Source organism: Oreochromis niloticus, linkage group LG23 (assembly GCF_001858045.2).
Source record: "Oreochromis niloticus isolate F11D_XX linkage group LG23, O_niloticus_UMD_NMBU, whole genome shotgun sequence".
NCBI lineage: Eukaryota > Metazoa > Chordata > Actinopteri > Cichliformes > Cichlidae > Oreochromis > Oreochromis niloticus.
In genome coordinates, this window is record NC_031986.2 from 14,745,009 (window position 1) to 14,802,321 (window position 57,313).

At 40.4% G+C, this 57,313-nt stretch overlaps 2 protein-coding genes, 4 long non-coding RNA genes and 1 pseudogene across 8 annotated transcripts; 4 read left to right on the forward strand and 3 right to left on the reverse strand.

Moving 5' to 3' along the window:
• Positions 1-24,640: 24,640 nt before the first annotated feature.
• Positions 24,641-25,154, reverse strand: LOC112843784 (uncharacterized). The gene is made up of 2 exons (XR_003216281.1): positions 25,049-25,154; positions 24,641-24,787 (listed from the first exon to the last, which is right to left on the reverse strand). It is a non-coding gene; the product is annotated as an uncharacterized LOC112843784 (long non-coding RNA).
• A 1,479-nt stretch (positions 25,155-26,633) lies between these two features.
• On the reverse strand, positions 26,634-28,118 carry LOC112843912 (zinc finger BED domain-containing protein 4). The gene is made up of 4 exons (XM_025903253.1): positions 27,934-28,118; positions 27,481-27,559; positions 26,958-27,386; positions 26,634-26,848 (listed from the first exon to the last, which is right to left on the reverse strand). The coding sequence occupies exons 1-4, from the start codon at positions 27,955-27,957 to the stop codon at positions 26,634-26,636; spliced, it is 747 nt and encodes a 248-aa protein (XP_025759038.1). The 5' UTR covers positions 27,958-28,118.
• A 3,215-nt stretch (positions 28,119-31,333) lies between these two features.
• Positions 31,334-32,228, forward strand: LOC112843780 (OX-2 membrane glycoprotein-like). Its single transcript, XM_025902788.1, has 2 exons — positions 31,334-31,433; positions 31,504-32,228. Exons 1-2 carry the CDS (start codon positions 31,379-31,381, stop codon positions 31,863-31,865), a joined length of 417 nt encoding a protein of 138 aa, XP_025758573.1. The 5' UTR covers positions 31,334-31,378; the 3' UTR covers positions 31,866-32,228.
• A 3,164-nt stretch (positions 32,229-35,392) lies between these two features.
• LOC109196993 (OX-2 membrane glycoprotein-like) lies at positions 35,393-46,409 on the forward strand (annotated as a pseudogene).
• LOC112843786 (uncharacterized) lies at positions 36,502-37,211 on the reverse strand. The gene is made up of 2 exons (XR_003216287.1): positions 36,941-37,211; positions 36,502-36,862 (listed from the first exon to the last, which is right to left on the reverse strand). It is a non-coding gene; the product is annotated as an uncharacterized LOC112843786 (long non-coding RNA).
• On the forward strand, positions 40,791-43,104 carry LOC106096586 (OX-2 membrane glycoprotein). Of its 2 annotated transcripts, none has more exons than XR_003216264.1 (5): positions 40,791-41,003; positions 41,074-41,412; positions 41,501-41,833; positions 41,948-42,040; positions 42,126-43,104. It is a non-coding gene; the product is annotated as an OX-2 membrane glycoprotein (long non-coding RNA). The 2 variants fall into 2 exon arrangements; XR_003216265.1 differs by having other exon boundaries at positions 41,501-41,818.
• Positions 46,410-50,985: 4,576 nt separating the features above from the next.
• On the forward strand, positions 50,986-54,167 carry LOC106096584 (OX-2 membrane glycoprotein). 2 transcript variants are annotated; one of them, XR_003216267.1, is made up of 7 exons: positions 50,986-51,034; positions 51,157-51,213; positions 51,284-51,622; positions 51,748-52,074; positions 52,232-52,340; positions 52,499-52,552; positions 52,797-54,167. It is a non-coding gene; the product is annotated as an OX-2 membrane glycoprotein (long non-coding RNA). The 2 variants fall into 2 exon arrangements; XR_002058324.2 differs by having other exon boundaries at positions 50,991-51,213.
• The last annotated feature ends 3,146 nt before the right edge of the window (positions 54,168-57,313 follow it).

Here is a 57,313-nt window from a genome sequence, read left to right on the forward strand (position 1 = left end):
CTTGCTTTAATCGAGTTTGATCACAGACTTCAAGTCCCATTTTCCTGTATGGTTGTCGGGCCTAGTGGCTCAGGAAAAACTTTTTTTGTGAAATCTGTATTGGAAAACTGTACATGTTTTGAACAAGCTTGTTGACAATGTGTGGGTTTATACATCCTGTCAACCTCTGTATTCTGAGCTTCAAGAGAAAAATAAATTCATTGAAGGTCTCCCTGATTTTTTTTTTTTTTTTTTTTTTTTTTTTTTTTTTGGAAGATGAGTGAGTTTCCCTCACACCAGAGTCATCTCATTGTACTGGATGATGTTATTTTTCAAGCATCAAATCATCCAGAAGTTGTCTGGATTTTCACACAGTACAGATATCATAAAAAATATGAGTGTGATAATGTTGAGCCAAAATGTGTTACTACAAGGTAAAGACAGCAGGACGATCAGTCTGAACAGTAGTTATATGGTGTTATTTAAAAACCCTCGTGATAAATTACAAGTTAATACACTAGCTAGACAAATATGTCCAGGACGTCTGCAGTTGTTCTTGGAGAGTTTTGAAGAAGCAGCGGATATTTATTGATAGATCTAACCCTGTCCTGTCCAGAGCAGCTCAGGCTGAGATCCGGGATACTACCGTCAGAACAGCTGTGTTTTCTTAGCCAGGAAAAAATAAGAGAAACAATGTCTGTAAGATTGAGAAGAAACTTTGCTTTGCTGAAAACACTAACCACAAGCTCACCAAAAATTCGTAAGGTTATTTTAGAAGAATGCTCACCTGATTTTATTCAGGCTGTATGCGAGATTTGTATGAATCTTTTAAAGGGAAATATTCCACTCACACAATGCCAACATAAGAGAGTGAAACAGCATAAAGAGAAAATCAGACAGATGGCCAACAGACGGGATGGAGGCTGGAAGAAGTAGTTAATGACTCAAAAAGGTGGTTTCCTGTTACCACTCCTCACCGTGCTACCCATCGTTGCGGATTTAGCTATAGGCGCCATTCGCAAATAAAAATGCAGAAAATGTATTTGATCTCGCCCGAGCAGATCAGACGCTTACATGAAACGCATGCAAATGCCTCTCGGACAAGCATCGGAGACAAAGCTGAGGATGATTTGGATAACGAAATGAGACGGGTATTAGAAACTTAGGGTTTAAACCCTGATGAGAAAATCAAAAAGTACAATATGCTTTTACAAAAGTATCTCGTACTTGAGAAACAAACTGGATGAAAGCAAGCAAATAACACTAAGGCTCCCCGCTGAGCATGAGGGGAGACTAAGTGACAGGTAATATGATGGGCGCCACTACGAGCAGGAAGAGAGCGAGGAGGGGGAACAGTAGGGAAGTGCGGATAAAGTTTTGCATGAAGTTTTAACCAACGTAAACCCTCGCTCAAAGAGAAACACTGAATATCTAATGCGTAGAATATTGGCATCAAAAGGTCACAGCGGATGGACTGAGGATGGTGAATTGCTGCATAGACAAAAGTCTATACCAGGAAGTCATATGCTCGACTTGATGAAGTTTTTAGCAAGCTCTAGGACAACCATCAAACCAACAGGCTGGACTTGGTTTGCATGAACTTTGGCGGACCTAAAAATATCCCTGTCCACTATTGGAAACTTATCAGCTAGAAGAGAAATGGCAGAGCTCAAACATTCAAGAGAAACATGAGAATACCAAACATCATCGGAGGAAGATGTTATTGATAAGAAAAAAAGAAAAGCAAGACAATTGCATTATCACTCACTTGGTTAAATTTCTGGTGTAATCAATGTAATCAAAACCAAATAAAAGTTTTTATTTTTTTAAAGGTGATTATCTCGTGTTTTTTATTGAACAAAAACACATTACACCACTCTTTCCCAAAACATTTTAGTCTTTATTAAAAAAATAATTTTTAACACAAGTGACAATCATTAAAAGCTTTACATGTTAATACACATCTGATAAATCGTTTTACAAAACACGACACCATGGTATCATTTTTCTTTTGATTAGAGCTATATAAAGCAAGTACATCATCATAAGTCTATCCACGCCATCTCTGGGCTAAGAAAAATATACAGTGCTGACCGCATACTGTAGACAGTGTGGCTTGTAGCTGTCTTTGATGGAAAGATACTCGATCAGCATGCTTTTTGAAAAACGTTACAATGCTTTTTGGGGTAAAATGGATAATCTGGTGGGAATCCGAACGAATCATAAAAACTGGCATCTCCATCTTCATCTAATGAAATCGCCAGCCAATGAGTTCCAGGTTTGTTCCTTGGATCTGTATTTAAAATCAGATATGCCGGCCGTTTAATCGAACGTAATAATAATTCATCTTCTGCATATACTCCAAAACACCTGTCACCGACAAGCAGCCTCATGATACTCTCCAACTGATTGTTCAGGATTCAATAAAAAAACCAAAAAAAACAAACCTGAAACCTATCAGTAATAATCAACCAAAACTTGTCTTTTGGAATTGATCTCGAGAATTGTATCATAACAAAAACAATCAGCATCGTTGTGTGATGCAGCGGGACTCTGAAGCGCATTTCAAGTCTCAAATTGCCATTTATATTCGGTGATAAAGCTTGGCTGTCATCTGAAGGACTCATATTGAACACAAAGTATATCCTTGTTGAAATTCCTGTCTGTCAATGCACAACGATAGATCTTTCAGGTTTCTCCCGGTAGCTGTGTACAGGCTCTAAAACTCTCAGACGGAGTGATTCTCACCAAAATTGGGTTGAAAAACTTTGGCTGGTATTTGTTTGCTCTCGTGACATAAAGCCAAGAACTCCTAAATTGTTATGCTGGAAATTGAAAGGGCATAAATCATATCGCCCTGTAAAAGCTTCGTGGTTTACCATGCCTATGACAAGATATCGGGGCAGTGAACCCAGAAACAGATTCTCATGATGTGATATCCGCGAATTCTCGGGTATTGAAAATGTTTTTACATTAATCCGTGATATCGGATACAACGCTTTGGCATGCATGAGAGTGGATGCGTCACCTACGCACACAGCGGGGGACACGGACACTTTTCTTACAAACAATGAGGCGCCTAGAATATTCAGACGGTAATGGGCATTTTGAGGCGCCATAAGGCTAATAGCGTCGCTGAGTGTAAGGGGGCCATAACATTAAACTCTTGTGAATTTTGCAAGGACACTGCACAGATGTTCCTAAAATAGCAGTCCAACAACTCCAGAGAAAAAAGGAATCAATGCTAAATATCTCATAAAATCAATTCACAAGGTACCTATAGAGCAGTGGTTCCCAAACTTTTTTTTGCCAGGCCCCCCCTTTGTTTTCCAAGAAAAATGTCCCCCCCCGCGCACACAAACACATCCTCCAACCACACACACCCATATTTTGCTCCGTTGCGGTTTATTTCACACCTCAAACATTTAGTAAACAATTAAGCAAATACAAGTAATCTGCAATAAATTACAGGTAGTAAGAAAATAAACTTTTATGCTACGGCCACACCTACACGGGTATTTTTGAAAATGCAGCTGTTTCGTTCACACGTAAACGGCGTTTCGAATCACCAAAAACTGAGATTTATTTATTTATTTTTTTTAAACTCCTTTTTTTGCGTTTACATGTGGACGAGGAATACAGAGTTCGTCACACAATGTCAAAGGTATGTGCCTTTTTTCACGTCACGCTGTGCGCCACGTTATTGTTTACATGAGATGAACTGCAGAATGGCAGAGACAATACTGTTAATCTGACTATCTTCAGTTTTTAAACTCTTACATACACACACGCAGTTACTGTCCCTCACAGTTACTGTCTATTTAGAAAGGCAGAGGCGTCACTGTGTAATTATTTTACGTGTAGTTGTTTTTTTTTTTCCTGTGTAATAATATTCAACATTGCTATCAATACATTTTTCAAAAAATGCCTCTCTGTGCAAATGGGTTCAAAAACATAAACAACTGTGGGATACTGTTTGTCCGTGATTTGAACAGAGGGAACAAATCGTGGCAGGAATGGCCTGATATTATTTGTATCCCACTGTAACTTTACTGTACAAAGAGCTAACATCTCCAAAATGTCAGGAGTAGTTAGTCATTATGAGAAGTGTTTATGAACTAAAAATCAAGAATGTGGGATACTGTTTGTCCGTGATTTGAAGAGCCCATCGCGTGCTCCCGACGCAAGGGAAACCAATTCTGCAGGGGAGACCTACCTTGGCAGTTGTGCAGATGAAACCAAAGGGAAGATATGCTTCACCATATTTTCTAGTCTTTGGCTTAGAATGAAGTTGGTTTGGAAACGTATTCAGCTATGCTTCATCTCCTGCTTTGCATTTGTGTGGGCGCCCCGTGCTAGCAGTGTCCAAGCGTGGGTTTTTGTTTTTTTTCCCTTTTCATAGGGAGGGCGCGGGGCCCGCCCCCACACTTTGGGAAGGTCTGCTATGGAGTAAGAAGAGTCGCTGCTGAGAATGAACGACTTGTTCTTCCTGGCTGGTTATCCTCAAGTTACCACTGAATGCTGTGGAACTCAGCTCAACACCATCAGCTACTGCTTTCCGCACCATCCAGTCCTCTACGTGTCTGTGTGTGTGTGTGTGGGGGGGGGGGTGTTGGAGCTTAAAGAAATACATACTTACATCAACTGTCATTTCACTTATCATGCACTTTTATTGTTGCCGGGGCACTTACACAAAGTTCTTGAACAGCATTTGCTGTCAGTCCATGTTGTAGAATCAGGATGGCCTCGCAGTACTGTCTGAACATAGTCATTGTAAATGTGGGTAGGCAATCACCGCCTGAAAGTCTTGCGTGGAGATATTCAATGTCCTTGGCCACGGCAAGAATTTCCTTCTTATCAGACCTATTGCAAATGTGACAGAGGGTAAGACTATTGAAAGTGTATGTGTCATCCAATACGTGGAAGTGGCAATAAGGTCATCATACCTCGCTGTTGGCACAACTGTCGGGCACGCTTGGGGACTGTCAGTGATAAAGCCACGTGTTTGAAGGTGAGTGCAGAGTTTAATGCAAGATTCTTCATCCTTCCAGCTGTGAGAAGTTCCAGACTCTACCTTCAGTAGAAAACCGCTTCTGTGAAGCAATGGCTCTGGAAGCTTCTTCCTCACATTCCTGTGGTCTTTTTCAAGCACACTCTGCTCAGGTGTGTGCAAATGGACTGTTGGGGCTTTTTACAAAGCAGGCAATAGACAACGTTTCTCTCCATCTTGTTTGCACTGTAAATACAAAGAGTGAGAGAGGGGAAAAACTCTGCATATCACTTTAGTTTATTTTGACAGTATGAGAAAACAAAGAACAACAACAACAAAACATCCACACAAACTTTGCTTCCACCCCCCCGCCAAAAAAAAAAACTTAAAAGTGATTTAAAAATGAGGAGAATGGCACATGCAATTTTAACATGTTAAACCACCTAAAAGCCCAACAAACAGTCCTTACATTAAAATTGAACAGTTATCTTCTGGTGTGCTCTCTCTCTCTCTCTCTGTGTGTGTGTGTGTGTGTGTGTGTGTGTGTGTGTGTGTGTGTGTGTGTGTGTGTGTGTGTGTGTGTGTGTGTGTGTGTGTGTGTGTGTTCTGCGGAAACCGTGGCAATTAACCTTAGCATGTCACAATTTGGCTACTTGTATGTCTTTGTAGCTGTATGCTACATGTATAACAGAAAGACATGAATTTTTCACATGGAAATTTTCTTTATTCTGATTTGTGTTGTCTATGAAGTGCGTCCTTTGTAAAAATATTATGTATGAAAACTGAAACTAGCATGAAAACTCTGCTATAAGAACAAGGTTAACATTAACAAATATTCACATTTTTCAAAATCCGACTTGAATAAAGACCTACCTGATAGAGACCGATGTGCAGTGCTGTAGTGACTGTTGCCCCTAGCATAGGTCCACTAAAATGTAACCTTATGGAATGTACCACAGTGAGAGGGGTGGTACGGAATAGTCCAAGTGATAGCAGCTGCTTGGTCTACTAGAAATAGTTTGTTTGTTTGTTTGTTTTTATTTACTCATTTCATGTCACCTGGTTCAACTAAGTATTCCAAAGTCATTACTATTCAACCTAAGGTTTCAGCACAGCAGTATTTGGATGCTGATTCAACATTGATTTAAATATCAGATTTCCATCTTGACCATAATGATGGTTCAAATGAAAAATCAACATTTTAATTTCTCCTTGCTTTCTGGAAAAGAAGAAAGAAATAAAGAAAAGGAATAAAACAGCGTAGTTTAGAACAGGGGTGGGCAACTCCAGGCCTCGAGCGCCAATGTCCCTGCAGGTTTTAGATGAGTCTTTGAACCAACACAGCTGATTTAAATGGCTAAATTAGCTCCTCAACATGTCCTGAAGTTCTCCAGAGGCCTGGTAACGAACTAATCATGTGATTCAGGTGTGTTGACCCAAGGTGAGATCTAAAACCTGCAGGACAGGGCCCTCTGGGCCTGGAATTGCCCACCCCTGGTTTAGAAGATAAAATTAGTGGGTATTCATAAATATAAGGTGAGAGGGATTACTAGTCGATCCACAGTGTGTATTTCTCCTAGAGCACTTTGTGAATTACTGTCCTGGTCACCTCCGTGACGCTGGCATAGATTTCTTGCAGAGTGCCCTCTGTCGCGGGCGTCTCTGAGCTCAAAGAGATATGCCTGAGCAACGCCTCTGACTTGAGCTGCTGGTGGTGCAAAGTCTCCAGCTGCAAAATTTGCAGCAATGTGCTGGTGAAATGCCCATTCCAGAATCTTTTACAGAGTTCATCATAGTACCGGGAAAAAGTAATATTTTTCTAACGGGAAAAGACAAGAACGTCGTCTCTGTGAGGGGTGGGAGATCTCACATCCTTGACAGACATCTTGCCGGTGTTTCTGGATTAGCAAATTATGTATTTTACCGTTAATTTAGTAAGTTCCAAAACAGCGGTGGGGAGCAGACTTGCCGCCTCGTCATCATCCACGGCCGAAGGCTGTCCACGGCTCTCGCCGGGGTGGGGAGCGTTGTCTTCGGGCTCTTGGAAAAGAGCTCGGCAGACAGGATTGCCCAAACCTCAGAGCTCCTGGGCTTAAGTGAGCCGCTGGACCCTGAAGAGTTGCCGGGGGTCTGGTCTGGGGATTGCCAGCCGAGAGTTGCGGGTGGCTGGGCAAGTTCCATCCTTGAGGGAATGACGGTGGCGGAGTCTCTGGAAGCATAGCGGCCAGATCTGGTGGTGGGCTGGCCGAAGGCAGTGTAGCCAGATGCGGCGGAGGGCTCGGCGGTTGCGGGGTAGCCAGATGTGCCTGAGGGCTCGGCGGTGGGGTAGAATGAGCTGAAGGCTCGAGGAATGCAAGGGCTGCAGCGGCCGGGCTCCGAAGCTATCCTGGAATTTAGGCTGTGCGCTGGATGTGAGAAAGAGGGATCGTTTGAAGAAAAAAGACAAAGGGTTTTTTTTTTTTTTTTTTAAGGGTTTCCTCTGTTATCGCACACAAGGTTTTGGGGGATAGAGGGAGTCCCTATCAAGTTATCGTATGGGGTTTAGGAGCGGTGTGAGTTGGGGAGAAGCCGGAGGGATGTTTTTCCTGTTGAATTGCCTAAGGTTTCAGGTTACGTCCAAGCCGCGGTGCGCTTATGCTTGGGGTTGTTTGTTTTTTTTTTTTTTGGGGGGGGGGAGATCACGAGAGTTTGTGAATCAGACTTTGTTTAATCCGAACAAGGAAAATGAGAATCAAATGCAAATAAATTGAAATAAAGTTTTCCACCGGGGCATGCAACCTGTATGTCTCGCCATACTGAACGTTACAAAAGCACAAGTTTAACTAAGCACTTTTACTGTGGTTTAACACATTGTCCTTCACGCACGCCCTGGACCAGAACAGATCGCGCATATGTATGTATGTGTGTGTATATATATATATATATATATATTTTTTTTTTGGGGGGGGGGGCCTAAAATGAGAAAAATGCTATTGATGATAAAAATTGTGTATTGTTTTTTAATAATGAAATAATTTTTTGAAAATTAATGAGTTATGAAATATAATTTTATTAATATAATTTTGTTAATATCATAATTTTATGGATACCATATGTTTTATAACTTCCTTTATTACTTCCTAGGGTCATAAATCACTCGGTTTGACATAAGGGGTATAATATCCCTCTCTGACCTGCATATCTGATCATTAATGCAGATCCCAATAATAAACTGGGAATTCACTGGTTGGCCATTTCCTTAAATCAGACCTGTGTGGGGCACGCCCCCTAGGGGGGCGCAGAGCCATTGCAGGGGGGGTATGAAAAAGCTTGAAAAAAAACAATGCTTGGACACTGCGTTTGTGTAGGCGCCCATGCTAGCAAAGCAGGAGATGAAGCATCGCTGAATATGTTTCCAAACCAACTTCATTCTAAGCCAAAGACTAGAAAATATGGTGAAGCATATCTTCCCTTTGGCTTCACCTGCACAACTGCCAAGGTAGGTCTCCCCTGCATAATTGGTTTTCCCTGTGTTGGGAGCACGCGCTGGGCTGTTGAAATCACGGACAACCAGTATCCCACATTCTTGATTTTTAGTTCACAAACACTTGTAATGACTAACTACTGTATAAAGAGCTAACATCTCCAAAATGTCAGGAGTAAAGTTACAGTGGGATACAAATAATATCAGGCTGATCCTGCCACAATTTGTCCCCCCCGTCTAAATCACGGACAAACAGTATCCTACAGTTGTTTGTTTTTAAACCCATTTTGCACAGAGGCATTTTTTTGAAAAATGTATTGATAGCAATGTTGGGGGGGGGGGGGCGAACATTTTTCTTGTAAAACAAAGGGGGGCCTTGCAAAAAAAGTTTGGGAACCACTGCCTTAAATGAAGATGGAGGTGCCTGCTTTTATGATTCGTTTGGATTCCCACCGGATTATACATTCTACCCCAAAAGCATTGTAGCATTTTTGAAAAAGCATGCTGATTGAGTATCTTTCCATCAAAGAGCTGCAAGTCATGTGGTCAGCACTGTAGACTTTTTTTTTTGTTTTTTTTGTTTTTTTTGTACTTGCTTTGTATGGGTCTAATCAAAAGAAGAATGATGGCAAGGTCTGTCTTGTAAAATGATTTATCAGATGTGTATTAACATGTTAAGCTAGCAGTTTTAACCAAACTTCATGCTCTGTGAAAACTTTTAATAATAGTTGTGTTAAAAAAAATATTTTTTAATAAACAGTAAAATGTTTTTGGAAAAATTGTGTAACGTATTTTCATTGAACAAAAGCTGGACAGAGAATTAACTTAAAAAAACAAACAAACATGTTTTTATTGGTTAGATTACATCAGAAATTTAACCAAGTCAGTGATAAGGCAATTGTCTTGCTTTTCTTTTCTTTTTTTTCTTTTTCTTTTTTTTCCTGAATAATATCTTCCTCTGATGATGCCTGGTATTCTCAGGTTTCCGGTGAATTGTTAAGCTCTGCTATTACCTTTGAGCTGATGTGTTGCCGATTGTGGAGAGGGAAATTTTTAAGTCCGCCAAGGTCCTTCCAAGCTCCAGCGGGCTGGTTTAACACGCATATGACTTCCTGGTATCAGGTTCTCTCTACAGATGAATTCACCATCGCTATTCCATCCACTGTAACCTTTTGATGCTAATATTCTACGCATTACATTTTCAGGGTTTCTCTTTGAGAATGAATGTTTAAAAAACCAAACAGCTTATTTATTTCTGATTTCATCAAGGACAATTCAACAATGAGACATACTGCTCGAAGAGCCAGAGAAACAAGTTGCTGTCGGCTGTGCCTTGTCCAGGTCCTCCTCTAGCTCCCTGTCTTGGTCCGTGCGCTCACAGTATTGAATGCCGTGAGGCGTTTAATGCCTACACCTAACAATTAGAGAGTAAAAAGAAAAAAGTCAGTCATGGTAAATAAAAACGATAGTTTAACAACTGAGAATTATGAGAACGTAGAGAGACTCACCCTGTCTGGCTCAGAAGATCAGACGCCGCGGCTTTCGAGTGCGGACAAGATGCGCCGGTTGCGGGAGGGAGCGTGGAGTTCTGGGAAGCATGGGCTGGACGGCCTAACTCAGTTAACAAATTGTGAATAGATAGACATCTCTGACTTGGTTAATTAAGCAAAGAAAAACAGAGCAACATACTAAACACAACACCATTGCATTAATCTAAATATTGAATGTTGTTCTGCAGCACGAAGGACCGACAGTGCACAATGTGCTTTGAAGTAGCAGTCAAGAAAGGTGTAGTTTATGTCTATTAACAGCGAACACCCGTGTGCGCACCTGTGTGGATCAGCGCGCTTGTATTCAAAAGGTTTCCCCATGTAACGGTCTGCTAGAGGGTGTAGAGAGCCATAGCCCCGTCCCCCAGGGCATAAAGCAGGCATAGGGGAGATCCAGGCACCAGACATCCAGAGGCCCCAGAGTGCGAGAGCCCAAGGAGGACCACTGGAGGGGCATCCGTGCCACCCTCCTGGGAAGAGCTGAGGAGAGCCCCAGATGAGGGGTCACCCAGTAGCCACAGAGCAGAAACCAGAGGGGCTGCACTGGCGTGCCCGCCGGCTCTGCTGGCAGCCAGCTGTGCCTGAGTTGAACCGAGCCGGAGGCCCGAGGGCCCCCTACTCCCCGGAAGAGGCCTGACCGAGCAACAGGCGCCAGGCCCCGCCAAGTAGCCACCGGGATTGAGCTGGTACATGAGCGCCCAGCCCCGGACACCAAGAACCATCAACGCACCGACCCCTGAGGGCATCAGTCACCGGCAGGGAGTGTGGTGAGGGGAGATAGGCCTCCATACTTTGAAGGGCCTGGGAGTTCCCAGAGAGGTGGAGTCTAAGACCCGACCTGACATATAGACACAGACAAACAGGCACACACAGACACAAACATGCATTCCCACCCTCATGCACACACATACAAATACTCAGCACTCACCCAACGTAAGGATAGACATAAATGGACATGTACACACAATCACACTCCCCAAACATACTCTATACCCCGGGTCGAGGTACCCTCGCCCCCAGAGGGGGAAACGGCACCTAGACCCAGGAGATGTTACCCTTTCCCCCGGGGTGGAGGCAAGCAGACTGCCCAAGGCTCCGCAGCAGCAGGGAGGCCCCGCATCCCAGATCCCAATCGGACGGCCAACGCCTCCTCCCAGCCCCGATGTCCAGCAGAGAACGGGGGTGTGTGAAGACCCCAAACCTCCCTCCTCTTGCTCATGTGTAGTGTTGCTGCATGTTGTTCTAAAGTGCATTTAAAACACGGGAGGGCATGGTGCTGCTGCCAGAGAGCAGCAGGTGTTAGCACGGCCCCTCCCGAGAACCCTCAATGTCTACATGGATTTAAAATTGAGAGGTGGGCACTGGCGCCAGAGGTGGGGTTGAATACACAGACCGTCCTCTGGACGCCGTTAACGTGCCCACCCTCAAGGCCCTATATGTATGTGTTATGAGAGTGTGAGATAAGATAAGATAACCTTTATTAGTCCCACATGTGGGAAATTTGTTTTGTCACAGCAGGAAGTGGACAGTGCAAAAGTTATGAAGCAAAAATTAGAATAAAATAAGAATAAATACAGTACACAACTGTACAGAATAGAATAAAATAAAATACTATATACAGTAGAATAAAATAGAATAAAATATACAATAAGATAAAAATAGAATACAAATGCTATATACAACTGAGTAAAAATACAACGATGCCAGAAAAGATTATTGCACATTAGTGTTATTGCACATTTGTGGATGTGTGTGTGTTTGATCAGTTGAAGTCTTTGTTGTGGAGTCTGACAGCAGTGGAGAGGAAAGACCTGCGAAATCTCTCCGTCCCACACCGTGGGTGCCGCAGTCTCCCACTGAAGGAACTGCTCAGTGCTGTCACAGTCTCATGCATGGGGTGGGAGATGTTGTCCAACAGGGATGAAAGCTTAGCCACCATTCTCCTGTCACTCACCACCTCCACTGGGTCCAGAGGGCATCCTAGAACAGAGCTGGCCCTGCGGATCAGCCTGTTCAGTCTCTTCCTGTCCCCGAGATGCTGCCTCCCCAGCAGACCACACCGTTAAAAGATGGCTGAGGCCACCACAGAGTCATAGAAGGTCTTCAGGAGTGGGCCTTCCACTCCAAACAACCTGAGTCTCCGCAGCAGGTACAGCCTGCTCTGCCCTTTCCTGTCTGAGTTATGAGTCCAGTCCAGTTTGTTGTTCAGATGAACACCAAGGTACCTGTAGCTGTCCACAGCCTCAATGTCCATACCTTGGATGTTCAGTGGTTGCAGTGGAGGATGTTTGTGCCTGCGGAAGTCTACCACCAGCTCCTTGGTTTTACTGGCGTTGATCTGGAGGTAGTTCAGCTGGCACCAGTTCACAAAGTCTTGGGTTAGTCCTCTGTACTCCTTGTCGTCCCCATCAGTGATGAGGCCGACTATAGCAGAGTCATCAGAGAACTTCTGCAGGAAGCACTGGGTGGAGTTGTGGGAGAAGTCTGCAGTGTAGATGGTGAAGAGGAACGGAGCCAGAACCGTTCCCTGTGGGGCCCCCGTACTGCAGACGACCCTGTCCGACACACAGCCCTGAGTCCTCACATACTGTGGTCGGTCGGTGAGGTAGTCCAGAATCCAGGTAGTGAGGTGATGGTCCACTCCAGAGTTCTCCAGCTTGTCCTTCAGAACCGAGGGAAGAATGATGTTGAAGGCACTGGAGAAATCAAAGAACATGATTCTCACAGTGCTCCCAGCGGTCTCCAGGTGAGCGAGGGAACGATGTAGGAGGTGAATGACTGCATCATCCGCTCCAATGCCAGGCTGGTAGGCAAACTGAAGTGGGTCCAGTGATGAGCTCACAAGGCGAAGTCTTTGGCACTGGTACAACACAGGAGGTTTTCCAGAGCTGTGGGACTCGTCCCAGCCTCAGGCTCAGGTTGAAGAGGTGCTCCATCACCCCACACAGTTGGTCCGCGCAGGACCTGACGACCCTCGAGCTGATGCCATCTGGACCCGCTGCCTTCTTGGCTTTAATCCTCCTCAGTTCCCGCCTAACCTGGGTGGTTGAGAGAGACAGGCTGGAGCCTTGTGTTGAGTGTGTATTGGATGCTGTTGTTGGGGGTGGGGAGGGGTGAGCAGGGTGAATAGAGGAGGTGTGAAGTGTCAGAGGTGGAACAGCAGCAGTGGGGGTGGGTGAGTCTGCAGCCAATGTTGGAGACTGCCTCATGGCTGAATCAAATCTGTTGAAGAAATGATTCAGTTCATTTGCCCACCTCACATCCCTCCCAGGCAGAGAGTTCTGATGTTTGTGGCCTGAGATGGTTCTGAGGGCTCTCCAGACTTCACCAACGTTATTTTGCTGAAGCTGGTTCTCCATCTTCTGCCTGTAGCTGTCCTTCCCATTCCTTATCAGTCCCCTCAGCTCTCTCTGCACCCTTTTCAACTCCTCTTTGTCTTTGGATTTGAAGGCCCTCCTCTTCTGCTTGAGGACAGCTTTAATTTCTGGCGTAATCCAAGGTTTGTTGTTGGAGAAACACCGTACAGTCCTGGTAGGTACAGTGTTATCCACACAGAAATTAATATAGTCAGTAATGCATGTAGTAAGGCTGTCGATGTCCTCTCCGTGGTCGTCACAGATCACCTCCCACACAGTGGACTCAAAACAATCCTTAAGAGCCTCCTCGCTCTCCTCCGACCATCTCTGTACTGTGCTGGTGGCTCCCTGCGCACTAAGGGCTCATACACAGGGACAAGGTGCACCAGGTTATGATCAGATCTGCCCAGGGGAGGGAGAGGTGATGAACTGTATGCCTCTTCTGCATTGGCATACAGTAAGTCCAGTGTTTTTATTGTCTCTGGTTGGGCAGGTCACATACTGGGTGAAGGTAGGCAGTGTGGAGTCCAGTGAGGCATGATTGAAGTCCCCTGATATTATGAGAAGGGCTCTCGGAGATTGTGTTTGCAGTCTGCTGACCACAGAGTGGAGAGAGTCACAGGCTGCATCCGCGTTGGCCGAGGGGGGGGACATACGCTGTTATCGCGATAACATCCGAGAATTCCCGGGGCAGGTAGTACGGACGCATGCTAACGGCTAACAGCTCAATGTCTCTGCTGCAGAGTTGTTCTTTTACAGTGATGTGCCCAGGGTTACACCATCTGTCATTCACAAACACTGCCAGTCCCCCTCCTTTCCTCCTACCGCTGTCTCTCATCCTGTCCGCTTGCAGCAGCTGGAATCCCGGTAGTGTCACGCTCATGTACGGAGTTAACGGTGTTAGCCACGGCTCTGTTAGCATCATGATGCTACATTGCCGGTACTCCCTCTGTGACCAGGTTAGCGACGTGAGCTCATCCATCTTATTGGGCAAAGATCTTACATTTCCAATAATTACAGAAGGAAGAGATGGTCGATAATGTCTCCTTCTCGGGCGACGGCGCTCCTTCCCAGCACGACACCCCGTCTTTTCCTCCTCAGCTCGCTGGGAATGTCGGGTCTGTCCGCCGGCAGTACAGCTGCGGGACGTAGCGCTAACAGCTGATCCTTACTGTAAACAAAGAATCCCTGCTCTGGGTCCCCAGACACGGGTAAAAAAAGTAGAAAAAAACTAAGAAAAACGACCAGAACTAGCACAAAACGGTAGAACATGGTTGCAGAGTCTAATTACTAATACGTTAGTTATAAAATATTACGAGAAGAAAAAGATAAGAAAGAAACTCAGAATGAGCAGAGCTGCTGTAACAGGCTGCCGCACGGGGGGGGGCGCCGGAAGTTTCTGTGAGTAATGTGGATGTCTAAGTTGTGGAATAAAATTGAGGCAGAGGTGGCCAGAACGGGACAGAGGGAGGGGGTGCCTCCCCTGCACCCTGATGACACACCCGCACCCCAAGGCCCTACTTGTGTGGGTGGGTGTGGTGGAGCGGGAGGAGGGAGGCAGCCGGGGATGGGGAGGAAAAGAAGGGAGGGGCAAAAGTTCATGAACTTCTTTTTCTGTGTAAAATTGTGTGACAGCTCATGTCGATCAAATCTGTCTTTTTACTGAGGCCCAAGCTCCCCCGCTGACCCCAGTAGGCACCCCCGTCCTTCGGCACCTACCAAGGCAAGGGAGCCCAGGCCCATCCAGACCGGGGCCTTTCACCGTTGCTTCCACGTCCTCTCCGGCAGATTCTGGAATACCAGAAAACACAAGGTTGTCTCGCATGCTACGGGCTTGTAGATCGATAACGGACTCTTTTATTTTTTTATTTTCTGTGTTTAGCTGGGTCACATTATCGGTGGGATGGCTTCGTCATCCACTCTCCGCTTCTCTCCTTCGTTGTCACTTTCAAAACCAAAGAAATCCTCGTTGTCAGTGTCAGAGTCAAACACCCTCTGAAGGGCCATGGCGGTGTCCTCCTCTCCATCATGCAGCAGTCCAGCCCTTCGAAATCCGTTGGTGATCGTGGATGTTTTCACACTTTTCCACGCTGTCAGAATCCACTGGTGGAGTTGGCCATAACTTGCTTTTTACTGCCGTCCGCTCTTAATTTAACTGTGATTAATATGTTATGAAGCTTAATTTTAATCTCAGCCAAACTGATTTACTCAGGAACAAATAAAACACTGAAATAAACCAAACATTAACATTTTGAAGTTATCTAAGAGACTTATATATCATGTTTAACCTGAATAGCGAAAGACCGCGGGGGGAGGGGTGTGTGTGAAAACAATGTGCCAGGAGTCTGCTGTTCTTGCTGGATCTAGTAATCCTCGGCCTCCCAGTCTGCTATAGAGCTGGTGGGAAACGGATGTCTCCGAAAACGTCGGAGAATTTGGAAATATGGTATCTTGATAAATCAAGCAGATATTTGAAGCTTACACAGCTACATTCTCGCTTGAAAATAACCTGAAAGTTTGTTTTGTGACCCAGAAAGAGTATTATTTAAAAGTTTTTAGCCGCTCTCCTCCGCCATTGCTGGGTTTGGGTTTTGTACCAAATGCATTCTGTGATATTTAGCTGTACGAAGTGCACACAAGTCACCGCCGATGCATGGTTGATAAAACAGGCGGAGCGAGAACACATACGGGAATTTTTCGCAACTTGAAAAGAACTTGACACTGTTGCAATATAACATAAGAAATCACAAATACAAAAATAAACTCAAAATGCTGGGTCACAGACGCAGCCCCTGACATGTCTGTCACATATACTCAGTGTGAAGCTGAGCACATGAACCTGTGGTGTACCTGCCAAGTATGTTGTTCTATAAAGACATCAGACCCTTGTGCTATCCTCAAGGATTACGTTTCTAACAGTTTGTTCAGAATCTCCAAGACTGATTTTTCACTGGTTGAGCAGCATCGTATATGATACAAAGTGCTTACCTTTGAAGGAACTCCAGGGTATGTGACATCTCTTTTGGGTATTTTATGTTCAAGACATAAAACAAAGCAAAAGTGTACGCCAGAGCCACAATAGGGGAGTTGATGTGGTCGTTTACAATTTCTTGGTCAACAGCTACCTTGAATCGCTGGTCACGTTGTCAGGTCAAGACATCAGCATTACTAAAGACAATCACGAATGGCCATATACATTTGCTTATTAGGATCCCATTAGTTGCGACCTAAAACAGCGTCTTCTTGGAGGTCCATGTTAAAAATATACATCAAAACAACATTAGCGTTATACTAATATCATAAAAACAATCACAACCAGGTTAAATTCCACAAGTGTCTCTCTTAGGTGACCTGCTCTAAAAACTTTAAACACATTTTTTAAAATCCAACTTCATGGATAGTATTAAATTTGTGCCATTATTTTAGAGTAGGTATCTGTAATGTAAATTAGCTTTAATAATATAGCGTTTCATGTCCAATCTGTATAAAAGAGTTGTCTTCATAACAGCCCACATGTCAATTGCCATGTCACATGATCATGACTAAAACCAGTACTTAGCAAAAGGAAATGTGGCATAGTTTTTACAATAGCTATGTGTATGAATAACAAAAGACATGCCTATAATTTAGTTAATTAAAATAATAGCAATAATAATAAAGTAATACATTTTTTGGTTTACATGTTTTTCAGCAGCACAGGACCAAATGTGTGAATAGGTGAGCAGATGACATCAATCACAACAGAGATGAAAACATATACCATATAGATATGGCCAGAGGGGCCGATGGCGCGATATGGCAGCCTCGCTTCTGTCAGTCTGCCCCAGGGCAGCTGTGGCTACAACCGTAGCTTGCCTCCACCAGGGTGTGAATGTGAGCGTGAATGAATAATGTCATTGTAAAGCGCTTTGGGTGCCTTGAAAAGCGCTATATAAATCCAATGTATTATTATTATTATGACTAGACCAAGATAAAGACCTATTTAATAAATAAAAAACCAACACAAAATGAAAAAACCTAATAACGATATTTGAACAACCTGCTCAATTGAGATCTCATCTATAGACCATTCCTGTTACCCAATTCAGTGCATATAGTTTTGACAATGTTTAACTCCAATTTGTTCATTTTGACACATTTGGTAATATTCTTCCTTAGTTCTTCTAAATTATTTAAAATTATACTCCAAACAATTTGGTTGTCTATATACTGTGTGAAGACAACAAACCCTCTCAAATGTGATGCTGCTAATGCATTGGATGGTAATATTCCCTGATTTGACAACTGGAAAGTGTGTAATATAGACTACAAACCCATAGCAAGGATGCAGGGGGTGCACGGGATGCTCAGTCCATCAGCTGTGCAAATCTGTTGCTGTAAAATAAACACAGGGAATGTCATTGTGAGCATTACTTGGACAATGCAATTGATTGGTCTGCATTTAGTTTAAGGCATTTCATGCAAAAGCATATTTTATGTTTGAGTACATTAAGCCACAAAGGAGAGAAAAAAAAAAGTAATCACCAACTAAAAATATGGTGTTTCTACTGGGGGGGAGTGTCTAAACCCACCTCATTTTGGTACATAAGATGGTGAGGGTTTTCCTTGAAGTATTTTGCAATTCCAGCTATCAGTGATAATGGACCTTCCAGTATTTCAATGCCTTTTAAGTTAAGAAATTCTTTTATGGGCTTTTCTTTGGTTGTTAGTTCTTCTGATAGCCTTGTTTGAACTGCAAAGCCAAGGAGAGTCTGTGTGTGCTCAAAAAGGTGGACTGCCTCAAAAAGGAAGGGCCACTCATCCACTATTTTATTTACAGCAGTTCCTTTGTTTATAGTTGCACGTTGGATGCAATATGTTTCAGCCATCAGTTTTCGAACAGATGATTCCCGAAGACGGTCAGTGTTGAAGGCTCTTTTTAACTCATCTTGCTTAATTTCTAGTTCTTCTGTGTCCTCAACTGCAGGCTGCCACTCAACACATCCATACCAATCTGAACATGAAGGCTTCTTCTTTCTGGCTTCATCATCTGCCATTTTTCTTTGCTGAGCAGACCGTTAATGGCCTCCTAACATTTTCAGCTCTGTTTTCGAGCTGCATAAACAAAGACTCATATCGTGTTCCAATGATTTTAGTTCCACTGAGCTCTCTGTCTTGAAAAGAGCAGGGATATTCCTGCACAATCTGCCTTGCAATCTCTCACAGCTTTGCTCTTCCAGGTCGTATATTTTCTTTACAGAGGACATCATCAATAATAACGCGAACAAGTTCTCTTCTCTCTTTAGGCTTTGGTCTCTTCTTTTCCCTCAAGGCAAGCATGAGGTTGGAAGGCATTTTGTGCCATGGTACAGCATATGGCTCACAGCGTGAGGAATAATCCATGGGACCAGGAGTTAGAGATGATGTTTGGGGCTGATGGTCACTCTGTGGCAAAAGTCTTGAAATGGACACCAATCCAACTTGTTGCTCTACGAAATACACAAATTAATATTAGCTCAGTTTTTAAAGTTACTTACACACATAATTTTAGTCTCAACAATCTGGGGAAGGTATACACAAATCTATTCATAACTTTGCTTTGGTAGCAGCATTTTCTTTGGAAAAATATTTTCCATAGACTTTTTAGACAGACAGACAGACACTGAAAGCCTGAATCAGTCTTCGACACTGAATGGGTGGTAGAATTCCATCGACGTCCTCAATCCTGACAAAGTTAAGGTCATCTACACTGTTTACTCCAATCACCTCCAGTCGAGCCATGAGTAAATCCATGAGATCATTGCTGAGCAATGGCATAGCTTTTTTAACCAACTCTTTTACTAGCTCCATAGTGGCATATGCTTAAGCGGGAGGAGGGACCTTGCACCTTTCTGATAAAAGGAAAGGGGAGAAAAATCACCAAGCTTGTCAATATTTTTGCAAATGAGCTTATCAGAACAATTTTTCTCAAGTTCATAGACTCCAAGCTCTGGCACCCAGCTGGCATTTTTCTCCCTCAGCAAAAGAATGACAGTTGTTTCATTTTTAATAACAATGCTTACTATTTGTCCTAACTGTAGCTGTCTCTTGGTGTATCTCATTAGGACAAGGAAACCATTCTCATATGAAGTACCTCTGACTTTAACTTTATCTGTCACAACTGAGTTACTTGAGGTAACTTCAAAGTCTGCAACTGCCGCTCTTATGCCACCGTCATACAGATCTGGATAAAATGTAGTTGAGTTGGAAACCTGAACCTGTGGACTGAACAGGCCACCATGACTCTGATAAGCCTGGTACAACTGATGTCTATCAGCAAGAGACTTGGTCACATTTTTGAAGTTTTTACTTGACCTGATGCACCTTTTGAAATAACTATGCTTGCTTTCAAAGCGCATAGTCCACGTATGTATGAGTGGACCAAACTGTAAACTCAAATCAGCATAGTGAAGCAGATAGTGGTGTTTTGGTCTGAGATTTACATGTGGGAATAACTCCTGCCTCATTTCCACATACTCGTCGACGAGTACCTTCATGTACGCAGTCTGCGACTCTGATAGCACAGGTGCACGGACAAATTCAACCAGCTCCCTCTGAAGAAGTACAAGCAGCCATACAGCATTGTCAGCATCTTCAATTCTGTCATGCACCAAAATGGGCAAAAGCCTCAACAGCCACCTGTTCTGGGCTGCATGGCCTCCAAGCTTTATTCCCTTGTTGGAAATGGCATTTGGTTTGTCACCACTTTCACCAGAAAAAGATCCAAGTCTGTCATTTACTGACTCATAGCTGAACCACTTGTTGGTTTTTATTAGGAACTGCAAACATGCAGTGTGCTATGTCATAGTCAACAACACCTTCAAAAAGGTCATGTGCCAGACATGGCGGCAGTCCAGGCTGACAAACATGAAAGTTAGGTAATCTGTTGAAAACACTGTTGCCTTTAATTCCATGATGCATTGTTACATCAGGGTGACTCTCCAAAAAATTCAGAGATTCATTATATCCAACAGGATCTCTATGCATGGCAACTGTGAGTGAGTTAGACCTAAAGTCATCTTTTGTAACAAGACAATATCTACAGAAATACTCACAAGAGCTGAAATCTTCTGTAAACCCACCAATCATGTGGGAGCCCAGGTTATCTCCCATTATGCATGCAACAGTACCCGTATACAGCTTCCCCTCAAAAGATATGCCCTTTACCTCCAGCTCACACAAGTCTGACACAAGTTTACTGAAAACTTTAACCACACCAAAGTATTTGCAGTCTTCCTCTAGACAGAGCAGTACCAACTGTATGTGGTCAATAGCTGATCTGTGGTGTGTACATAAATTTCCCAAGGTTAAGAAGACAGCTAAAATTTTGTGCTTTCGCTTGGCAGATCCAAGAGGGTTGGCCACCTCAAAGGAATCTTTAAAAAGCATCACCTTTAAAGAATATGGATCTGAAGAAAACATGGCATTAGATTTAATGACATGCCCATCTGTAATATCACAGATTCCACCATCAGCAGCATAAACAGAATTAAAACTCTGTTGAACTGCATTTCCCTCTTTCAGCAATGCAGTGAGGCTTTCCAGAACTGGAATGTAATGATAATGCTTCTTCTGCCCATTATCATTGTACCCAAGCTTGACTTCCATAGGGTGAACATAGTTATAGTGTGCCTTGTAATACTGCAGCCTTCTATGGTGTGTAGATAATGAACCATTTTCATTCAAGGTTTCATACATAGGACTCTGCTTGTAAACAGTTTGCTTAAGACATCTAAATGTCTCAGCTGGAACACCATACTGTTCAAGTTCTTGAGACAAAACATCCATTGTGTACTCCTGCTGAATATCCTGAAGGGTTTTCATTTCATTTGCAATCCCTGTAATTGTAGATGCTGGAACTAAACACTGTGCCTGCAATCTCAAGAAAAACACAGCTAGATTAGTTGTATAGGCATCTTGAATGTTATCATTCTCAACATCAATGCTTTGGGCTGCATCAGTCACATCAGTGTTTTCAGTTACATTTTCTGTTACATGTGCTCCTTCACCTAGTAAGGGCTGTCCAACTTCACATATATGTGCAGGTGCTATCTGGGTGACAGTCCACCCTCTATGACACCTGGAAATGTGAGATGAAAAGGATGTCTTTACATTAAAAGTTTTTGCACAATTACCAAAAAGGCAAGTTACACTTAAACCCTCTTGTATGTGACCACTCAAGTGAGTCACAAGCCTTTCAACATCTGCATATTCTCTGTTGCAAAAATCCAACAAACACTTTAGCTGCACAGACACATTTCTGTTCCAGGTTTGTCTGGTACTTGTATCTTTGTGTGTCCGTGACATATGAACAGCAAAGCAGCTGTATGAGGAAAATCTTCTGACACAATCTTTATGGCCACACAAAAAAATACATTGTTAATGTGTCTGTGTGATCTGCAGTGTTTCAGGTATTCAGTCAAAGAGATGCACTTAAATCTGCAAACATTGCAAGTCAACATAACTGACTAAGGATGCACCAATCAGATATTTGGATCAGATATCATTCTGATCCAAACACAAAGAGATGGAACAAATAGTCATTCTAATATGTCAAACTACAAGCCAATCCATTTAATTCAAGCCTGTTTCAGTGTTTAACTTGCCACATTTCAGTGGCAGCTAGTGCGAGTTCCCCTCCTCCCCGCTGTCACTTACACCGGAGCTCAAAATGATAGCAAACTTTTCAGCTTCCAAAGGTAACAAGCTCACATGGCCTTGTTCCAGTTCTGCCAATGTTTGTTGTTGCAAAAATCATTTAAGGCTCCCACTCCACAGATCAGGGCTGTCCTATGGAGAAAAAAAAATTCAAGATCCTGAAAGAGCATGTTTTAACTTAAAAGGAACTTTACGTTTTTATTCAATTATTAATATCCTCAGTTTAAAATTTACCAAATTAACTAGATAAACACCAAGTTAAAAAGCATACCAAAGTTAATTAAATGGTGTCATTAATAAATGCAGTCAGTCAAACCAAGCTTCATATGGGCTAAAAACCAACCAACCAAACAAAAAAGGCACGCTAAAAAACAACAACACTGCAATCTGTAAGTAAAAAAAAAAAAAAAAAAAAATTATTCTATGCATTAAAAAAGGGATATTTACTCTTCCTACTTTTCACAATAAAAGTCCTGCACAGTCACTGCTGTACTCTGGTTACCTGACATGTGACTATTGTGGTTATACCAGTTTTGGAAAAGTATCAGATTTCTTTTTTTTTATTTTTTCCGTGTCGGGCTCGTAGCCGGTAACTAGCTTCACTGTTCACTGAGACGGAGAGAGGCGCTGAAGAGCTGCTCCAACGGAACTTTCTTGTTTCGGAGGCGGCGAACACGGTGTACAGTCCAGTCTTAACAGCCTACTTACAACTGGGCTCGTCAGGCACTCTTTTTGGCTGCAGTGGTTATTATTGTAATTATATGCTTTCATCTTCTGTTTCTCGTCGGTAACAACTAGTACTTTTCGACTCTCCTTTTTCTTCCTCCCTCGCGCTCACTGACACACACACACACACACACACACACACACACACACACACACACACACACACACACACACACACACACACACACACACACACACAACGGGAGGGTCAGTCCCACACATTCGAGCACGAACTACGCTCCCCATCAGGCTACGTTCTTAAAGGGCTATGCTTGTAACACTCTGCTAATATTGTCTTCATATTAAATAATTTTTTGAATAATAATTTTTAAAAAATATTTAAACGTCACGTCAATATGGACCGCAAGTAAAGGTGACGCGAGCTGCGAGTTTGAGACCCCTGCCACTCCTTAATGCAAGGTGCATTTCCCTAGAAACACGTTGGTCGACGCAGCTAGCAAACATTGTGAATTGGCCTCTTAAGCACAGTCCATTTTCTGCTATTTTTCCCGCACAGTCTTTAAATTCATCACCAAGCGAATAACAAATATTATTCCTCATTTTGGGCCAATTGTTTGCACCAGCTGTAATCTCCAACTAGCCAAGTATATCAAACTCCCATTAACTCATTAGTTAGCTAGAAGGCCTACATTTAGCAAACCATATGATACAGGGAATAAACTTACTCCTACCATAAGCATTTTTTTTTATACGAGTATCTGTCAAATAAAAACTGGTGATTATATAGCGAACCTCTGCCTAACAGCCAAAAAACCGTCAAGTACAAATAAAATTAAATATAAATTATCCTTACTTCAAGATTACTCAGCAAATTCTTCGATGTGGCAGACACAAGCTGACCATTATTAGGACAATTTTCAACAAAAAGCACATAAAATTAAGTCTTTTAAGATATACATTTTAAAATGTAAAATACATATTTGATATTTACCTGAGAAAGGTGCAAAATCCCTGCCCATGAAGATGGCTGCCTTGATTGTAAACTTTCCCGCTTCTTGTCGATTCTTGCTCCCAGAATGCAATGCGTAATTAAAGAAATAAGGAAAAAAACCTGTGAAAAATCAAAACGGAAAATTCCTTCATAGGAAAATGGTAGATTGCACGGTATTTTTACAGATTTTTTTTTTTTTTTTTTTTTCTTACAGTGTTGCAAATAGAAATTTCCAGTTAACTCTGTCAAACGCTTTTTCTGCATCTAAAGAAAATATTGTAGTTTCGATGTTTTTACTGTATGAGTAGTCTATCAGATTAAGTAATGTACGTGTATTTGTTGATGAGTGCCTACCTTTTATGAAGCCAGTTTGGTCAGGATGAATTAAGAGGGGGGTTATTTTCTCTAATCTCTTTGAGAGAGCTTTGCAGATTATTTTAAGGTCTACATCTAAGGTCTCATTTTCATATTAATTAAAAAAGAGATGCATAGCAAGACATTCAATCACATGTAAAAGGTACCTCTTCTTGTCTTTTTCTTTAAGCAGATCAGTGAAGAGTAGAATTACACAACCAAGGACCATCACCGCTACTACAGCTAATACAATTATCCAGGTGGAATCTGAGAGAAAAGCAAGAAAAAATGTGACACTAAACAACATGGATACATTAATCATGGATAAAAAGGAAATGCAGAATTACTAAGGTCATTGATATTAGGTCTCAGTCAAACTGACCCAAATATCATCAATCTGTAAATCTGTGACCGAAAGAGTTTCTCACCATATTCATTATCAGGTGTCTGTTGGACCTCAGAAATCGTCACCATCACCTCTGTGAGGAGCAGAGAGCACTCGTGCTGCACATCCCACCTGTGTGCTGTTGTTACGTGAACCTGAGAGCACAGCTGTAGAGGTGACAGTGAATGTAGCGTTGGTGTTGGACACACTGACAGTGTTGTACTGTGAGAAGCTGAGGTCTTGTTGTGAGACACTGAGTGTTACAGTGGGAGCAGGTCGACCAGTGGCTGAACAGGAAACAACCCACTCTTCAGTAGAGTTTGACTCTCTGACATCAACAACAGGTTCATGCAGCTCTGTGAAGGATCAGGAAATATCATCAACATGTTCTTACAAACACACCAGCTGCTAATAATAATAATAATAATAATAATAATAATAATAATAATAATAATACATTTTATTTGAAAGCGCCTTTCAGAACACTCAAGGACACTGTACATGGTAGAATAATAAAAGCAACATAAAAGCAAGCAGTTTACACAATCATAAAAGCATAACACATTTATGTCCTCCTGAGGTACTTGTTGTTGGTTAAAGAAGGTAAAAGGTCTTACCATAGACTTGGAGGCAGGTTCTACCAATGAAGGAGCCTTCAGGATAAGTGATAAACAGACAGTAATAGCATCCTTCATCCTGCTCTGTCACATTCCTGATGACTACGGAGCAGTTCTGTAGTCCAGTGTATTTAAACTTAACATTATCTGTAAAGCCATCATTCACTCTCTGACCAAACTGCATGCTGTAGGTGGCAACATTTGTCTCTGGATCATGTGAGATTTTCTGCCATGTGACCTGAAGGACGTCTTTAGTCTCCAAGAGCTGACAGCTGAATTCAGCATCTTCTCCCACTGCTGCCAGCACATTCTGCTGTGTTTGTATCACTGCTGTTAGAGCTGTTGCACCTTTAACAGAAAAGAAGAATCAGTCATCAGCAAAAACAAACACTGACTACTGCAGCATCTGTTTCTTACCTGTTTGAAGGATTCCAAACACAAAGAGATAGATACACAAGTAGGGATGGGTATCGAAACCCGGTTCTTGTTGAGAACCGGTTCCCACTGTTTCAATTCCTTGGAATTGTTTGCCATTTTTGCAAACGATTCCCTTATCGATCCCAGTCGCCCCGAAAGACATCACCACGTTGCGGAGCGTCATTTACCCGGCAGGGCGCCTAAGCGGCTCAAACGCTCAAAAGTTTGGTTATACTTTACGAGAACGGATGACAACGAGGCAACTTGCAATACTTGCAAAGTAGATATTTCATTTAAAGGAGGAAACACTACGAATATGCAAAAGCATTTGCTCACAAAACACGCGATAACCTTAAATGAATGTCATGTTTTTAATTCCGCTTCGGACTCGTGAATCTCAACCCAGCAGCAGCGGTAACGTTTGCACGTCCTCTCCCGTTAATACGGCAGGTAAATAATCAGTTAACAGTGCATATTATGTTAGCACGATCTGCCTTATTACAAAACCTACCATTACTGTGCGCTGCATTTAGGTGACCATGATGAGAGAGACAGAGTCTGGCTGGCAGTTCTCGCTGCAGTCTACTGGTAGCGTCTCCTTTCAGGCCAGGATAGTCGAGTGTCACCGAGCAGTGACTAAGTTTGTGGTCAAAGGCTTGCACCCATTTGCCACAGCAGATGCCCCCGATTTTCGGTAAGTGAATGTGTTTAATTGTAGGCAGTAGTGATGGGTAGATGAGGCCTCGTGAAGCGTTTCAGCACACAAACTGTATCGATACTGTGTCGACACAGTGTTGCTGTTTTGCTCCATACTGACACCTGCTGGACCTTAAATATCATTGCAGGCAACTTACTTCAGACTCGCAACAGACACTAATTCAATGACCTAGACATACTTGTATACACTATAAGGTATTGTACTGTCCATGGAATCATTTTATATCTTTTACATTTCAAATATTGTAGACATCTTTAAAATATATTGTGAATGTCATTAAGTGAAAATTAGAATGAAAGTATTGTAAATGTAATATTACCCATTTAAATGTAATTGACTCAGAGTTTATTATAAATTTTTATTCAGAAAAATAAGTTTATCCAATGTTTTTGCATCCAGCCTATTGCGTTTTTTTTTGACACTATTTCCCCAGCTTTGGAAAATACACGCTCACAGGGCACAGATGAAGCTGGGGTACACAAACTGTAATGCCAGGTGAAAAAGGTTAGGATAAGATGTTCTTCTATTCCCCCAGTACGTTAAAGGATCCTCTGATCGTGGAATGCTTCTCTCCGCCAAGTAGCGCTGGACCTCAATGATGGAGTCTGCTGTTGCATTGTTTGTTTGTCTGCCAACTTCTTCATCGAGCCACTGCCACAGGTTTTCTGAAATAATAAAAAATGCATGGCCATTTTAGTTTTTGTCATCTACTCCAAATTAGTACACATTAGCATCAAAAGAAATGTATGAATAAGCTGATAATACTGAACTTGCCTGGAACAGGTGACTGCTCTGATGAAGGTCCAGGCTGTGGCTCAGATGTTGTGCGGGCAATTACTGCAGCACACTCCACTTTCAGGCGATTGACTGCCTCACTACACTTGGAGGAACTACGAAATCCGAGTGTTTTAAATCTGGGGTCTAAAAGTGTTGAGAGGGTCAACACACTTAATGACTCCAGATTAGAAGCAGTGTCTGTGACACGACGCCTAAGTTGGTCATGGAGATGGGTGGCTGCTTGTGTGTGTAGATGTAAAGAGTTCCGCTCAAGTGCACAATATAGCATTTTCATCATCAGGATTACCTTTGATTCTGAAACTCTCCTCTCCTCAGACAACTCCACTGTGGCCTGATGGAAAGGGGCCACCACAAGAAGTGTTTCCCTTACGATGTCACACTCATCAGCCGTAAGTGGAGTTAAATCTGTTGGAAGAGAAGCAAGAGATACCCAGACTGCTTCTTTCTCATCATGTAGCCGTGATAGCATCTGATATAAGCTGTTCCAACATGTTGGTACCTCGTTGATAAGTTTCAAGATGGGCCGTCCCATCTGCTGCTGCACTTGAGCAAGCTTTTCTTTGGCTGTAGTGCTGGATCTGAAGAATGATACGATTTGTCTAGATTTATCTCTTATGGATGAAAGTTCAGGGATTTGATCACATGATTTCTTGACTAATAAATTGAGTTTGTGTGCAATTCAAACTGAATGTCGAATTTGGAGAGTTCTTGTTGCTGCAATCATGTTTGGTGCTGCATCGGTCACAAGACACCTTACCTTATTTGTGATGGCCCAGTCATCCATCATGCCCTTTTTGAATTGGGCCAAATTGTCTGCAGTGTGACTTTGTGGAAAGTGTTTCACACCCAACACAGATGAACACAACTGCATATTCTCATTAATGTAGTGACAAGTAAGAGCCAAGTAAGCCTCCATGTTCAAAGAGGTCCACAGGTCAGCTGTTATACTCACTGCCACAGCTTGCTGTACTTCCATTTTCACTCGTTCGAGTTCCTCCGCATGTTTTCTTGGCTATCAATTCCTTTATGGTCTGAAGATGAAACAAAACTAAATCAGTATGCAGTACTTAACATCAGCTACCTGATGAAACATTGTCTATACAAACCTTTCTGGTTGGCAAAACATGATGGATCAAGGACCTGAACCAGCTCCCTGAACCCCTCACTCTCCACAATGCTAAGGGGTTGGCAGTCCTTTATAATAAAATTCAGGACTGCCTGGTCCAGAGCAATCTTCCTAGATGCTTGATTTCAAAATAATAAAACACATATTAATTAAAAAAAAATGATAAAGCTGCTCAATGTCTATATAGGCCTACCTGTGTTCATTCTTGGTGTGTTTGTCTCCTGATTTTCATGTTTTGCTCTGTAATGCCTAAACATTGAGGAGGTGCTTTTGTTTGTGTACGAAAGCTCCGCAGAACAGATGCGACATTTAACCTGCATAAAATGAAATAAATATTTTACACTGCAAGTCACAATGCTGTTTTTCCTATTCTGATAGATTACACTGAAACAAAGGCAGACAAACAGTTACCTTATTTGCAGTTAAAAGATCAAAATGATCCCACACAGCAGAAACTTTTCTTTTTCTTTCGGGCTCCATTTTGTTGTAGAGGTATATGTATTTTTTTTTTTCTTTGTGAGAGTAATTTTGTTTTTTTTGGTGGCGACTCATTCCGTTGACAGATGCGGATGCGGTACCTTTTAAACACAGTTTGGCGCGTTGGCAATGAGCGATACAGCAGCTGTATCGATCACGTGACTTTTTCTTAAAGCGACACATGCACCGATACAGGCTTCGCTAGGTGAGCTTGATCGACCTAAGCTAATCGACCTTAGTGTTCTCTTTTTTAAAAAATAAGAATCGATAAGAGAATCGATAAAGAATCGAATCGTTAAACAGAATCGAAAATGGAATCGGAATCGTGAAAATCTTATCAATACCCATCCCTATACACAAGCACACAATCTGCCTTTGCTGTTGCAAAGTTGCAAGTTTGAGATGAACAGGAGATTTTAAATGCTTTTAGAGCAGAAAGAAACTGAAAAAGCAAGATAATTTTTCCATGTTAATTAGGTGGGTGTAGCTCAGGTAGTAGAGCAGGGCACGTACCTAACCGGCAGGTTGGTTGTTTGATACCTGTCTGCTCCAGTTTGCATGCCAAATATCCTTGGGCAAGACACTAAACCCATGTTGCTCTCTGATGCAGCCATTGGAGTATGATAGACAGCACTTAGAAAGACAATTTAAAAAGTGCTTGTGCGAATGGTTGAAGCAAGTTGTGTAAAGCGCTTTGAGAAAAATGCTATATAAGAACGAGTCCATTTACCATTTATTGTATCTGGTAGCCAAATCCAAGGTCAAAAACCAGCATGCATTCCTATGGTTTGTTTTGTTTGTTTAGGGTTTTTTTCTGTCTGTGTCTGTGTCTGTGTGTGTGTGTGTGTGTGTGTGTGTGTGTGTGTGTGTGTGTGTGTGTGTGTGTGTGTTTGTGCTGTCACAAGAAGCTCACACATGATCAGTATCTCATTGTATAATGCAAAACCCACAGGGTCACAAGACGGTGCCTGATCTTCAAGCATACTGTCTTAGGTTTACTGCGTTGTGTAAATTGCTTTCGTTTTACTTCTAAAATCATGAAGAGAATTTGGTGTTCAATTAGCTTTGCCCATTACTAGTTAAACTTTTTCGGTCCGCTTTTTTTCTTGCTGTTGCATATCAGCATGTCATTGCCAGCAGCCTCCACCACCGGCAGCTCCCACACTGTTGTCCGCAGCTCCAGCATCTGCTCTGTCGCCCGCAGCTCCCGCGTCACCATTCATTCCAGATGCATCACCTGTTGTTGCCACACCACCATCTGGTCCTGCCTCGTCTGGTCCTTCACCTGCCAAGCCTCTACCAGTGCCCTGGCTGTCTGCCAAGCTCCCTGAGAGGCTCCAGTCACATCCAAGTCCTCAGCCAGCCCCTCACCAATGGCCACTTTCCAGGCCATCGGCTGGGGATCATCGCTGTTGTGGACGGCCTCCTGAACTCTGATGCCGCCACTGCCGTCTTCCATGTGGCCAGCCTCCGGCCTGCTCTGTCACTGCCGCAGTCTTTCACACAGCCACCCACCCAATCAGCTCCAGCTCCACCGCTGGCAATGCGGCCGCCCTCCTGAACTGTTTCACCTGAGCCACTGGCCATGCGGCCGTCCTCCAAAACTGTTTGGGCTCAGCCACTGGCCATCCACCATAACAGATTCATTTTGGACTCTGGAATCTTATTTTTTTTGTTGAAACTTGTCAAGAGATTTATTCTCCATGACACTTCTTCAGCTGAGAGTCTAAGAGTGAAGACACACACAGACGCTGCAGTTTTAACTTGCAAGGGCGTTTCACAGAGCGCTCACATCAGAGTGGGGGCCCCGTGAAGTGCGCGCTCTGTTCTTGCACTTGTCTTTATTTATACACAAGAAAAATTAATACATTTGACGTGAGCATGTGCGTATGTGATTGTGTGTGTGTGTGTGTGTGTGCGAGGTCAGAACTGCTTGTTTGACTTCTTACTATCGCTGTGGAAAGATTCAGATACAAATATCAGAACACGTTTCATAAAGAACAATCAGTCCAAAACAATGAAAAGTACAATCAGTTCTAAGCTAGGAAATTATCATCATGCAGCATTCTATCACAAGTAAACTTATATCATTAAAAGCTTATACTGACTAAAAAATACAATTTTCTATTGACAAAACTAAAAAACCCCGGAATATGGTTTGAAACATGCAGCTCCTTGTGACTCTGTGGGTTTTGCATCACATACTGTGATACTGATCATGTGAGACAGCACAAAAAAAAAAACAAGGAGGTGGATTGTTTTGATCAAATACTCAGATTAGTTTGTAGACTGCTGTGTTCACTTCAGTAATGATGGTTCATGCTGTTTTTCTACTTTTTCTGTGTGGAGTCCTTTCAGCAGGTAAGAAACAATAACCATTCTCTGTGTTTGATGGTGGTTGGAGCTTAGCTATTTTTAAATAGAAAGGAGGAAAGAAAATTCAACTGTTTCTGTTAGTCAGCCAGTGTTTGTGGGTCTGTTTTGAGGTTTTAAGTAAATACAGTTGTGAAGATTTGTGTAGAAATACTGAACAGATATGTGCTGCATTCATGTCTCTGTGTAAAACTGGGACATCTCTATTCCTGGGATTTTTTTCTGAGGGTTAATAAAACAGAACACCTCATCATCACTCTACTAGAAAACATAATTTTAACAATTTTACCACACACTAACAGCAGGCGACATTCCTCATTTCCACATTTTCTTCTTATAGCTCTAACAGCAGTGACACAAACACACAAACATATCCAAAAAGGTCTCCTATTCATCTCAAACTTGTTACTTTGCAACAGCGATGGCAGATTGTGTGCTTGTGTATCTACTTTTTGTGTGTGGAGTCTTTCAAACAGGTAAGAAACAGATGCTTCAGTAGCCAGTGTTTCTGTTTGCTGATGACTGATTCTTTTTTCTTTGTTACAGGTGCAGCAGCAGTGATCCAAACACAGCAGACTGTGCTGGCAGCAGTGGGAGAAGATGCTGAATTCAGCTGTCAGCTCTTGGAGACTAAAGTCGTCCTTCAGGTCACATGGCAGAAAATCTCAGCTGGTGGAGAGACAAATGTTGCCACATACAACAAGTACTTTGGTCAGAGAGTAAATGACGGCTTTAACGATAAAGTTGAGTTTAAATACACTGGACTACAGAACTGCTCCATAGTCATCAGGAATGTGACGGAGCAGGATGAAGGATGCTATCGTTGTCTGTTTAACACTTATCCTGAAGGAGCCTTTATTGGTAGAACCTGCCTCCAAATTTCTGGTAAGAACTTTTACCTTCTTTAACCACCAACATGAGACTCAAACTAATATAGCGGACATGAAAACATATAGCAGCTGGTGTGTTTGTAAGAACATGTTGATGATATTTCCTGATCCTTCACAGAGCTGCATGAACCTGTTGTTGATGTCAGAGAGTCAAACTCTACTGAAGAGTGGGTTGTTTCCTGTTCAGCCACTGGTCGACCTGCTCCCACTGTAACACTCAGTGTCTCACAACAAGACCTCAACTTCTCACAGTACAACACTGTCAGTGTGTCCAACACCAACGCTACATTCACTGTCACCACTACAGCTGTGCTCTCAGGTTCACGTAAACACAGCACACAGGTGGGATGTGCAGCACGAGTGCTCTCTGCTCCTCACAGAGAGGTGATGGTGACGATTCCTGAGGTCCAACAGACACCTGATGATGATGTTGATGATGGTAATTATGAGGATGGTGAGAAACTTGTTCTATATGCTACAGAATTATAGATTGATGATTTCTGGGTCAGTTTGACTGGGATCTATCAAGTATGATTCCAGTTTCTCATTTTTCCTGCTTTTCTCACAGATTACACCTGGATCATTGTATCAGCTACAGTAGCAGGACTGATGGTCTCTGTCTTAGTTGTAGTTATCGCTGTGAACAAAAAGATGAGAACAGGTAAATTCCACATTTGGCCAAGTATATCTGTTTGTAATGTGTCTCTTTCTGTTATTAAATTGTTTTAAATCTTTCTGTCACTCAGGGAGAAGATGTCACAATAATCAGCCAATGACATTAATGAGTAATGCAGTTTGATAATTATGCATATTCTGTGTATTTATTCATCCATTCTGTGCAAGATCTAAGTATAAATTTTCCTACCTCAGCTTACTACATGTTTAGCAACACAAAGCCACAAACATCTACACACAGACTATGATTAGCAGATGTTTGCTTGCTAGTTGCTCCCAAACCTGTGTACCTCTTTCAGTAATAATGGTTCCTTATATTATGATATTTATGCATACAATACTATTTTTTGATCAAAGGTTTGATCAATTTGTGTTACAGTAAGATCCAAAAAGATAAATTTCAGTGCTGTTATTTTTGTCCTATTGTTTTAACCATGTTCAGCAGTATCTTACCACTAGTTCACTACTAAGAATTTTGGTGTCTTTCCTTATCAGTTATTTAAATAATTACTTGGCTTGACCCAAAAAACAAACTAACAAAAAAACGACAAAGTTGATGATGACATATCACATTCATTCTTTCACTTGCTCTGCAGCAGCTTGTGAGCTGTTTCTTCTTACTATTTTAAGTCGAGAGACATTTGACGTGCATTAGAAGAGCCTTCCTCAAATCGTCAGGTCTGCTGAATATGGTTTGTTTTAACTCATTGTTTAATTGAGCCTTTTCATGAACATGGTTTACAGATTTTATCATTGTGGATGTGTTTCACGCACACACACAGAAGTATTTTAAGTTTATGTGCAATAATGCTGCTGATGTTAATCCGTATTTTTGTTTTTAAAACGCTAATATTGTTTTTGCATTTTGTAAAATATGAATCATGTGTTTATTTGTTTGTTTCTTGATCATCAATTCTTTCCTGTCCACACAGTTTATGTGGTGACTTTAAAAAATGAGAAAATCACACTAATTGTCACAGTGAACTGACATGCCATTATACATCGAGTAAATAAAACTGCAATAATTAAAAGCTTAAACAAGATGAACACATTTGATATTGTTTTTAATGCACGTTAAAATGATCTTCTTGGGTTTTGGGAAATAAATCATGCTCAAGAATATTTTCTGAAAATGACTGAATTCAGAAGAATTGCATAGATACATTTGGGAAATGAAACTGTAAGGTGGGTTTATTATAAAGTGCTGTAGGTTGTGGTTACATTATAGGTAGATTTGGTCTGCTGTAGGGGAATCATCCATCATTGTGTGCACATTTTCTAACAGCAAACCCAGACAACAGATGAGCACACTATAACACGCTGAAAAGTAAATAAAATAAATAATAATAATAAAGAATCCACACAGCATCCTGTAGGGAAGAAAAACTATTTGTCCTTCTGAGTGAGTTTCTGAAATTTTATCCTTTTTATACGGGATTTTATAGTTGCTAGTTATTGGTTGTGGACAAGTTAACAAGAGAAATGACTCAGCTTTAGTTTCTATTAAAGGGCAATAGTTAATAAAAAATGCCCATCTATCTCTTTAGGTATACAGTGTCAATCTGCTGTGAACCTGACCTTTGTGTCAAACTACTGAAGAGAGGTCTGTTTCCTGTTCAGCCATTGGCTGACCTGGAGGCTGGTAAGAGTGATGATTAAGTTGTGGAAAACAGAAACATAAAAAGTGATAAAATATTTCTTAAAATTTCAAAGCAGAGCTACATTATCTCTACAAGTCCAAATATGTAATGCCTGAGATATTTCTATGCTTTTATATTCATTAACATTCACATAAATACACAACTATGGTCAGAAGTTTACATCCACTAATCATGGCAGTAATGTATGGCCATGGTAAGTTTAGACTGTTCCTTTTCCAGTACATTATACAGCATATATCTTTAATGACTACACATACACTCATTTAAATCTTTTAACAGGCTGTGCTGAAGGTTTTACAGTGACACTTAACTTGACAGAGTAGTTCATGGTCTACACAATGACTCCAAGCTCTGTTTCACAGCTGGTCTAAGGTGTTCGTGTTGATTTGCTGTTTTTTATTGTTTTGTAGCCAAACATGACACTCATTTGTTTAAAGGAAATTGTTCCCAATGTTTTGTAGTTTGTTCAGATGCTCCTTAGCAAACCTAAATCTCCTTGGCATCGTGTTAACACACCTGAATGTTCTGGACCAGAAAACAGTACTCACACGTGATGATGATCAGTTAATCCGTTAAAGTGCATTTGATTAGCAGCATCAGGCTGCTACTAACCCAGTTAATTCACATGAAAGCAGTAAGGGTGTGATTTTGGTTTCATATGTTTATATGGGATTTTATTCTTATGTCTGTTGCTATTTTATTTGCTACTCTCCAACACTGCATAGCTGTGACAATAAAGCAATTTATGTTGTTTTATGTAACCAGTCTGACAGATTAGTGAGATATTTAGGGCGAGATGAATTTGATGTTTGTGCTTCCTTCTTGCTGTAGGATTAAGACTTGGTCATGTGACACAGGCTCACATGGGAAACCAAAAAAAAGCATGAAAAGGGGAAGAAACTTGTTTTCATTCAGTTGATTTTCCAGACTTCCCTCTGAGTGTGTTAGCCAAGGGTTTCTTGTCTAGTCTGTGCCTTATTTACTCAATACAAGCCTTTTTACATTGTTTTTCTCTCAGCTTTATACCCACTGAAGTCTGAAGTTGAACTAAAACTAATGACACTTGCAACAATGATGGCACATGGTCTGCATTTCTACTGCTGTTTACTGAAGCTGTGGGTAAAAACACAAAACAGAACAATAGTTTTGAACCTCTCAGTCCATTTGGTACCAGTTCATAGAGCTCGGTGGGTTTTGGATGTTATAGCTTTAGTGATGAATATGTAGAGGTGGTGTAAGGTAACCTTCTTGACTGAATGTATTTTGTTTAAAAACAGGGTCATTTGTGTCTGCTCAGGTTGTTTTGGAAAAAGTGTGAAACACAGGCAGAGGTGCATGAGAAGGTTTCTGTTTCTGTTCTTCTTCACGTGCTTTTGTGGTGTGGGGTTTAATGTTGATGATGATGATGGTGCATTCTGCATTCAATTCTCAGGAAGCCAAAACAGCTCTGGCCATTCTTTGAACCGAGAAGTCCTTAAATGGGCAACGAAAGTTACAGAACAGACATTTTGCATAGTGTATATAATTAGAAAATGGATGTTATTCACATTACAGCATGGCGGACTGCACGCTTATACTTTTATGTTCTCTTTTAATGGTCTTTTCTAAAGGTAAGCTGTGTTTAATTTCATACGTTTTGTTCTTAAAGCTGTGTGTTTTGCTGAGACAAGAGAAAGGTTTCACTCCTAATAATTAGAAACTGATCTCAAAGAGGTCAAAAACAACCCTAAATCTATGGTCAAGGGGTTTCAAGCAATTCTGAAAAACTACAGGGAGATGCCTGCTTGTTTGATCACAGCTGTCACACACATGGAACGCTAGCCTCACATGTCTATTTGTTTGTGCAGCTCTAGCAGCAGTGATCCAAACACAGCAGACTGTGCTGGCAGCAGTGGGAGAAGATGCTGAATTCAGCTGTCAGCTCTTGGAGACTAAAGACGTCGTTCAGGTCACATGGCAGAAAATCTCACATGATGTGGAGACAAATGTTGCCACCTACAACAAGTACTTTGGTCAGAGAGTGAATGACGACTTCAAAGATAAAGTTAAGTTTAAACATACTGGACTGCTCCATAGTCATCAGGAATGTGACGGAGCAGGATGAAGGACGCTATCGCTGTTTGTTTAACACTTATCCTGAAGGCTCCTTCATTGGTAGAACCTGCCTCCAAGTCTATGGTAAGAACTTTTACCTTCTTCAAATTACAATAGGCTCCAGCAAAAAAGATAATAGATGAAAATTTGTCAGATGTTGATCTCATTTTAAAATCATTTTTGTTAAGGTATTTGTTGATCCTTCACAGAGCTGCATGAACCTGTTGTTGATGTCAGAGAGTCAAACTCTACTGAAGAGTGGGTTGTTTCCTGTTCAGCCACTGGTCGACCTGCTCCCACTGTAACACTCAGTGTCTCACAACAAGACCTCAACTTCTCACAGTACAACACTGTCAGTGTGTCCAACACCAACGCTACATTCACTGTCACCACTACAGCTGTGCTCTCAGGTTCATGTAAACACAGCACACAGGTGGGATGTGCAGCACGAGTGCTCTCTGCTCCTCACAGAGAGGTGATGGTGACGATTCCTGAGGTCCAACAGACACATGATGATGATGATGATGTGAGAAACTCTTTCACACATTTACAGATTGGTGATTTCTGGGTCAGTTTGACTGGGATCTAAAAATCATTGACTTAAGTCTCAAGTTGATCCATGACTGATGTATCAGTTTTGATCTGTGTCACATTTTTCCTCACAGATTCCTCCTCGATCACTGTAATAGCTGCAGTAGTGGTGTTGGTTCCTTTCGTTGCTCCACTGTGCTGCTTGAAGAAAAAGACAAAAGAGGTAACTTTCACATGTGGTTTAATATGTGTCTTATTGTAATGCATCTCTTTCTATTAACATGATAATGATTTATGATTCTAAGAGCCTAAACCCACATCTATCCAGTAATAGCTGCAGATAATAACAATATTGATTTAAACTTCAAATCCTTCTATCACTCAGCGATCTTTAGAGGACTAAAACAGCAGAAAAATCAACCAATAACATTTGTGGGTAAGACCGTTTGATAATTATTCATATTCTACATGTTATTTATTCATTAATTTGTTGGAAGATAATTCAAGCTTTCTTTGTGTAATTGTTAATTTTCCTCACTCAGTTTAGTTCAGTTTAGTTAATGTACATTTTAAATATATTCGGTTTTATTTATTTTTTATCTGAACAATCAGAGCACCTTTGAAGAAGAATAACAGCAAGGTGAATAAACACCAAATTACAACAATGATCAACTAAAACCATCACCTGCAAGAAGTCGTGAGCAACACGCTGTGGTGAACACACACCTCACAGCAACACAACTGTTTAATATGGACTTTCTGCCAAGTGAGTTGATCCTAACAAGTGCACCAGACACAGAAGCTAAATGCACATAAGCTAAAGGAATGATGTTTTACTGTGAGGGACAGAACGATTAAGACATTTTGGAAGACGGCTGAATGACGTGAAAAATTACCTCCCAAAAAGTTCAATTTGACCAGAAACTCTATTTCGTATTATTAAAGGTGCAGTTATGAAAAATGAACAAACACTGATCAAATAAACATTTTTAATAGTAAATATCATATATTTTTATAGATGGATTGTCAAGTGTGGAGCAAACTGTGTGTGGTTCATTTTGGTTTCTTGATATATTTTTTTTTGTTAAATGCTATAATAATATTAACTTTATGGTATTTTTATGATAAAATCAAACAGTGAATTATGTTTGATGTCATGTTTAGTATTTTCTCATCCCACAGCAGTGATGATTAAATGTAATTTTCCCTTCTGTGTGAATCCAAACTACATTCCAGTGATAATCTGAATACACGCCATGATTCAGGACATGTAGCAATAATGCTTTATAAATAATGATGTGAAGAAATAATTTTCTGAGACTTTATCAGTCTGTCGCATCATTGTAGGGGAATTTTGGCCCATTCTTCTTTACAATGTTGCTTCAGTTCTTTGAGGTTTGAGGGTAATAACTTTTGCACAGCTCTCTGAAGATCCCACTACAGCATGTATGTCAGGTTGAGCTCTTGACTTTGGCTCATTACAACACCCCGAGTCCTTTATTTTTCAGACTTTTTTCAGACTTTTTGTTGGAGATCTGTTAAGGCTCGTTGTGCCTAAACATGACCCAGCTGGGGCTGAGCTTTAGCCACTCTTCCAGATTTCAATTGTTAATTTTTGTTTTTATAATGCTGATATTTCTGACACTTTATACTTTAATACCAGATTTTTTCATATTTGTCTGTTTTGTTTTGAATGTCACACTCCAACACTGCATAACTGTAACTCCGTCCTCGCACACTCACAATAAAGCTGTTGAATCCTAAATTGCTTGTGGGGACATGTTTGTTTGTTTTTTGTTATTGTGTTTATTTTCATTGCAAAAGTTTAACCCGTTCATGCAGGAATTATGACAACCTCAATCAGGAGTTTTTTCTTTAAGTATTTTTATTCATCTTTTTCATGCCTAAAGAAAAAAATCCTGATTGAGGTTGTCGTAATTCATGCATGACAGGATTAAATAACAACAATTCAAATGACACACGTCATACATCTATAGTAACATTAAATGACCAGAGTTGTGATGGAGTGACACATCAGTAGTGGTTTATGTGCAAGTACACCATCAACACTGACACAAATACAAGCAAACAGCCTTTGAATAGCTGTTCACTGTAGTGACCACTATGCATGAAAGGGTTAAAGTAATTAACTGCATTTAAAAAAAAATAATGATTTAGTTATATTAGCCTATATTACAGGATTAACTCGAAGATGAAGCCGACTAGAGACTTGAACATCTAACATTGTTTTCATATTAACTAAATGATAGCAAATTAAACTGCAGTGGACATAAAATCTAAATTAGAATCTAAACTCATGCTGTTGTTGTTCAGTCCTGTAAATTAGTATCAGGAAAACTGAACTGATGTCGTCTCTGGTTAAGATGATTGCTTTGGAACAAAGTAAACAGAGACTTTAGAGGATAACTATGCTGCTTCATAGTTATGTGGAGATGGAGGACCTTTTCTCACCTGATACAGTGATATAGTGGTAGAGTTACTGAAGCTAATAGGCAACATGTTGACTCTTTATGTCGAGGCTGTGTGCGGGCAGGCAGTACGGAGGACACAAACGCAGGACTCATCGAGGCAAAACGTGAAGTCAAAACAGCTTTAATGCTGAACTCAAAAGTAACAAGACTGAAAATACAAAAATAACCTTACACAGGCAGGCAAAGAGAACACACAGCATAAGATGAGGTTACAACATGACGCTGAACACTGGAGGACACACACTATAAATACACAGGCAGGAACATGAGGGAACAAGGAACAGGTGGGAACACAGCCGGGAGAAATTAGACCTAACAAGACAGAGGAAGCGAAACTAGAAATACTGAAATAAGACATGGACCTTCAAAGTAAAACAGGAAATACACAGACTGGACTTAGAGACACGATACAGACAGAACAGAGGGAACACACAGGCAGACACTAAACAGAGGGAGCACAGAATCAAAACCCTAGGAACAAAAAAGTCTAAACCCCAAGTAATCAGAATAAGCTAGAACACAAGATCATAATAATAGTAAGAAACACAAACCGCTGGGCCAAAAGACCCAGGACCATGACACTTTAAATAAAAATACGCTACAACCAGAGGCCTCCTCTGCATTAGACTAACGGGAACTTGATGCAGAAGTAACACCCACACTTGCCTGTGGGTGTTAAAGCTTAGTGTTTCTTGTGTAGTCTGTGTCTATATTTACTTTGTTTATCTCTGAGTGTTATGCCCAGAGCACTTTAACTAAAACTTGACCATTTGCAACAGTGATGGCACATGGTCACATTTCTACCGCTGTTTAATAAAGCTGATTAAAAAGCTGTGACTAAAAACACATACACCTGAGAGAGGGTCAAAGGGTTTAACATCCAGCTGTTTATGTTTAAAATGATACAGAGTGCTATAACAGAGCGTATTCATATTCTATAATAGTAAAACATCTTTATTCTTAATCAAAGATATATTGAGTCTGCATAAACTGAATGAAACATGAAGTTTTTCAGTCTGTGCAAATATTCACATGTTAGAAACAAAAATGATAGAAACAGACCCATAATGAACACAAGTGCAGTCATACAGCTCTGCGACACCACAAACACATAGTTGGTTTTCTTCTTTCTCAGATATCTGATATACAACATTGAAATATCTGTTTTAATGCAACAATTAATGAGACTCGAAAAGATCCAAAGAGTCTCAGATTAATGTCTGCATATTACAGTACGTAATGCTGACAAACAGCAAAAACACGGTCATGTGCGTGTGACATCAGGTCACGACCAGGTCATAACTGATGGGATAATTTGTTTGAGGTAATATTTTTGCTTTTTGGCATTCCTGTTAAAAAGGATGTTTTTTGTAAACTTGTTGAGGATCTGATACAGACTACTGAGAAAGCACAAGGAAGTGATCTGATGCAGATCACGTCCTTGTGTAAAAAAAAAAAAAAAGAATTGAAGGAGAAGGCAATTGTTTTCGTTCAGTTACTTTTTAACTCAACTGTGAGAGTGTGGTATGTCTGCCCTGATTCCTGTGTAGTTTCAGTGTGCATATATTCACTTACTACCAACCTTTTACATCTTTTGATATCCAAAAAGGTCTCCTATTCATCTCAAACTTGTTACTTTGCAACAGCGATGGCAGATTGTGTGCTTGTGTATCTACTTTTTGTGTGTGGAGTCTTTCGAACAGGTAAGGAACAGATGCTTCAGTAGCCAGTGTTTCTGTTTGCTGATGACTGATTCTTTTTTCTCTGGTAAAGATGGAGCAGCAGTGATCCAAACACAGCAGACTGTGCTGGCAGCAGTGGGAGAAGATGCTGAATTCAGCTGTCAGCTCTTGGAGACTAAAGACGTCCGTCAGGTCACATGGCAGAAAATCTCTCCTGATGTTCAGGAAAATGTTGCCACCTACAACAAGTACTTTGGTCAGAGAGTGAATGATGGCTTTACAGATAAAGTTAAGTTTAAACATACTGGACTACAGAACTGCTCCATAGTCATCAGGAATGTAACAGAGCAGGATGAAAGATGCTATCGCTGTTTGTTTAACACTTATCCTGAAGGAGCCTTCACAGGTAGAACCTGCCTCCAAGTCTATGGTAAGAACTTTTACCTTCTTTAACCAACAACAGGAGACTCAAATTAATGTAGTGATTTGATGTGATGATATTTCCTGATCCTTCACAGAGCTGCATGAACCTGTTGTTGATGTCAGAGAGTCAAACTCTACTGAAGAGTGGGTTGTTTCCTGTTCAGCCACTGGTCGACCTGCTCCCACTGTAACACTCAGTGTCTCACAACAAGACCTCAACTTCTCACAGTACAACACTGTCAGTGTGTCCAACACCAACGCTACATTCACTGTCACCACTACAGCTGTGCTCTCAGGTTCACATAAACACAGCACACAGGTGGGATGTGCAGCACGAGTGCTCTCTGCTCCTCACAGAGAGGTGATGGTGACGATTCCTGAGGTCCAACAGACACCTGATGATGATGATGATGGTAATTATGAGGATGGTGAGAAACTTGTTCTATATGCTACAGAATTATAGATTGATGATTTCTGGGTCAGTTTGACTGGGATCTATCAAGTATGATTCCAGTTTCTCATTTTTCCTGCTTTTCTCACAGATTACACCTGGATCATTGTATCAGCTACAGTAGCAGGACTGATGGTCTCTGTCTTAGTTGTAGTTATCGCTGTGAACAAAAAGATGAGAACAGGTAAATTCCACATTTGGCCAAGTATATCTGTTTGTAATGTGTCTCTTTCTGTTATTAAATTGTTTTAAATCTTTCTGTCACTCAGGGAGAAGATGTCACAATAATCAGCCAATGACATTAATGAGTAATGCAGTTTGATAATTATGCATATTCTGTGTATTTATTCATCCATTCTGTGCAAGATCTAAGTATAAATTTTCCTACCTCAGCTTACTACATGTTTAGCAACACAAAGCCACAAACATCTACACACAGACTATGATTAGCAGATGTTTGCTTGCTAGTTGCTCCCAAACCTGTGTACCTCTTTCAGTATTAATGGTTCCTTATATTATGATATTTATGCATACAATACTATTTTTTGATCAAAGGTTTGATCAATTTGTGTTACAGTAAGATCCAAAAAGATAAATTTCAGTGCTGTTATTTTTGTCCTATTGTTTTAACCATGTTCAGCAGTATCTTACCACTAGTTCACTACTAAGAATTTTGGTGTCTTTCCTTATCAGTTATTTAAATAATTACTTGGCTTGACCCAAAAAACAAAAACAAACTAACAAAAAAAACGACAAAGTTGATGATGACATATCACATTCATTCTTTCACTTGCTCTGCAGCAGCTTGTGAGCTGTTTCTTCTGACTATTTTAAGTCGAGAGACATTTGACGTGCATTAGAAGAGCCTTCCTCAAATCGTCAGGTCTGCTGAATATGGTTTGTTTTAACTCATTGTTTAATTGATCCTTTTCATGAACATGGTTTACAGATTTTATCATTGTGGATGTGTTTCACACACACACACAGAAGTATTTTAAGTTTATGTGCAATAATGCTGCTGATGTTAATCCGTATTTTTGTTTTTAAAACGCTAATATTGTTTTTGCATTTTGTAAAATATGAATCATGTGTTTATTTGTTTGTTTCCTGATCATCAATTCTTTCCTGTCCACACAGTTTATGTGGTGACTTTAAAAAATGAGAAAATCACACTAATTGTCTCAGTGAACTGACATGTCATTATAGATCGAGTAAATAAAACCGCAATAATTAAAAGCTTAAACAAGACGAACACATTTGATGTTGTTTTTAATGCACGTTAAAATGATCTTCTTGGGTCTTGGGAAATAAATCATGCTCAAGAATATTTTCTGAAAAGAGAGTTATTGGTTGTGGACAAGTTAACAAGAGAAATGACTCAGTTTTAGATTCTATTAAAGGGCAATAGTTAATAAAAAAAATGCCCACCTATCTCTTTAGGTATATAGTGTCAATCTGCTGTGAACCTGACCTTTGTGTCAAACTACTGAAGAGAGGGCTGTTTCCTGTTCAGCCATTGGCTGACCTGGAGGCTGGTAAGAGTGATGATTAAGTTGTGGAAAACAGAAACATAAAAAGTGATAAAATATTTCTTAAAATTTCAAAGCAGAGCTACATTATCTCTACGGGTCCAAATATGTAATGCCTGAGATATTTCTATGCTTTTATATTCATTAACATTCACATAAATACACAACTGTGGTCAGAAGTTTACATCCACTAATCATGGCAGTAATGTATGGCCATGGTAAGTTTAGACTGTTCCTTTTCCAGTACATTATACAGCATATATCTTTAATGACTACACATGCACTCATTTAAATCTTTTAACAGGCTGTGCTGAAGGTTTTACAGTGACACTTAACTTGACAGAGTAGTTCATGGTCTACACAATGACTCCAAGCTCTGTTTCACAGCTGGTCTAAGGTGTTCGTGTTGATTTGCTGTTTTTTATTGTTTTGTAGCCAAACATGACACTCATTTGTTTAAAGGAAATTGTTCCCAATGTTTTGTAGTTTGTTCAGATGCTCCTTAGCAAACCTAAATCTCCTTGGCATCGTGTTAACACACCTGAATGTTCTGGACCAGAAAACAGTACTCACACGTGATGATGATCAGTTAATCCGTTAAAGTGCATTTGATTAGCAGCATCAGGCTGCTACTAACCCAGTTAATTCACATGAAAGCAGTAAGGGTGTGATTTTGGTTTCATATGTTTATATGGGATTTTATTCTTGTGTCTGTTGCTATTTTATTTGCTACTCTCCAACACTGCATAGCTGTGACAATAAAGCAATTTATGTTGTTTTATGTAACCAATCTGACAGATTAGTGAGATATTTAGGGCGAGATGAATTTGATGTTTGTGCTTCCTTCTTGCTGTAGGATTAAGACTTGGTCATGTGACAAGGGCTCAAACGGGAAACCAAAAAAAAGCATGAAAAGGGGAAGAAACTTGTTTTCATTCAGTTGATTTTCCAGACTTCCCTCTGAGTGTGTTAGCCAAGGGGTTCTTGTCTAGTCTGTGCCTTATTTACTCAATACAAGCCTTTTTACATTGTTTTTCTCTCAGCTTTATACCCACTGCAGTCTGAAGTTGAACTAAAACTAATGACACTTACAACAATGATGGCACATGGTCTGCATTTCTACTGCTGTTTACTGAAGCTGTAGGTAAAAACACAAAACAGAACAATATTTTTCAGAACCTCTGATTAGTCCATTTGGTACCAGCTCATAGAGCTCGGTGGGTTTTGGATGTTATAGCTTTAGTGATGAATGTGTAGAGGTGGTGTAAGGTAACCTTCTTGACTGAATATATTTTGTTTAAAAACAGGGTCATTTGTGTCTGCTCACATTGTTTTGGAAAAAAGTGTGAAACACAGGCAGAGGAGGTTTCTGTTTCTGTTCTTCTTCACGTGCTTTTGTGGTGTGCGGTTTAATGTTGATGATGATGATGGTGCATTCTGCATTCAATTCTCAGGAAGCCAAAACAGTTCTGGCCATTCTTTGAACCAAGAAGTCCTTAAATGGGCAACGAAAGTTACAGAACTGACATTTTGCATAGTGTATATAATTAGAAAACGGATGTTATTAACATTACAGCATGGCGGACAGCACGCTTATACTTTTGTTCTCTTTTAATGGTCTTTTCTAAAGGTAAGCTGTGTTTAATTTCATATGTTTTGTTCTTAAAGCTGTGTGTTTTGCTGAGACAAGAGAAAAGTTTCACTCATAGTGATTAGAAACTGATCTCAAAGAGGTCAAAAACAACCCTAAATCTATGGTCAAGGGGTTTCAAGCAATTCTGAAAAACTACAGTGAGATGCCTGCTTGTTTGATCACAGCTGTCACACACATGGAACGCTAGCCTCACATGTCTATTTGTTTGTGCAGCTCTAGCAGCAGTGATCCAAACACAGCAGACTGTGCTGGCAGCAGTGGGAGAAGATGCTGAATTCAGCTGTCAGCTCTTGGAGACTAAAGACGTCCTTCAGGTCACATGGCAGAAAATCTCAAATGATGTGGAGACAAATGTTGCCACCTAAAACAAGTACTTTGGTCAGAGAGTGAATGACGGCTTCAAAGATAAAGTTGAGTTTGTATATACTGGACTACAGGACTGCTCCATAGTCATCAGGAATGTGACGGAGCAGGATGAAAGATGCTATCGCTGTTTGTTTAACACTTATCCTGAAGGAGCCTTCATTGGTAGAACCTGCCTCCAAGTCTATGGTGAGAACTTCTACCTTCTTCAAATTACAATAGGCTCCAGCAAAAAAGATAACAGATGAAAATTTGTCAGATGTTGATCTCATTTTAAAATCATTTTTCTTAAAGTGTTTGTTGATCCTTCACAGAGCTGCCTCCAAGTCTATGGTGAGAATTTTTACCTTCTTTAACCAACAAGAAGTGCCTCAAACAAACGTGGGCATAAATGTGTTAGCAGCTGGTGTGTTTGTAAGAACATGTTGATGATATTTCCTGATCCTTCACAGAGCTGCATGAACCTGTTGTTGATGTCAGAGAGTCAAACTCTACTGAAGAGTGGGTTGTTTCCTGTTCAGCCACTGGTCGACCTGCTCCCACTGTAACACTCAGTGTCTCACAACAAGACCTCAACTTCTCACAGTACAACACTGTCAGTGTGTCCAACACCAACGCTACATTCACTGTCACCACTACAGCTGTGCTCTCAGGTTCATGTAAACACAGCACACAGGTGGGATGTGCAGCACGAGTGCTCTCTGCTCCTCACAGAGAGGTGATGGTGACGATCCGTGAGGTCCAACAGACACATGATGATGATGATGATGATGATGATGATGATGATCTCTTTCACACATTTACAGATTGGTGATTTCTGGGTCAGTTTGACTGGGATCTAAAAATCATTGACTTAAGTAAGTCTCAAGTTGATCCATGACTGATGTATCAGTTTTGATCTGTGTCACATTTTTCCTCACAGATTCCTCCTCGATCACTGTAATAGCTGCAGTAGTGGTGTTGGTTCCTTTCATTGCTCCACTGTGCTGCTTGAAGAAAAAGACAAAAGAGGTAACTTTCACATGTAGTTTAATATGTGTCTTATTGTAATGCATCTCTTTCTATTAACATGATAATGATTTATGACTAAGAGTCTAAACCCACATCTATCCAGTAATAGCTGCAGATAATAACAATATTGATTTAAACTTCAAATCCTTCTATCACTCAGCGATCTTTAGAGGAGTAAACCAGCAGAAAAGTCAACCAATAACTGTTATGTGAAGGCTGTGTGCAGGCAGGAGTGGTAGTAGGAGGACCCAAAGTGCAGACACTCGATGGCAAAACGTGAACTCAAAACCGCTTTAATGCTGAACTCAAAAGGTAACAAACTTGCAAATAAACTTACTCAGACGGAACACACAGCAAGAAGAGGGTAGATCGCAACACTGACAAACTGAAACACAGGGCTTAAGTACACAGAGGGAGCAATCAGGGAATGAGTAACAGGAGGGAAACACAGCTGGGGCAGATCAGGCCTAACGAGACAAAGGAAGCACAACCAGACGCATTTACATGAGACACGGACTTTCAAAGTAAAACAGGAAACATAACACAGACTGAACTTACAGACACAGACTCACAGGCAGGCACTACAGAGGGAACAGCGACGTGGGACCAGGGCAGACACAGACACTGACTGGACATGGAGATAGCTGACAGGGGAGACAACAACTAAGGATTACACAGAGACATAAACCAAAAGACAGAACTCTAACAAAGAAACCAAAGACTAGAAATGATAAATAATATAATAAACTCAAACCTCTGGGTCAACGACCCAGGCATCCTAACAATAACATTTGTGGGTAAGACCGTTTGATAATTATTCATATTCTACATGTTATTTATTCATTAATTTGTTGGAAGATAATTCAAGCTTTCTTTGTGTAATTGTTAATTTTCCTCACTCAGTTTAGTTCAGTTTAGTTAATGTACATTTTAAATATATTCGGTTTTATTTATTTTTTTATCTGAACAATCAGAGCACCTTTGAAGAAGAACAACAGCAAGGTGAATAAACACCAAATTACAACAATGATCAACTAAAACCATCACCTGCAAGAAGTCGTGAGCAACACGCTGTGGTGAACACACACCTCACAGCAACACAACTGTTTAATATGGACTTTCTGCCAAGTGAGTTGATCCTAACAAGTGCACCAGACACAGAAGCTAAATGCACATAAGCTAAAGGAATGATGTTTTACTGTGAGGGACAGAACGATTAAGACATTTTGGAAGACGGCTGAATGACGTGAAAAATTACCTCCCAAAAAGTTCCATTTGACCAGAAACTCTATTTCGTATTATTAAAGGTGCAGTTATGAAAAATGAACAAACACGGATCAAATAAACATAAACATAGTAAATATCATATATTTTTATAGATGGATTGTCAAGTGTGGAGCAAACTGTGTGTGGTTCATTTTGGTTTCTTGATATATTTTTTTTTGTTAAATGCTATAATAATATTAACTTTATGGTATTTTTATGATAAAATCAAACAGTGAATTATGTTTGATGTCATGTTTAGTATTTTCTCATCCCACAGCAGTGATGATTAAATGTATTTTTCCTTTTTGTGTGAATCCAAACTACATTCCAGTGATAATCTGAATACACGCCATGATTCAGGACATGTAACAATAATGCTTTATAAATAATGATGTGAAGAAATAATTTTCTGAGACTTAATCAGTCTGTCGCATCATTGTAGGGGAATTTTGGCCCATTCTTCTTTACAATGTTGCTTCAGTTCTTTGAGGTTTGAGGGTAATAACTTTTGCACAGCTCTCTGAAGATTACTTACCAACCACAACCTGGGACTACGTCAAGTAGACAAGTACACTACTTTCCAGGGCGCACTGTGGAACACTTTATTATATGTTATGTGTAGGTCCTGTCTTGTCACATCCTGTATGTACCTAAATGTTGTGCATCTGCACTTTATTGTTGTCTCTGTCTACGCATGGGACAGTGTGAAACGTAATTTCAATTCCTTTGTATGGCAAGTACATCTGAAGAAATTGACAAATAAAACTGACTTTGACTTTGAAGATCCCACTACAGCATGTATGTCAGGTTGAGCTCTTGACTTTGGCTCATTACAACACCCCGAGTCCTTTATTTTTCAGACTTTTTGTTGGAGATCTGTTAAGGCTCGTTGTGCCTAAACATGACCCAGCTGGGGCTGAGCTTTAGCCACTCTTCCAGATTTCAATTGTTAATTTTTGTTTTTATAATGCTGATATTTCTGACACTTTATACTTTAATACCAGATTTTTTTATATTTGTCTGTTTTGTTTTGAATGTCACACTCCAACACTGCATAACTGTAACTCTGTCCTCGCACACTCACAATAAAGCTGTTGAATCCTAAATTGCTTGTGGGGACATGTTTGTTTGTTTTTTGTTATTGTGTTTATTTTCATTGCAAAAGTTTAACCCATTCATGCAGGAATTATGACAACCTCAATCAGGAGTTTTTTCTTTAAGTATTTTTATTCATCTTTTTCATGCCTAAAGAAAAAAATCCTGATTGAGGTTGTCGTAATTCCTGCATGACAGGATTAAATAACAACAATTCAAATGACACACGTCATACATCTATAGTAACATTAAATGACCAGAGTTGTGATGGAGTGACACATCAGTAGTGGTTTATGTGCAAGTACACCATCAACACTGACACAAATACAAGCAAACAGCCTTTGAATAGCTGTTCACTGTAGTGACCTCTATGCATGAAAGGGTTAAAGTAATTAACTGTATTTTTAAAAAAAAAAATGATTTAGTTATATTAGCCTATATTACAGGATTAACTCGAACATGAAGCCGACTAGAGACTTGAACATCTAACATTGTTTTCATATTAACTAAATGATAGCAAATTAAACTGCAGTGGACATAAAATCTAAATTAGAATCTAAACTCATGCTGTTGTTGTTCAGTCCTGTAAATTAGTATCAGGAAAACTGAACTGATGTCGTCTCTGGTTAAGATGATTGCTTTGGAACAAAGTAAACAGAGACTTTAGAGGATAACTATGCTGCTTCATAGTTATGTGGAGATGGAGGACCTTTTCTCACCTGATACAGTGATATAGTGGTAGAGTTACTGAAGCTAATAGGCAACATGTTGACTCTTTATGTCGAGGCTGTGTGCGGGCAGGCAGTACGGAGGACACAAACGCAGGACTCATCGAGGCAAAACGTGAAGTCAAAACAGCTTTAATGCTGAACTCAAAAGTAACAAGACTGAAAATACAAAAATAACCTTACACAGGCAGGCAAAGAGAACACACAGCATAAGATGAGGTTACAACATGACGCTGAACACTGGAGGACACACACTATAAATACACAGGCAGGAACATGAGGGAACAAGGAACAGGTGGGAACACAGCCGGGAGAAATTAGACCTAACAAGACAGAGGAAGCGAAACTAGAAATACTGAAATAAGACATGGACCTTCAATGTAAAACAGGAAATACACAGACTGGACTTAGAGACACGATACAGACAGAACAGAGGGAACACACAGGCAGACACTAAACAGAGGGAGCACAGAATCAAAACCCTAGGAACAAAAAAGTCTAAACCCCAAGTAATCAGAATAAGCTAGAACACAAGATCATAATAATAGTAAGAAACACAAACCGCTGGGCCAAAAGACCCAGGACCATGACACTTTAAATAAAAATACGCTACAACCAGAGGCCTCCTCTGCATTAGACTAACGGGAACTTGATGCAGAAGTAACACCCACACTTGCCTGTGGGTGTTAAAGCTTAGTGTTTCTTGTGTAGTCTGTGTCTATATTTACTTTGTTTATCTCTGAGTGTTATGCCCAGAGCACTTTAACTAAAACTTGACCATTTGCAACAGTGATGGCACATGGTCACATTTCTACCGCTGTTTAATAAAGCTGATTAAAAAGCTGTGACTAAAAACACATACACCTGAGAGAGGGTCAAAGGGTTTAACATCCAGCTGTTTATGTTTAAAATGATACAGAGTGCTATAACAGAGCGTATTCATATTCTATAATAGTAAAACATCTTTATTCTTAATCAAAGATATATTGAGTCTGCATAAACTGAATGAAACATGAAGTTTTTCAGTCTGTGCAAATATTCACATGTTAGAAACAAAAATGATAGAAACAGACCCATAATGAACACAAGTGCAGTCATACAGCTCTGCGACACCACAAACACATAGTTGGTTTTCTTCTTTCTCAGATATCTGATATACAACATTGAAATATCTGTTTTAATGCAACAATTAATGAGACTCGAAAAGATCCAAAGAGTCTCAGATTAATGTCTGCATATTACAGTACGTAATGCTGACAAACAGCAAAAACACGGTCATGTGCGTGTGACATCAGGTCACGACCAGGTCATAACTGATGGGATAATTTGTTTGAGGTAATATTTTTGCTTTTTGGCATTCCTGTTAAAAAGGATGTTTTTTGTAAACTTGTTGAGGATCTGATACAGACTACTGAGAAAGCACAAGGAAGTGATCTGAAGCAGGTCACTTCCTTGTGTAAAAAAAGAAAAGAATTGAAGGAGAAGGCAATTGTTTTCGTTCAGTTACTTTTTAACTCAACTGTGAGAGTGTGGTATGTCTGCCCTGATTTCTGTGTAGTTTCAGTGTGCATATATTCACTTACTACCAACCTTTTACATCTTTTGATATCCAAAAAGGTCTCCTATTCATCTCAAACTTGTTACTTTGCAACAGCGATGGCAGATTGTGTGCTTGTGTATCTACTTTTTGTGTGTGGAGTCTTTCAAACAGGTAAGGAACAGATGCTTCAGTAGCCAGTGTTTCTGTTTGCTGATGACTGATTCTTTTTTCTTTGTTAAAGGTGCAGCAGCAATGATCCAAACACAGCAGACTGTGCTGGCAGCAGTGGGAGAAGATGCTGAATTCAGCTGTCAGCTCTTGGAGACTAAAGACGTCCTTCAGGTCACATGGCAGAAAATTTCAGCTGCTGGAGAGACAAATGTTGCCACTTACAACAAGTACTTTGGTCAGAGAGTGAATGACAGCTTTACAGATAAAGTTAAGTTTAAACATACTGGACTACAGAACTGCTCCCTAGTCATCAGGAATGTGACAGAGCAGGATGAAAGATGCTATCGCTGTTTGTTTAACACTTATCCTGAAGGAGCCTTCACAGGTAGAACCTGCCTCCAAGTCTATGGTTAGAACTTTTACCTTCTTCAAATTACAATAGGATCCAGCAAAAAAGATAACAGATGAAAATTTGTCAGATGTTGATCTCATTTTTAAATCATTTTTCTTAAAGTGTTTGTTGATCCTTCACAGAGCTGCATGAACCTGTTGTTGATGTCAGAGAGTCAAACTCTACTGAAGAGTGGGTTGTTTCCTGTTCAGCCACTGGTCGACCTGCTCCCACTGTAACACTCAGCGTCTCACAACAACACCTCAACTTCTCACAGTACAACACTGTCAGTGTGTCCAACACCAACGCTACATTCACTGTCACCACTACAGCTGTGCTCTCAGGTTCATGTAAACACAGCACACAGGTGGGATGTGCAGCACGAGTGCTCTCTGCTCCTCACAGAGAGGTGATGGTGATGATTCCTGAGGTCCAGCAGGTGTATGCTGCTGCTACTGCTGATTATAATGGTGAGAGACTCTTTCAAAGTCACAGATTTATAGAGTGATGATATCTGAGTCAATTTGGAGCTAATAACAATGACTTCAGTAGGTCTACATTTCACTGTGATCCACGATTGATGTGTCAGTGTTAAATAGTGTCACGTTTTTCCTGCTTTTCTCACAGTTTCCTTCTGGATCATTGCATCAGGTGTAGCAGTGGGACTGATAGTCTTTGCCTGTGTAGCCACTTTCATAGCTGTCCTGCTTAAAAAAAACCCAAAAAACAACAAGAGGTAACTTTCACTCTTGACTTGTTTTATGTCCTATTTTAATGTGTCTCTTCCTATTAAAACAGAATGCTTTATGACTCTATATGTGACCTACACTGACATCTGTCTAATATCTGCAAATATTTTATTATTTAAAAGTTTGAAATCCTTCTGTCACTCAGGGACCCTGAGAACAACAAATAAAATACCACAAAAATCAGCCAATGACATTAACGGTAAGACAGTTTGATAAATATCCATTTTCTACATGTTTATTTAATAATTCTTTGGAAGATAAATCGATGTGTCTTTGTGTAAGTATTAATTTTACTCCCTCAGTTTATTAAATCTGCACCCCATAGACACCAATATTAGGAGATGTTTGCTGGGTTTAAATTTGCATGTATGGATTCTGTGTGTAGAATCTCTAGATTCGCTGAATCTTTAGTTGACTGAACCCCCAAAATGTTTCTTTCACAGACTGATGACCCCTCCACATCTTTACTTCTCTAAAACTCAGCTTCCATCTAAGGGTCTTTATATACGTTTTATACAGCTCAATGTAAAATGTTTATCTTGTTTTAAGCACTTTAAGAAACAATACAAATCGTTTGTTGCCGCTGTCCAAAATGTTCTGCAATGTGTTGCTGAAATGAAATGCATTTTTTATAGCAATAAAATATCTAAAATTTAATATTTTATATCTTGCCGTTATACCATGTGAGTTACATGCACACTTTAAATGCATGGCATTTTTTACTGTTAAACTGAATACAGTTGAACAGCAGTTAAATACAGTGTAACAAGGATCACCTAAAACCATCAGCTGTAACTCAGACGTAGACATAAATACATGCCTCAGAGTAACACAAAGTTGCTATGTATACACTTCTGTAACTTCTGGTAAACTTATTTTAAAAAATGTACCTGACATATATCCTATATCCCATCCTCTGCTCTGTCTAAAGCTGTAGAAACATTAAAATAATTTGGCAGAAGACTGATGATGGTGAAAATTATGGTAAAATGATTTTTACTTCACTAATATTCTACTTTGTATTCATGGTGCTTAAATAATTCAGTAAAAAAAAGGAGTTTGTGGTTGACTCAGTGACTATGAGCTGCCAAGGGCCCTGTACTGTGAAGCTAGTTAAGAAGAGAAGTGATCATCAGTAAGGAATATGACTTTATTCTGAGAAAGAGGAATACAGATGTGACGTTTGCTTTGAGAGTGTTGATAGAGAAGAATATAGAAGGTCAGAATGAGTTTCACTGAGTATTTTTGGATCTAGAGGATCTAGAGAAGTATGTGAGGATGGGCCAGGTCATGAGACATAAGGATGTGAGACAGTGCTGAGGCGTAGGTTTTACTGACAGGTAGGTTCAGGAGATGAGATTACATCAGTGATCAGCTCTGAGCCCCTTCTTGTTTCCAATGGTGATGTGGGTGACTGATGAGATGAGGCAGGAGTCTATGTGAACTATGATGTTTGCAGATGACACTGTGATCTGTGGTGACAGTAGGGAGCAGATGCAGAGCCTGGAGCGGTGGAGGCATGCATTGTAGAGAAGAGGAATAAAAGACAGTAGAAGCAAGATAAATACATGTGTGTGAATGAGAGAGAGAGACAGGTGGAAAGGTGAACATGCGAGGAGTACAGACCTGGGGTCAGCCATCAGGAGGACTTGCAGTGTTGGTGTGACAGAGGAGCATGCTGGGAATAGACGGAGCTGGAGGGAGATGATCTGCTATGTTGACCTTGAACAGGAGGAACTGTTTTATGCATGACTGTAATGAAAATATTTTTCATGTTGTTATCTTTTATATTTTAAATAAAGGATTTGTACTTACCTGTCTTGTTTTGAATGTCACACTCCAACACAACATAGCTGTAACTTTGCCATAACACAGTGACAATATACCTGTTTAATCTTTAATTTTTTTGTAAGGACATGCAAGTTTGTGAAGCACTTTGAATTATAATTTAATAAGACAATATTATTATTCAACATTTAAAAAAATTATAAAAAATTAAAATGACACAAAATGAGGAACATAAAAGATTCTGCATGTCGTGTGTCATTCTGCAGACCCTCCATCTATCCTGCTGCAGTTTAATGAAGGAAATCAGGTGGGACAAAGGTACAACATGAGAATAATATCGCTGACAAACCCCTGATGGCATTCACTGACACAATTCTCTGTCCATTAACGTCTCCCATAATTAAAAGTTGCATTTTATTCTACATGAACACATTTCATCACGACTGATTGGATGAATAGTTTATGTAAGGTTTTTTCTTTCCTGTTAAAAATTCATCATGTGTGATTGCTCAGGTTGTTTCGATGATCTTTACTTGAGGATCTGATACAGATTACTGGGAAATGGCAAAAATATAAATGTTTCTCTTGCTTTTCACTTCCCGGGGATACAAAAACAGAAAGAAAAGCAACTTGTTTTTCTTCAGGGTTGTTTTTTAGACTTGTCTGTGATCGTGTTGTTTGTCTGCACTGCGTTTGCATATATTTTTTCACTATAAACTTCTTCATTGTTTTATACCCATAAAAGTCTGCAGCTCAACTAAAACAGTGTCACTTGCAACAATGATAGTATGATGCATTCTTGAATACTTGCTTTTTGTGTGCGAGTCCTTCCAAAACATAAGAAGTGGATGCTGCTGTAGCCAGTGTTTCTGTTTGCTGCTGACTGATTCATTTTTCCCTGTTAAAGGTGCAACAGGTGACACATTTATATAAACACAACAGACTGTGCTGGCAGCATTCAGGAGACAATATAAGATAAATCATTTAATGTAATTTATTTCATAAAAACACTAAATACTGCTTTGTTTTGTTATTTTATTTAATCCCACTGATTTGACTGATTTTCTTTGTGGCAAATTAGATATGCTGAGGAATTATTCCACAATGCAAACAATGCGTGAATTTCTTCTCCTATTTCTTTCAGCAGCAGGTGCTCAGTTTGGCCACTGGAGGGCTCTGTTTCTTCAGGTTTCCCGGAGTAGAGTTGAGAGTCTTGTAGACATCAGAGACTGAAACTACACAGAAGGCAAACAGCATCAGACCATTCTGCATTTAACTGATGGGAACCAGAAGCTGCACAGTAATGAATGCATGTCAGTTTCTCAACAAAGTCTGCTGTGCTAGTCAGGTCTCACACACAGTCTCGTTTGGTGCCAGCTCATATAGTTCGGTGCGTTTGGGATGTTAAATCTTCAGGGATGAATATTTAGAGGCGGTGTAACGTAATGCATTTTGTTTAAAAAAAAAGTGGGCAATTTGTATGCTTGTTGTATGTAGTATGTTTTTTTAAACAGTGTGAAACAGGCAGCGGTATACTATAAAGTTGCTCGTCACTTCCTTTGTGGTGTGACACCCTACATTTTATTCTCAGGAAGCCAAACCAGCTTTGTAAAAGTAAGTAAAAAGCAGCAAGTTTTTATTGCTTTTAGTGATTTTAAGTGCTTTTTCTGCATTGGCTTGTTAGCGTGGGAGTAAATGTGGTCACATTTGCTCAAAATAAAACTTTTCCATTTTTGTGTTTTTACGCACTCAGGAATCTGCAGTTCAGCGACTTGCAGCAATGATGCGACAGGATGTGCTTATATATCTGCTTTTTGTCTGCAGAGTCCTTCCAGCAGGTAAGAAGCAGGTGCAGCAGTAAGTGATGTTCACATTAGAGGTGCAACAGGTGAAACGTGTTTGCTTTTGTCTTTGAAAAGAAAATAAAAGCTGAGGGAGGGGGCATCCGTTTCTTTCATCGAGTTTAAGTTTGTTGCACGCACTTCTTACTGTTCATTTCCTCCATGCAGCTCTAACAGCAGTGATCCAAACACAGCAGACTGTGCTGGCAGCAGTGGGAGAAGATGCTGAATTCAGCTGTCAGCTCTTGGAGACTAAAGACGTCCTTCAGGTCACATGGCAGAAAATCTCACATGATGTGGGGACAAATGTTGCCACTTACAACAAGTACTTTGGTCAGAGAGTGAATGATGGCTTTATAGATAAATTTGAGTTTAAATACACTGGACTACAGAACTGCTCCATAGTCATCAGAAATGTGATTGAGCAGGATGAAGGATGCTATCGTTGTCTGTTTAACACTTATCCTGAAGGAGCCTTCACAGGTAGAACCTGCCTCCAAGTCTATGGTGAGAACTTTTACCTTCTTTAACCAACAACAGGAGACTCAAACTAATGTAGTGATTTGATGTGATATTTCCTGATCCTTCACAGAGCTGCATGAACCTGTTGTTGATGTCAGAGAGTCAAACTCTACTGAAGAGTGGGTTGTTTCCTGTTCAGCCACTGGTCGACCTGCTCCCACTGTAACACTCAGTGTCTCACAACAAGACCTCAACTTCTCACAGTACAACACTGTCAGTGTGTCCAACACCAACGCTACATTCACTGTCACCACTACAGCTGTGCTCTCAGGTTCACGTAAACACAGCACACAGGTGGGATGTGCAGCACGAGTGCTCTCTGCTCCTCAGAGAGAGGTGATGGTGATGATTTCTGAGGTCAAACAGGTGCATGCTGGGAATGATGATAATGATGATGGTAAGATGGTAAAGGAAGATACCTTTTTCAAAGTCATGATATATATTATGGTTTGTCACTACTCTGTAATCCTCGTGCATGTCTAAAATTCTAGATTTTTAATTAAGGCTAATATTTTCTGATTTCTTTCAAGCGCTTTATGTCACATTTCTATTTGTTTTCTTGTAGATTTTACTTGGATCATTGTGTTGGGTGCAGTGATCTGTGTTTGCATTGTTGCTGTTGTCACTATTCTTGCAAACAGGAAAAAGGTAAGTCTTTTAAATGCTATCTGAATTAATCTAACAGCTTTGGTATTGTAACCTAACTCTTTGGTTTGGATCCTTTGTTTTGTCCTGCAGCTGCTCTAAAATATATGATGTGATTCAATCTGCAATCAAAAACACATATGGCTAAGATACCTTTGGCATAT

Excerpts from the sequence above, each read along its gene's own strand:
- LOC112843912 (XM_025903253.1), bottom strand. The coding sequence starts at position 27,957 with ATGGAAGTACAGCAAGCTGTGGCA. Across the intron at positions 27,387-27,480 it reads TCTTGAAACTTATCAACGAG|ATTTAACTCCACTTACGGCT; the intron begins GTACCAACATGT and ends CTCTTCCAACAG. Across the intron at positions 26,849-26,957 it reads AGAGCAGTCACCTGTTCCAG|AAAACCTGTGGCAGTGGCTC; the intron begins GCAAGTTCAGTA and ends TTATTATTTCAG.
- LOC112843780 (XM_025902788.1), top strand. The coding sequence starts at position 31,379 with ATGGCAGATTGTGTGCTTGTGTATCTACTTTTTGTGTGTGGAGTCTTT. Across the intron at positions 31,434-31,503 it reads GTGTGGAGTCTTTCAAACAG|GTGCAGCAGCAGTGATCCAA; the intron begins GTAAGAAACAGA and ends TCTTTGTTACAG.